At 38.6% G+C, this 72,089-nt stretch overlaps 1 protein-coding gene and 1 long non-coding RNA gene across 3 annotated transcripts; both read right to left on the bottom strand.

Moving 5' to 3' along the window:
- Positions 1-15,575: 15,575 nt before the first annotated feature.
- On the bottom strand, positions 15,576-31,059 carry LOC128606183 (uncharacterized). Of its 2 annotated transcripts, none has more exons than XR_008385638.1 (6): positions 29,923-31,059; positions 20,557-20,722; positions 20,142-20,320; positions 19,932-20,053; positions 16,695-17,332; positions 15,576-16,482 (listed from the first exon to the last, which is right to left on the bottom strand). It is a non-coding gene; the product is annotated as an uncharacterized LOC128606183 (long non-coding RNA). The 2 variants fall into 2 exon arrangements; XR_008385639.1 differs by having other exon boundaries at positions 16,695-16,980.
- Positions 31,060-46,389: 15,330 nt separating this feature from the next.
- LOC128605764 (serine-rich adhesin for platelets) lies at positions 46,390-70,765 on the bottom strand (the record flags this gene model as incomplete). The annotated part of the gene is made up of 44 exons (XM_053621477.1): positions 46,390-46,960; positions 47,050-48,142; positions 48,382-48,477; positions 48,584-48,645; positions 49,055-49,176; positions 49,282-49,436; positions 49,648-49,743; positions 51,319-51,414; positions 52,992-53,087; positions 53,193-53,254; positions 54,323-54,449; positions 54,663-54,758; positions 54,864-54,925; positions 55,745-55,866; positions 55,966-56,120; positions 56,334-56,429; positions 56,535-56,596; positions 57,416-57,537; positions 57,637-57,791; positions 58,005-58,100; positions 58,206-58,267; positions 59,087-59,208; positions 59,308-59,462; positions 59,678-59,773; positions 59,879-59,940; positions 60,760-60,881; positions 60,981-61,135; positions 61,349-61,444; positions 61,550-61,611; positions 62,431-62,552; positions 62,652-62,806; positions 63,022-63,117; positions 63,223-63,284; positions 64,104-64,225; positions 64,325-64,479; positions 64,695-64,790; positions 64,896-64,957; positions 65,778-65,899; positions 65,999-66,153; positions 66,369-66,464; positions 66,570-66,631; positions 67,451-67,572; positions 67,672-67,826; positions 67,920-70,765. Coding segments are annotated over 43 exons (7,413 nt in total), but the record flags the coding sequence as incomplete, so codon positions are not given.
- Positions 70,766-72,089: the final 1,324 nt, after the last annotated feature.

Below are 72,089 nucleotides of genomic sequence, written 5' to 3'. Positions count from 1 at the left end.
ATTCTGATCAGAGGAACAGTATCTGCTAAGCACATGGTGATGTACACTCACAGTGTCATTGATGATGTTCTCCACTTGGGTGTAGGTATCGTTCCTGAGGTCAGGGTTGCTCGGCATGCTGATGTTACTGATGCTGAATGTAATGTTAACTGCGTAGGAGGTGTTTGAAATTTCTGTGGAAAAAATCAAATATCCTTCAATAAGATTGATGGAGTTACAGATTTCATTAGAAAGGGACAATGAATTGTTCAGGTTTAAATGTATTGTGAGATAAGGAAGGAGAATGTACCCTCAGTGGTGTAATTCAACACTTTTACAGGCTCAGTGAGGTTTGAGAGTGTAGAGTTCAGCAGAGCTTCGAGAGCACTGAGGATGGCAGTCTCATTGAGAATAGGAGAGGACGAGTTGAACACCAGCCTGGTTTGAACCACAGCTGATCCATTGCTAGAGAAACACAAAAAGTTCCAATTTAAAATGCATCACAAATTTTAATGGAAATGTAAATCTTGCTTAAATATCCATTAAAGAAATTTCTCGTACATTGTGGATGGAGGTTCTGGAGAAGTCTGCACTGTAGCTGTAGTTGGAGTAATCATTGTAGATGATTCAACAACAGAATAATTTTTAGTGACGGGTACTTTAGGGAAGATAAACAATTTCAGAATCATTAGAAAGAGAAGTTACACACACTTTTATTGAGCAAGATTATCAAATTGTGGTGAAACCTACTATTGCCAGTCTGATTGAGGGAGTTTTGGAGATTGTATTCCATGTAACCAGTAACTTCATTCTCTGGACTCCTATTATGAAGAGAACGCAATATTGTCACGATACAAATGACTTCACAATGAGAATTTCACAGAGAACTTTCAGAACTGCAATCTTCTGCATGAACTTACGTGAAGTTGGAGGTAATGGGTTTTAATGGATCTGAACCAGAATTGTTTAGAAGTGTGTTTACCTGGAGAGAAAATTCAAGATATTTCATTTTAATATTAACTGTCCTGACAAATGTAACTGTACAGCATCAGTCTTCCTACAACGAGCAATTGACTGTTCAGTCATCATTTAATCTTTTGCTCAAAACTGAAAAATCTTTCAACTTGCATTTGTGAACAAATAAAATAATAATAATTCTTATTATAATTAATATTATGTGATATTTCACACACCACAGCTGAGTCTACGATGATTTATGGTAAGGTAAGAAATGGGTTAAAGATCAAAATAAATTCTGATCAGAGGAACAGTATCTGCTAAGCACATGGTGATGTACACTCACAGCGTCATTGATGATGTTCTCCACTTGGGTGTAGGTGTCGTTCCTGAGGTCAGGGTTGCTCGGCATGCTGATGTTACTGATGCTGAATGTAATGTTAACTGCGTAGGAGGTGTTTGAAATTTCTGTGGAAAAAATCAAATATCCTTCAATAAGATTGATGGAGTTACAGATTTCATTAGAAAGGGACAATGAATTGTTCAGGTTTAAATGTATTGTGAGATAAGGAAGGAGAATGTACCCTCAGTGGTGTAATTCAACACTTTTACAGGCTCAGTGAGGTTTGAGAGTGTAGAGTTCAGCAGAGCTTCGAGAGCACTGAGGATGGCAGTCTCATTGAGAATAGGAGAGGACGAGTTGAACACCAGCCTGGTTTGAACCACAGCTGATCCATTGCTAGAGAAACACAAAAAGGTCCAATTTAAAATGCATCACAAATTTTAATGGAAATGTAAATCTTGCTTAAATATCCATTAAAGAAATTTCTCATACATTGTGGATGGAGGTTCTGGAGAAGTCTGCACTGTAGCTGTAGTTGGAGTAATCATTGTAGATGATTCAACAACAGAATAATTTTTAGTGACGGGTAAATTTGGAGGAAGATAAACAATTTCAGAATCATTAGAAAGAGAAATTACACACAATTTTATTGAGCAAGATTATCAAACTGTGGTGAAACCTACCATTCCCAGTCTGATTGAGGGAGACTTGGAGAATGTATTCCATGTAACCAGTAACTTCATTCTCTGAACTCCTATTATGAAGAGAAAGCAATATTGTCACGATTCAAATGATTTCGCAACGAGTATTTCACAGAGAAATTTCAGAACTGCAATCTTCTGCATGAACTTACGTGAAGTTGGAGGTAGTGGGTTTTAATGGATCTGAACCAGAATTGTTTAGAAGTGTGTTTACCTGGAGAGAAAATTCAAGATATTTCATTTTTAAAATTAACTGTCCTGACAAATGAAATTGTACAGCATCAGTCTTCCTACAACGAGCAATTGACTGTTCAGTCATCATTTAATCTTTTGCTCAAAACCGAAAAATCTTTCAACTTGCATTTTTAAACAACAACAAAAAAAAAATAATTCTTTTTATAATTAACATTATGAGATATTTCCCACATCACAGCTGAGTCTACAAGGATTTAAGTTAAGGTAAGACATGAGTTAAAGATCAAAATAAATTCTGATCAGAGGAACAGTATCTGCTAAGCACATGGTGATGTACACTCACAGTGTCATTGATGATGTTCTCCACTTGGGTGTAGGTGTCGTTCCTGAGGTCAGGGTTGCTCGGCATGCTGATGTTACTGATGATGAATGTAATGTTAACTGCGTAGGAGGTGTTTGAAATTTCTGTGGAAAAAATCAAATATCCTTCAATAAGATTGATGGAGTTACAGATTTCATTAGAAAGGGACAATGAATTGTTCAGGTTTAAATGTATTGTGAGATAAGGAAGGAGAATGTACCCTCAGTGGTGTAATTCAACACTTTTACAGGCTCAGTGAGGTTTGAGAGTGTAGAGTTCAGCAGAGCTTCGAGAGCACTGAGGATGGCAGTCTCATTGAGAATAGGAGAGGACGAGTTGAACACCAGCCTGGTTTGAACCACAGCTGATCCATTGCTAGAGAAACACAAAAAGTTCCAATTTAAAATGCATCACAAATTTTAATGGAAATGTAAATCTTGCTTAAATATCCATTAAAGAAATTTCTCGTACATTGTGGATGGAGGTTCTGGAGAAGTCTGCACTGTAGCTGTAGTTGGAGTAATCATTGTAGATGATTCAACAACAGAATAATTTTTAGTGACGGGTAAATTTGGAGGAAGATAAACAATTTCAGAATCATTAGAAAGAGAAATTACACACACTTTTATTGAGCAAGATTATCAAACTGTGGTGAAACCTACCATTCCCAGTCTGATTGAGGGAGACTTGGAGAATGTATTCCATGTAACCAGTAACTTCATTCTCTGAACTCCTATTATGAAGAGAAAGCAATATTGTCACGATTCAAATGATTTCACAACGAGTATTTCACAGAGAAATTTCAGAACTGCAATCTTCTGCATGAACTTACGTGAAGTTGGAGGTAGTGGGTTTTAATGGATCTGAACCAGAATTGTTTAGAAGTGTGTTTACCTGGAGAGAAAATTCAAGATATTTCATTTTTAAAATTAACTGTCCTGACAAATGAAATTGTACAGCATCAGTCTTCCTACAACGAGCAATTGACTGTTCAGTCATCATTTAATCTTTTGCTCAAAACCGAAAAATCTTTCAACTTGCATTTTTAAACAACAACAACAAAAAAATAATTCTTTTTATAATTAACATTATGAGATATTTCCCACATCACAGCTGAGTCTACGAGGATTTAAGTTAAGGTAAGACATGAGTTAAAGATCAAAATAAATTCTGATCAGAGGAACAGTATCTGCTAAGCACATGGTGATGTACACTCACAGCATCATTGATGATGTTCTCCACTTGGGTGTAGGTGTCGTTCCTGAGGTCAGGGTTGCTCGGCATGCTGATGTTACTGATGCTGAATGTAATGTTAACTGCGTAGGAGGTGTTTGAAATTTCTGTGGAAAAAATCAAATATCCTTCAATAAGATTGATGGAGTTACAGATTTCATTAGAAAGGGACAATGAATTGTTCAGGTTTAAATGTATTGTGAGATAAGGAAGGAGAATGTACCCTCAGTGGTGTAATTCAACACTTTTACAGGCTCAGTGAGGTTTGAGAGTGTAGAGTTCAGCAGAGCTTCGAGAGCACTGAGGATGGCAGTCTCATTGAGAATAGGAGAGGACGAGTTGAACACCAGCCTGGTTTGAACCACAGCTGATCCATTGCTAGAGAAACACAAAAAGTTCCAATTTAAAATGCATCACAAATTTTAATGGAAATGTAAATCTTGCTTAAATATCCATTAAAGAAATTTCTCGTACATTGTGGATGGAGGTTCTGGAGAAGTCTGCACTGTAGCTGTAGTTGGAGTAATCATTGTAGATGATTCAACAACAGAATAATTTTTAGTGACGGGTAAATTTGGAGGAAGATAAACAATTTCAGAATCATTAGAAAGAGAAATTACACACACTTTTATTGAGCAAGATTATCAAACTGTGGTGAAACCTACCATTCCCAGTCTGATTGAGGGAGACTTGGAGAATGTATTCCATGTAACCAGTAACTTCATTCTCTGAACTCCTATTATGAAGAGAAAGCAATATTGTCACGATACAAATGATTTCACAACGAGTATTTCACAGAGAAATTTCAGAACTGCAATCTTCTGCATGAACTTACGTGAAGTTGGAGGTAGTGGGTTTTAATGGATCTGAACCAGAATTGTTTAGAAGTGTGTTTACCTGGAGAGAAAATTCAAGATATTTCATTTTTAAAATTAACTGTCCTGACAAATGAAATTGTACAGCATCAGTCTTCCTACAACGAGCAATTGACTGTTCAGTCATCATTTAATCTTTTGCTCAAAACCGAAAAATCTTTCAACTTGCATTTTTAAACAACAACAAAAAAAAAATAATTCTTTTTATAATTAACATTATGAGATATTTCCCACATCACAGCTGAGTCTACGAGGATTTAAGTTAAGGTAAGACATGAGTTAAAGATCAAAATAAATTCTGATCAGAGGAACAGTATCTGCTAAGCACATGGTGATGTACACTCACAGCATCATTGATGATGTTCTCCACTTGGGTGTAGGTGTCGTTCCTGAGGTCAGGGTTGCTCGGCATGCTGATGTTACTGATGCTGAATGTAATGTTAACTGCGTAGGAGGTGTTTGAAATTTCTGTGGAAAAAATCAAATATCCTTCAATAAGATTGATGGAGTTACAGATTTCATTAGAAAGGGACAATGAATTGTTCAGGTTTAAATGTATTGTGAGATAAGGAAGGAGAATGTACCCTCAGTGGTGTAATTCAACACTTTTACAGGCTCAGTGAGGTTTGAGAGTGTAGAGTTCAGCAGAGCTTCGAGAGCACTGAGGATGGCAGTCTCATTGAGAATAGGAGAGGACGAGTTGAACACCAGCCTGGTTTGAACCACAGCTGATCCATTGCTAGAGAAACACAAAAAGTTCCAATTTAAAATGCATCACAAATTTTAATGGAAATGTAAATCTTGCTTAAATATCCATTAAAGAAATTTCTCGTACATTGTGGATGGAGGTTCTGGAGAAGTCTGCACTGTAGCTGTAGTTGGAGTAATCATTGTAGATGATTCAACAACAGAATAATTTTTAGTGACGGGTACTTTAGGGAAGATAAACAATTTCAGAATCATTAGAAAGAGAAGTTACACACACTTTTATTGAGCAAGATTATCAAATTGTGGTGAAACCTACTATTGCCAGTCTGATTGAGGGAGTTTTGGAGATTGTATTCCATGTAACCAGTAACTTCATTCTCTGAACTCCTATTATGAAGAGAACGCAATATTGTCACGATACAAATGACTTCACAATGAGAATTTCACAGAGAACTTTCAGAACTGCAATCTTCTGCATGAACTTACGTGAAGTTGGAGGTAGTGGGTTTTAATGGATCTGAACCAGAATTGTTTAGAAGTGTGTTTACCTGGAGAGAAAATTCAAGATATTTCATTTTAATATTAACTGTCCTGACAAATGTAACTGTACAGCATCAGTCTTCCTACAACGAGCAATTGACTGTTCAGTCATCATTTAATCTTTTGCTCAAAACTGAAAAATCTTTCAACTTGCATTTGTGAACAAGTAAAATAATAATAATTCTTATTATAATTAATATTATGTGATATTTCACACACCACAGCTGAGTCTACGATGATTTATGGTAAGGTAAGAAATGGGTTAAAGATCAAAATAAATTCTGATCAGAGGAACAGTATCTGCTAAGCACATGGTGATATACACTCACAGCGTCATTGATGATGTTCTCCACTTGGGTGTAGGTGTCGTTCCTGAGGTCAGGGTTGCTCGGCATGCTGATGTTACTGATGCTGAATGTAATGTTAACTGCGTAGTAGGTGTTTGAAATTTCTGTGGAAAAAATCAAATATCCTTCAATAAGATTGATGGAGTTACAGATTTCATTAGAAAGGGACAATGAATTGTTCAGGTTTAAATGTATTGTGAGATAAGGAAGGAGAATGTACCCTCAATGGTGTAATTCAACACTTTTACAGGCTCAGTGAGGTTTGAGAGTGTAGAGTTCAGCAGAGCTTCGAGAGCACTGAGGATGGCAGTCTCATTGAGAATAGGAGAGGACGAGTTGAACACCAGCCTGGTTTGAACCACAGCTGATCCATTGCTAGAGAAACACAAAAAGTTCCAATTTAAAATGCATCACAAATTTTAATGGAAATGTAAATCTTGCTTAGATATCCATTAAAGAAATTTCTCGTACATTGTGGATGGAGGTTCTGGAGAAGTCTGCACTGTAGCTGTAGTTGGAGTAATCATTGTAGATGATTCAACAACAGAATAATTTTTAGTGACGGGTAATTTAGGGAAGATAAACAATTTCAGAATCATTAGAAAGAGAAATTACACATACTTTTATTGAGCAAGATTATCAAATTGTGGTGAAACCTACTATTGCCAGTCTGATTGAGGGAGTTTTGGAGATTGTATTCCATGTAACCAGTAATTTCATTCTCTGAACTCCTATTATGAAGAGAACGCAATATTGTCACGATACAAATGACTTCACAATGAGAATTTCACAGAGAACTTTCAGAACTGCAATCTTCTGCATGAACTTACGTGAAGTTGGAGGTAGTGGGTTTTAATGGATCTGAACCAGAATTGTTTAGAAGTGTGTTTACCTGGAGAGAAAATTCAAGATATTTCATTTTTAATATTAACTGTCCTGACAAATGTAACTGCACAGCATCAGGCTTCATACAACGAGCAATTGACAGTTCAGTCATCATTTAATCTTTTGGTCAAAACTGAAAAATCTTTCAATTTGCATTTGTGAGCAAATAAAATAATAATAATTCTTATTTGAATTAATATTATGTGATATTTCACACACCACAGCTGAGTCTACGATGATTTATGGTAAGGTAAGAAATGGGTTAAAGATCAAAATAAATTCTGATCAGAGGAACAGTATCTGTTAAGCACATGGTGATGTACACTCACAGCGTCATTGATGATGTTCTCCACTTGGGTGTAGGTGTCATTCCTGAGGTTAGGGTTGCTCGGCATGCTAATGTTACTGATGCTGAATGTAATGTTAACTGCGTAGGAGGTGTTTGAAATTTCTGTGGAACAAATCAAATGTCCATAATAATGTTTTAGCTCTCATATGGATAGGTCAATGATGTGAAGAGTTGAAGCTGTAATATGTATTAGTAAAGAAAACATACTCTCATAGGTGAAGTTCAGCACTTTTACAGAGTCAGAGAGGTTTGTGAGTCGAGTCCTGAGAAGAGTCTGGGTTGTGTTGAGGACCAAACTTTCACTGGGAACAGGAGAGGAGGAATTGAAGACCATCTTCGTCAGAACCACAGCTGAACCAGATCTAAAAAATTAAAGCATTATACAATTCAGAATCAGAATTCAGTATGAATATATAATTCTTTACTTATTTATGTGTCAGCAAGTAACATACATTAATGACGGTGTTGCTGTAGAAGTTGGAGACTGCGTTGTGAACTCAGTAGTACTTGTTATTGCTTGTGCAGTTCTGGGTGATGTAGTTAGCCTTTCCTCTGTAGATATTGATGGTATTGTATTTTGGGCTCCAATCCCACTAAGCAGCAGCCATGGACATACTGTCACAAATATAGATCATCTCCTTTATTATATTTATTTTATTTTATTCAAACTAGTGATTATCTTTGCACCATATTACAGTCATTACATCATGCAACATATGGTGCAAATGATCCTCTTATATTAGACATCATTTACAATAGATCACAGACATCACAACCCACAATAAAAAAAAAAAAAAAAGCCATTGAAATATTTCACAACCTAATTGTTCACTTATGAGCATTCATTTATCTAACATAAAAGCAAAATAGACTAAATTTGTGCAATGCTACTTACAAATATGTACATAATAATAATAATAATAATAATAATAATAATAATAATAATAATAATAATAATAATCACAGTTATCATCATCTTCATAATAAGATATGGATATGGGATAAACATACATTAAATTTTAAAGTAAAAAATAAGTTTTACTTACATATTGTGAAGGCAGTAGTGTTACTGGTGCCATTATTTTTTAAAAAGGCAAACCTGTCAATAATAAATGAGATCAAATTGCATTTTTTTATTATTTTGAATGTTCAATATTGCATTTCGAAAATTTCAATATGACATCAACTCTACAATATCACAATAGCAGCAGCAATAGCAAAAACAACAACAATAATAATAACAATAATAGTAATAATAATAATAATAGTAATAACAATAATAATAATAATATTAATTCTAATAATAATAATAAATATAGCTGCAAGCAGCAATACTGGGGTGAAGTCAGTTTTCGGAAGCTTTGTGACATGTTTTTGGTTAGAGGCCGATAAACACTGTGTGAGGAGTTATAAAAAGTCTACTTTCAATCATAAAAACCCATTTATTTAAAAAATAACTAAAAATTATTCATTTATTTTTGTCCAATATGTGGTGCTGTTCTGAAACTGCTCTGTAGCATCTGGCATGATGATTATCATGCCATTATCATCGTCACAATCCCTCAAAGTGTTGCGGCGATACATCATTCGAGCTCGATGATGCAGGCCAATTTTCGTGGAAATCTGACAAATTGTCTCGGAGGAGTTCAAAAAGGTAGGTTTGCTAAACATTTAAAAATGGTTGACAGGAAGTTTGCTGGACAATGACATACTTAATATCTTTGTTCTCGGCATGAATCATGGAATCTATCAAGACAAATCTCATGACAGTAGACAAAAAGAGTCGATAGCTATTAGCATTTTTAGAAATTACATAATAATTTTTTACCACAAGGTGGCGATGTTTTTAAACTTTTTTAATCCCTTCAGAACACTGTGCCAAAGACAGAAACCCATATGCCAAGTCGTTCGTAAAATACAGCATTTTAGTACTAAATTCATAATGGCCGACATCCAAAATGGCCGACATAGTAATTTTTCATATCGTTGGACTTGGTATGCCCCACTGAATATAATGAGTCCAATTTTATGTTTTTATGACAAACTCTTAAGAAGTTATAAGTATAAATATGCTTTTTGCATATCTCATGCCCACTAGGGGGCACTGGTTTGAAACTGAGCAGGCTCCCTCAAGTCATGATGTCTATAAAAAATAATACGTTTGGTATGCATACGCTAAAGCATTCAAACGTTAAGATGAACATGAATGCAAATTTGGACAGTTGGTGGCGCTAGAGTGATTGACTTAGAGACTCTAAATTTGCTGGATTAACAGATCCTCCTGTCCTTTAGCTGTGTACCAAATTTCATTACTTTCTCACAAACAGTTCTATGGGCTGCCATAGTCTCATTAACGGAAGAAGAAGAAGAAAAAGAAGAAGTAGAAGAAGAAGAAGAAGAAGTGGAAGAAAAGAAGAAAATATTGCTGCAAGCAGCAATACCAGCGTCAGGCCAATTTTCGGCATCATGAGCAGCAAAAGAAGCTTTGTGACATGTTTTTCATTAGAGTCAGAACAGTGTGAGAAGTTAGAAAAAGTAAACTTTCAATCATAAAAAACTGTATTTTAAAAATAACTAAAAATACATAGTTCTTAGAAATTTTGTCCAGTAGTCAATAGCTATTAGCATGTTTAATATAGCATTATAATTTTTGGAACTTTTTGAGTCCCTTCAGAGTATGGTGCCAAAGACACTTACTGAGTTTCATAGCGATATGCCAAGTCGTTCGTAAAATACAGCATTTTATGGCTAAATTTAAAATGGCCAACATCCAAAATGGCTGACACAGGAATTTTTTATATTGTTGGACTCAGAATGCCCAACTGAATCTACTGAGACCAATTTGATGATTTTATGACAAAGTGTTCAGAAGTTATAAGCAAAAATGTGTTTTTTTTTTTTTTTCATATCTCGTGACCACTAGGTAGTGCTTTTATGAAACTCTGCATCTTACCTCAGGGCCTAATGCTGATGACACGTACCAAGGTTCACCATAATCCCTCAAAGCTTTACAGAGATATACCCTCACGTCTATTTTGGCATGCTCGCCATCGAATTTGTAGATGCGCCATTTGAAAACAGTAAGATTTATTAAAATTCTGTAAATAATTTTTTGTCAGAATTGTCTCTAGATGATGTAGGCCAATTTTTGTGCAAATGGGACAAACGACCTAGGACGAGTTCGAAACAGTAATTTTTTCAGAAAATTCAAAATGACATCATAGAGTGCAATCGAATCGAATCAGAGGAAAAAAGAATTTTGAGGTAGAGACACCTTAAGAGATGTATTTAATTCAGACTATCCTCGATCAGTGTGCCAAATTTCACAACTTTTTACCATACGATGCTATGGGCTGCCATAGACTTCCAGAGCAGAAGAATAAGAAGTAGGGAAGAACACTAACTATTACAACTACGCACCTTCTGTGATTGGTCCCTAATAATAAAAAAAACTAACAAAAACAATAGGGGTCTTCATTATAATAATAATAATAATAATAATAATAATAATAATAATGATAATAATAATAATAATAATGGAATCGTGCATTTTTACAAACAAAATTAGAATATATGAATTTGCAATTTACAGTCATGGCCAAAATTTTGCGATCAGTTTACATATATAATATATAGTATAGTGATCACAAACTTTTGGCCATGACTGTCACTGTTGCTTTATTCCACTAAATGTGAGAAAAATCTCACAAATTGATGATCAAAAGCTAAACTGAGAGTAAAAAAAACAAGGAGAGATATATTACCTTATTTTATTCTTCAAAGTCATAACCATCTGATCTCAAACAATAATCTGTTCCCTGTAACTCTCTCAGCAATATCCTTAATGACAGCCGGCTCTGTCTCTCTGGAAGATGATTTACTCACAAGGGAAACTGGTTTTACAAGGTGTGGTAGGTGTAACTAGGTGTGTCTCATGAAGCATAGTCACATGTTCATGACAAAAGCTGTTTTTATGCAACTTGACAGTAATGGGGGTTTGTTCATACAGAGATGAACAGAAACAGAATTATTTTCACCATTTCAGGATGGATGGATCATCCCAATATTCGCCTGCAGACACCACCATTAGGCCTGGCTCATGGGATGGGTTTTAGTAACCCTAATCCAGGCAGATTATTCTTAGTCTTTATTTATTTATTTTTTTGTACATTTAATGGGGATCACATTTGTCTGATATCTTCTTCATACCTGTTCAACAAGGTAGCTAAGGTAGTTAAGAACACTAAGCTCCTGGTGACCTAACCCTGAAGTTCAGGCAAGTACATAACCCCTTTACCTCAAAAAGGTCTCTGGTTGTAAAAAAAAAAATACATTTGGATTGTTGGTCCATCAAATGTTGCATATTAACAAGACTGTATTTTATACCCAGTGTAACTACTGCGATGCATTCAATAATTTGTGACTAGTCAAACATGAAGATAACTACACATTGGTATATTTTATTATATATTTTGTTTAGAAATCATTTTTTCCTTCAGAAGTTAAAGATATTTACATGTTTCCCAGAAGAAAAAATATTAACAATTTACACTGATCACCCTGTTCAAAAGTTTACATCCCCCTGGCTCTTAATGTAGTGTGTTGCCTTCTGGAGAATCAATGAATGTTTGCACCTTTTGTAATAGTTGTGTATGAATCCTTCAGTTGTCCTCAGTGTGAAAAGACGGATCTCAACATCATTAGCCACTGCTGGAAAGGGGTGAAATATGCTGGAAAAAGCTGGAAAAGCAAAGAATTTTTCAGAGGATTTTTCTGAAGAACATTGGTTAGTTTAACTGCTCAGGACAAACAAGGGACTCATGAACAACTATCACAAAACATACAGTCGTTGTTCATCCAGGTAACAACACACAGTATTAAGAATCAATGGTATGTAAACTTTTGAACTCTTTCATTTGTGTAAATTCAGTTATTATTTTGTCTGGTGGACTATATGTAAACATCTCTTATGTATAATAGCTTCACATAAGCTAGCAATACTTCATAAAAACCAAAATGCAATTCTTATGATCTCTTTTTTTTCATTATTAATAAGGGACTAATAAGAAAGACCAGGTGTTTGTAGACCAGGTGTGTGTATAACTTATGACATTAAAAAAAAAGGAAATTGTATGTAAAATGTTGGGGAAAACCCACCAACTTCTAAAAATATTTGCATCATGTTGATGTTGTTGTACTGAGTCACTGTTTAAACAAGATGTTTTCAATACAAACTGAAAATGATTCACCCAGTGCAGGAATGCTGTTAATGTATTTCTTGACCTAATGTATGTCAACATTGTTAGATTCGTAGCTAAAGGTGTGTCTGAACGTCTCCATAGATCAGATACGTACAACTTTGTCAGATGTCCAAATTATATGTGTCAGTTTGGATCATAAACAAACATGTGTGTGTGTGTGTGTGTGTGTGTGTGTGTGTGTGTGTGTGTGTGTGTAAGGAAGTTTATCACATTATGTTGTTGGATGCTAGTAAATGAATATATTTTGATGAAAAATAAATTAATTGTTTCATTAGGAGGGCGCACAGTGACTTAGTGGTTAGCATGTTCGCCTCTCACCTCCAGGGCTGGGGGTTTGATTCCCACCGTGGCCCTGTGTGTGCGGAGCTCGCGTGTTCTCCCCGTGCTGCGGGGGTTTCCTCCGGGTACTCCGGCTTCCTCCCCCCCAGTCCAAAGACATGCATGGTAGGCTAATTGGCATGTCCAAAGTGTCCAAAGTGTCTGTAATGTATGAATGGGTGTGTAAATGTGTATGTGAGTGTGCCCTGCGATGGATTGGCACCCTGTTCAGGGTCTACCCTGCCTTGTGCCCGATGCTCCCTGGGATAGGCTCCAGGTTTCTCCGTGACCCTGAAGAGGATAAGCTGTATAGAAGATGGATGGATGTTTCATTAGGTACTTTATTATATTTCTTTTTAAAAGCACTACTCAGAGGTAAACTTCAGCTGAATCTTTTCTTAACATCAACAGTTTTATTCATCAATATCACAATTATTTTTGAGGAAGGACTGACTCAAATACACTTCCAGGAATTATTTGCTGCTATGTGAAATAATGTTGTCATATCACAGCAAATCAGTGATTCCATTTCCCAGAATGCACCATCAACTACAAACATGGCTGTAGAGGACTACACAATCACACCACACATAAAAGAGACTGTTTGAACACAATGTCTTTGAGAAGTATACGCTCAGTTGATATTGTCACTTTAACCAAGTGGTTTTAAGTGTTGATATTCTGGTTTTGTACTTTTGTTTACTGGTTTTGTTTACTCTGTTGACTTTGATTCTCTACCTTGCCTAGTTTATACCTGATTGCCTGATCATATGACCCTTGCCAGTTTAATGTTGTGGAGTTTGGAATTACCCTTTGGACTTGTTTTTGGATTAAACTTCATAACCTGCACTTGCTTCTGTCCGTGCCTCCTTTACATGACAAATGTGTAATGTACATCTGCATAAATATGACTAAAACATCATCAGATTTTCACACAAGTCCTAAAAGTAGATAAAGAGAACCCAATTCAACAAACGAGATAAATATATAATACTTGGTCATTTATTTATTGAGGAAAATGATCAATATTACATATCTGTGCTGTCAGTATGTGGTGTGAGCCCCTTGTGCAGCAATAACTACAGATAAACATTTGGGGTAATTGATGATCAGTCCTGCACATTGGCTTGGAGGAATTTTAGTCCATTCCTCAGTACAGAACAGCTTCAACTCTGGGATGTTGGTGGGTTTCCTCATATGAACTGCTTGCTTCAGGTCCTTCCACAACATTTCTACTGAATTAAGGTCAGGACTTTGACTTGGCCATTCCAAAACATTAACTTTATTCTTCTTAAACCCTTCTTTGGTAGAGCGACTCGTGTCTTTAGGATCGTTGTCTTGCTGCATGACCCACTTTCTCTTCAGATTCAGTTCATGGACAGATGTCCTGATCTACAGCGAAGTCTACATTATACTTTGTAAGGAATCATAATATATTAAGTGAGCTCGATGAAGGAATTTATGTCTCGGTTCTCCTGTGCGAGTTAAAAGAAGACAAAGGAAGGTCTGTTGGATTTCACAGTCTCCATTTTATGACCTGAGGGTTAATCCAGGTCAGGATGAGCAGACCTCCCTTTTGTTTTTGCTTATCTGAGTGGAGCCAGCATTAAAGAAGTCTGGGCTGTTGATCTGAAGAGAGGACGGCATATATTCTAGTACATGATCAGAGAAATGTTGCTTGTTGCTTGTGTCAGTGTGTAAATTAAACTGTTCCTTTCTTTTTCATTAATAATTTTGTGCTATCATTCTAATTTGTTGCAGTTTCACTTTCGCTTCTACCTTATTTAAATTTTTTGAAGAACGCTTTTGTTTTTTGACTAAAGACAGCAAGCGGGGCCTGTCCATGTCGGATCCGTCTAAAAAATAATATCAGCTAATCTTTGACTGAGGTGCGTTAAACACTCAATATGACAGACCTTCAGCTTGTTCAGTGTGTTGAGTGCAGGATGTTTAGTCATTCTTCCTCCATTGTTAGTAATAGCTTTATTTGTGCTAAGTGTATATTAGTTATCTCTTTGACGGAGAAAAAACGGAGAAGACGGAGAAAAAAACGACGGAGAAGATTGCAGCATTAGAGGTGTGCATCCAGACTCTAGAGAGGGTTAGTGAGAGTGAGAGTGAGAGCAGTGTAGTTTCTGTAGGGGAAAGTCAAGATGCCTCAGGAGGAGATAGCAATCACCCAACCCCGGCATTAGAGCCCTTACAGCAGGGCAAATGGGTGACGACTCGGCGGCATAATTGCAAAGCTAAATCTAAGCTTGCCCATGGGAGCACCACTCCTCTTCACATCACATGTCCAACTGGTTTGCTCTCCTCAGTGAAGCACCCATTGAGAAACCTGAAAGAGCTGTGGTTATAGGAGACTCTATCTTAAGACACGTGAATTTAGCTAGGCCTTTAAGGGCTCCAGCAGATTTAGTTAGGTGTATCCCAGGAGCCATGGCACCGGACATAGCAGGTAATCTTAGGGTTTTAGGCAAGCACAATTTTTCGATGATAGTTATTCATGATCAGATAGTATTTTTGCATGCTTTTGTCTGCTGTCACATAATCCTTGTAATGGAGGTTAGGACGGATTCAAGTGTAATTAAAGACTTTTATCTGAGAGAGACATGCAAACAAATCCAAATCATGATACAAGAGCATGGTCAAATCAGGCAAGGGGTCAAGCGATCTACAAACAGGCATAAACTGGGCAAGGCTAGAATCCAGAACGGCAAACGAGAAACAAAGTCAATAAACAGGAATCAAAAATGAGAAACAAGGAGTAACCGCTTGGTAAGGACAATACACGCAATACTACGCGATGTGCAAAGATACACGAGGGGTTTAAATGACAAACATAATCAGGGGTGAAACACAGGACATTCATAGACATTTCAATTCAATTTTATTTGTATAGCGCTTTTTACAACGGTCTGTCTCAGCAGCTTTTCAGAAAAATATAAACACAGGATACAGATTTTAATTGTGTGGATTAATCTCAATTGAGCAAGCAATATTTGACAAACTTTATTATAAATAGCTTTAATAAATAAGTTAAATTAATAAATAAGTTAAATTACAACATAACAGAACATTAGTTTGGACAGGATATATACATTATCCTGTTTAATAATTCACTTTAATAGACCATATGTAGCTTCATTTTTATGTATATAGTTGAAATAAAATTAACTATGTACAAAGATTAAATAAAATAGACTTAAATTGATGAAATAATTAAATAGGTAAACAAATAAAAAATAAACTACATAATGAAACAGATAAAAAAAAACTATTTAATAAAATAGAGTCTAATGGAGTTAGAGATTATTTTACACTCTAACTGTTTTTAAAAGAGTCCATTTCATGTTGTGTATTGGACATTGTAGGACCGTCTTCTGTTGTAGCGTCTCCTTAAACCAGCCCAGCAACCACACAGCAGACACTGAATGAGACAGAGAGAAACAAGAGAGACAAGGGGGAATAGAGGAGAGATTCTGATTAACTATTCAGTTGTTGCTGTAATTAAATAAATAAATAAAAATAACTCATTCAGTGCATGTAACTGATCATGGGATATACTCTGAATACAGAGTATACTTCATGCCAAATATTACCATAAATTTAGGGTTTAGAAGAGATTTTGGTGACACTTACACAGAGTAGAATCCAGCATGGTATTAGAATAATGACTATACTGCAGAGGATAATGATTCCCAGGATCCATGCAGAATTTCCTCCAGTGGTGGTGGTGTTGCTGTGTGCTTGCAATGTGGGCCTCAGGACTACATGGACAGGGGGTTCGGTTTGAGCAGCAGGAGTGGTGAAGGTCGACAAACCACTAATGTTGAGTATTGCAGAAAGAAATCCACTTGGTGTCCACTTGGTTTCACCTTCCACAAAGATGTATTCGGAATTAGCCTCAATTGTTGTACCATTAAACCTGGAGGAAAAGAAAACGGTTTTAAAAGAGTCTGTATTCAGTTCTGATGTATGTTATGTATGGTGTCCTTTGTCCCATGGCTTTGACAAAGAACTATTTACACTGAACTGTCTCCCACTGTCTCCCATCTTCCAGAATAAACTGTACAAATCCTACTCTACATTGTTGTGGGGATTCAGCCTCTATAGACGTAGCTGCTCTGATGGTCTTTGTAGTCCCTTCTGTCCAAATCACAGCTGTTTATTGTGGTTTTAAAGGCATGTGGTTTTTAAAAGGGATTGGCATCCTGTTCAGGGTGTATCCCTCCTTGTGCCCGATGCTCCCTGGGATAGGCTCCAGGATCCCCATGACCCTGAAAAGGATAAGTGGTATAGAAGATGGATGGATGGATCGATGGTTTTTAAAAGGTTCCCCAGTTTTACTATTGGTTTCATTCCTGGCTTTGTTTTAGTATTAGATGCAACATTGCTTCCTAGATTTATAGATTTAAATCCAATTCGTGCTGATTTGTGGAGGATCAGACTCTGATTCTTTAACAAAATGTGTGGTGTTCAATTGCATAGTTGAAAATCAAATCAAAGGGACACTAATCATCAAATCACATCAAAGCAAGTTGAAAATATAGTCACTACAGTCATTATGTACAGTATCTCACAAAAGTGAGTACACCCCTCACATTTTTGTAAAAATTTGATTAAATATTTTAATGTGACAATACTGAAGAAATGACACTTTGCTACAATGTAAAGTAGTGAGTGTACAGCTTGTGTAACAGTGTAAATTTGCTGTCCCCTCAAAATAACTCAACACACAGCCATTAATGTCTAAACCACTGGCAACAAAAGTGAGTACACCCCTAAGTGAAAATGTCCAAATTGGGCCCAATTAGCTATTTTCCCTCCCCGGTGTCATGTGACTTGTTAGTGTTACAAGGTCTCAGGTGTGAATAGGGAGTAGGTGTGTTAAATTTGGTGTCAACGCTCTCACCCTCCTTCATACTGGTCACTGGAAGTTCAACATGGGACCTCATGAACAAAGAACTCTCTGAGGATCTGAAAAAAAGAATTGTTGCTCTACATAAAGATGGCCTAGGCTATAAGAAGATTGCCAAGACCCTGACACTGAGCTGCAGCACGGTGGCCAAGACCATACAGCGGTTTAACAGGACAGGTTCCACTCACAACAGGCCTCGCCATGGTCGACCAAAGAAGTTGAGTGCATGTCCTCAGCGTCATATCCAGAGGTTGTGTTTGGGAAATAGACGTATAAGTGCTGCCAGCATTGCTGCAGAGGTTGAAGGGGTGGGGGGTCAGCCTGTCAGTGCTCAGACCATACGTCGTACACTGCATCAAATTGGTCTGCATGGCTGTCGTCCCAGAAGGAAGCCTCTACTAAAGGTGATGCACAAGAAAGCCTGCAAACAGTTTGCTGCAGACAAGCAGACTAAGGACATGGATTACTAGAACCATGTCCTGTGGTCTGATGAACCCAAGATAAACTTATTTGGGTCAGATGGTGTCAACGTGTGGCGGCAACCAGGTGAGGAGTACAAAGACAAGTGTGTCTTGCCTACTGTCAAGCATGGTGGTGGGAGGGTCATGGTCTGGGGCTGCATGAGTGCTGCCGGCACTGGGGAGCTACAGTTCATTGAGGGAACCATGAATGCCAACATGTACTGTGACATACTGAAGCAGAGCATGATCCCCTCACTTCAGAGACTGGGTTGCAGGGCAGTATTCCAGCATGATAACGACCACAAACACACCTCCAAGACGACCACTGCCTTGCTAAAGAAGCTGAGGGTGAACGTGATGGACTGGCCAAGCATGTCTCCAGACCTAAACCCTATTGAGCATCTGTGGGGCATCCTCAAACAGAAGGTGGAGGAGAAAAAGATCTCTAACATCCACCAGCTCCGTGATGTCGTCACGTCACGAAGAGGACTCCAGTGACAACCTGTGAAGCTCTGGTGAACTCCATGCAGAAGAGGGTTAAGGCAGTGCTGGAAAATAATGGTGGCCACACAAAATATTGACACTTTGGGCCCAATTTGGACATTTTCACTTAGGGGTGTACTCACTTTTGTTGCCAGTGGTTTAGACAGTAATGGCTGTGTGCTGAGTTATTTTGAGGGGGACAGCAAATTTACACTGTTACACAAGCTGTACACTCACTACTTTACATTGTAGCAAAGTGTCATTTCTTCAGTGTTGTCACATTAAAAGATATAATCAAATATTTACAAAAATGTGAGGGGTGTACTCACTTTTGTGAGATACTGTATGTTATTAGTGATGTTTGGGTTCGCCAATCAGAAACATGTTCTGGTGCCACCCCTGCATGGTGTGATGACAAATTGTAATGCAGGAGAATGTTGCTGAGGTGAAGGTTGTTTAAGTGCTGTCCAGCAAATAGGGTCAGGTTCCTTAGAGCACTTTTTATTTTAAATCTGGCTAACATTGTTAGTGTATGCATCTTGCCAAGACCAAGGTAAACATGCTAAAGCAACCATGCATTCATTTCTACCCGAGAGATGCAGTTGAGTCTAAAGTTAACGAACACGTTCTGATCAGTAAACCACAGCCTTAACCAGTGAGTCTTCACTGCACCTGGGTAGGTGGTATTGTAAGTGGTGTACCTGTTGTAGTCAGGTACAAGTTTAAATGTCTGTGAAGGGGGATGTGATACATTGAGGTGATTTCAATATGCAGAAAGGTGCAATGATATTTAGTGGATGTCAGTAAAAATAAGGTGTATTCAGAGAAACTCGTGAAAAGAAGACACGTGTAGTTTGCTTGTGGAAAGACAAATGCAGGAGCACCTTTCACATTCAGAATAGTGTTCAGCTAATAAAAGGTTGTAAAAATAAGGTTTAAATGAACATGGTCAAGATAAATCTTATTTTACTGTGTAAAGTAATTTTGGGAAAGAGAACAATGGCTTACACTTACCAGGCTGTTGATGGTGTCTTGGATTAAATCATATGTTCCGTTCCTAAGCTGAAGGTCCTTGGAGGTGGTCACATTGCTAATTTGAAATGCAAAGATTATAATGTAGGAGTTGTTGCCAATTTCTGAAAGGAATATAACAAAATTATAAATGAGACCTTCAGAGAAAATAATTATATTTAAAACATTTTTCATTACAATTTCAAGTCTCACTTTCATAGATGACATTCTGTATGCTCACAGGATCACTCAGTGTTTGTGTATCAATAGCTTGTGCTCTTCTGATCTTTGAGTCCAGCAGAGCATTAGCAGCATTGAGAACATCAGCCTCACTAGGTACTCTGGTCAAGTACTTAAAAACTAGACGAATACATATCAGGACATTCCCCAATCTGAAGTAGGAGGAAAAAATACAAAATAATAATAAAAGAAATCAAGAATAAGAGGGAGATAAAGAAGAATAGTTAGCCACTCATTAACTAAATAAAGTAAATAAGGGATAATGAACATTGAGTAAAAATCAAAATAACAAAATCTATCATGAATTATAACTACATGACATTCATCACACGGTGTGAGAACACAGATTAAAAATACAGACTTGTGAAATTGATATCAGGACACTTACACAGGTGTAAGCTCATTCAGGAAGGCTGCTGGTGTTTTGGTGTCTCCATCTTGGAAGTAGTACTCCATATCACCATTAACCTGGTTTCCTGAACTCCTGTTACCAGTAGAAGAAATCACCAGAAATCACCTGGTTCTGCACCAGGTTCATTTAGAAGCGTGTTTAGCTGGAGAAGGAAAGATAAATAATGGGATTTAAGCTATGCTTATATAAGAACATTTGCTTGTATTTTCTCATTTGTAAGTCTCTTTGGATAAAAGCATCTGCTAAATGAATAAATGTAAAATGTAAGAACATTCGATTTGACAATTTTTGGAACATTTTTTCTGCCTTAGAATTAAAAAAAAGTTGTAAAGGTTTTCAAAAGATGAATATAGGCATCAATTTATATTTGAATTTGATTTTCAATTTAGGTGTAAATGTTAAATTGATGTTGGGTTTTGTAAGTGCATCATGTGTAACGGTATGTTGTACTAGAACAAATTCTGAACACAAGGATTCATTGGTAACAACTACTACCTGGACCTCTCCCACCGACCACAGGAGGTCAGTCTAATCCTCAATTATGAACTGCTTTGCACACCTGACAGTCATTTGCACTCATGTATATTACTACAGTATTTATGTAGCATGTTGGATTCAATTCAATTCACTTTTATTTATATAGCACTTTTAACAGTGAAGCTGCTTTTTGTCCCAAAGCAGCTTCACAGAAATATATAAATTCAGGATATAGATTTTAAATATATGAATTTATGCCTAGATGTCTGCCATTGCAACATCTTGCCACTATTTATGTTCTGCAGTACTGACCCATTTTAATACCTCCACTGCAGGTCCATGGATTACTGATTTATGATTCTGCCCTGCATCTGCCTTCTAGGATTTTGGATCTTTACCTGATTCTTCTTTATGAGAGTATCGTGTCTCAGAGAGCCCTGTGTTCACTGTGAATTTCTGGAGTAAGTCATAACTCTGCAATTGAATCCAACCATCTCTATAGATATTTGTTAGAATGTTGATATGGTCATATACTGTCATATCACAGCAAACCAGTGACTTCATTTCCAAGGATGAACCACAAACTACAAACATGGCCGAAGAGGATTACACTTCCCACACACAACACACACACACACACCTTCTCCGGAATTCTAATCACACACACCTGTTGCCAATCTCACACTCATGCACTCAACACTATTTAAGAGACTTTATGAACACTCTGACTTTGCGAAGTATTATGATCAGTTGCCATACTTTCTGTTGTGTACCAAGCCTTTCATAGCTTTATGGTTTATGGTTTTGATAACTTTCTTGTCCTCATTATTTGAGTCTTGTCTTAGTCTAGTTTATCCTGTTTGCTGACCGACTGACCATTTGCCTGTTTTGACCACCCTATTGTTTCATAATTTGGATTTGTCTGCCTATATGTCCTATAATAGAACTCTTATCTGCATTTAAATCCGTCCTCAACCTCTTTACATGACAGAATACTTCGCCTCACTATGGACGCAGCAGAAGAGCGAGGAGAGCATCGTGCCAGTGTACATAGGAATGTCTGGCCACCATTTATGTCAGTCCAGTTTCCCCAGTGGATGGACATAGAACTCCCAAACCCGAATTATGGGTTGGGCGGCAACCCAAGGCAGTTCATATTCCACTGCCAAATGTACTTTTTGAGCCTGCTAAACCCCAAACCGGACAAGAGACGGTGGCTCGGTTTCATTGTGTCCCGGCCCGTGATTGGGCGGAGCATCTGGCCAGTACAGGGTCAAGTGCCCTCAACAATGTAACTCAGTTTGCGGAACTATTTATGAAGGATTTTGGGCGTCCAAAGCAAAGCTACAACCTGGATCAACTTTTGAGGGGAGTCAGTGTGATGAGCAAGTATGATTTGCCATTCCACACCTTTTATGAGTGGATCAACAGGGCAGGCTCCACAGATCAGCTCCCGCACCAGGCCGCCAGGGCAGCAGTAGAGGTGATACAGGAATGCAAGACCGAGGGCTGCCATAAAGAAGCCATCCTACATTGTCCTACATGCAGTAATCTTGAGATACCCGGATCATATTTCTGCTCTCAGGAATGTTTCAAGGGCAGCTGGCGTGCCCACAAACGGCTCCACAAGACAGCAAGAGCAGAGCTCCCGCCTGAGACCCACAAGGTGATCTCACCTGTCGAGCTCCAGCCAGAGGTCAACGTGGCGGCCTCCTCCCCAGAGCCCCAGCACAAGCCCTATGAGGTTGTCTCATCTCCAGAGCTCCAACATAAAGTCAGGTTCCAGTCTGAGGTTGAAGAGACGGCCTCTCAAACCAAGTTCCTGTCAGAGGTCGAAGAGATGGCCTTTCAAGCCAAGTTCCTGTCAGAGGTCGAAGAGACTGCCTCACAAGCCACGTTCCTGTCCCAGGTCAATGAGGCAGCCTCCCCTCCCGCGCCACGTTCCTGTCCCAGGTTGGCAAGGCAGCCTCCCACGCCACATTCCTGACCCAGGTTGATGAGGCGGCCTTCCACGCCACGTTCCAGTCCAGGGTCGCTCACATGGACAACCAAGTTCTGCTCATGCCTGAGTGTGCTGACACGGACAACCAAGTTCTGCTCACGCCCGTGTCTGCTGACAGACACATGTCTGCTCCTCAGCTGCTCGAGAAACATGCTACTTGTCGGACAATGCGTGCATTGGAACCTGATGGGCTGTGAAGATATTTGGCCCAGAGGGCCAGGACCATCGCGGGAGGGAGTGTATTTTGGCGCTTCTCCTGAATCGCCCGGGGGGGGGGGGGGATTTCTGTCATATCACAGCAAACCAATGACTCCATTTCCCAGGATGCACCAAACTTTACAAATATGGCTGAAGAGGACTACAGTTCCCTCCCACACACACCCACAGGATCACCTTCTTCGGAATTCTAATCACACACACCTGTTGCCAATCTCACTCTCACTCACTCAACACTATATAAGAGACTTTATGAACACTATGACCTTGCGAAGTATTACGCTCAGTTGCCATAGTTTCTGTCATGTATGAAGCCTTTATTCATAGCTTTATGTTTCATGGTTTTGATCTGGTTCTCGTCCTCATTATTTGAGTCTTGTCTTAGTCTAGTTTATCCTGTTTGCCTGTTTTGACCCCACTGTTGTTTCATGATATGGATTTGTCTGCCTATATGTCCAATAATTAAACTCTTATCTGCATTTGCATCCGTCCTCAACGTGACATGTACACTCACAGCATTATTGATGATGGTCTCCACTTGGTCGTAAGTGTCCTTCCTGAGGTCAGGGTTCTCTGGCATGCTGATGTTACTGGCATGCTAAATGTGAAGATGACTGCATAGGAGGTGTCTCAAATTTCAAATGTCCATAAGAATGTTTTAACTCTCATAAGAATAGGATAATGATGTGAAAGATTTTAGCTGTAATATTTATTATTAAAGAAAACGTACTCTTATAGGTGAAGTTCGGCACTTTTACAGAGTCAGTGAGGTTTGTGAGTCGAGCACTGAGAAGAGTCTGGGTTGTGTTGAGGACCAAACTCTCACTGGGAACAGGAAAGGAGGAATTGAAGACCATCCTGGTCTGAACCACAGCTGAACCAGCTGAACTATATCTAAAATATATAAAGTGTTATACATTTATTTTGAATCAGAATTCAGTATGAATATATAATTCTTTACTCATTTATGTGTGAGAAAGTAACATATATTACTGAAGTTGTTGCTGTTGAACTTGGAGAGCGTCTTGTGAACTGAGTAACAGTTGTCATTATTGGTTGTGACATTCTGGGTGAAAAAAAAAAAAGAAAAAAAAGTTGTACTTTTTGTAGGAGTAGTTGTTTCTTCATTTGTTGGTTTTGTGATCACTGTTGATGCCTGTGGTAATATTACAGTGCTAACTTCTGTTGCAGTTGCGGGTACAGTTGAATATGTGGTTGATGTTTGCTCTGAAATGGTTGACATGTCAACTGAAGTATTTAGAGCTGTACTAGTCATAGATGCAGTTAATTCTGCTGTTATTTGGGTGTTTGTTGTAGTCTGTGTAGTTGTGATTATTTCCTGTGTTGTGGACATAGTGGGAGTGGTCAGTTCCATTGCTTGTATTGTAGTTAAAGGTACAGTTGTAGCTGTGGTTGCTTGCTTAGTAATTGTTTGTTCTTCAGATGTACAGGTTGAAGTTGGAGTAGATGCAGTTGTATTAGTGTTTGTTGCAGACTGTGTAGTTGATACTGGGGAGATGGTGAGTTCTGTAATTGTAGTCAGTACAGTTGTAGCTATGGTAGATTTCTCAGTTGTAGTGGTTGTTTACAACAGAACTTCAGTTGTAGGTGTTGTATTTAATGGTATACTTGTAGCTGGGGTTGTTTCCACTGTTGTTGTTTGTTCCTGAGTTGGAGTCGTTAGGGCTACATTTGTTGTAGATGCAGTTGTTTCTTCTGTTGTTGGCAGTGTGCTTGTTGTACCCTCTGTTGTGGATATAGTGCTAGTGGTCAATTCTGTTGTTGGTGCTGTAGGTAGTGTTGTAATTGTGGCTTCCTGAATTGTACTGGTTGGAGTTGAAGTAGCTGGAGATGCAGTTGTTTCTACTGTCATTGTTCCTGTGCTTGTTGTAGCCTGTCTAGTTGATAGTTCTGTTGTTGGTGCTGTAGTCACTACCGTTGTAGCTGTGGTTGTTTCCTCTGTAGTTGTTGCTTCCTCAGTTGTAGTGTTTGGAGCTGAAGTAGCTGTAGATGCAGTTGTTTCTACTGTCGTTGGTCCTGTGCTTGTTGTAGCCTGTGTAGTTGATACTGTGGAAGTGGTAAATTCTGTTGTTGCTGCTGTAGTTAAAGTTGTAGTTGTATCTGTGGTTGTTTCCTCTGAAGTTGTTGCTTCCTCAGTTATAGTGCTTGGAGCTGAAGTAGCTGTAGATGCAGTATTTTCTACTGTCGTTGGTCCTGTGCTTGTTGTAGTCTGTGTAGTTGATACTGTGGTAGTGGATAGTTCTGTTGTTTGTGCTGTTGTCAGTACAGTTGTAGCTGTGGTTGTTTCCTCTGTACTACTTGGTTCCTGGGTTGTAGTGCTTGGGACTACAGTTGTTGTTGATACAGTTGTTTCATCTGTTGTTGTAGCCTGTGTTGTGGACACAGAACTACTGGTCAGTTCTGTTGCTTGTGTCGTTGTTGGGTCTTCACTTGTAGTGGTTGGGGTTAGAGTAGTTAGTCAGTTCTGTTGTTGCTCCTGTAGTTAATGTTATAGTTGTAGCTGTGGTTGTGTCCTCTTGATGGTTCCTCAGTTGTAGTGATTGGAGCTGCAGTAGTTGTAGATGCAGTTTATTCTGCTGTTGTTAGCTGTTTGTTTGTTAAAGTCTGTGTTGTGGACTCAGAAGTACTGGTCAGTTCTGTTACTTTTATTGTTGTTGTTGGTATAGCTGTAGCTGTCGTAGTTCCCTCTGTTGCTGTTGGTTCCTCAGTTGTGTTTGTCCCTTCTGTTGTTTTTTGTTGTAAATGGTATTGTACTTTGGGCTGCAATCCCAGTAAGCAGCAGCCATAGACATATTGCCAAATATGTCATTTATATATACATTCGAAAGGATAAGCCAATGCCTACGAAAAATATAGCATTTTATGACAAAATTCAAAATGGCTGATGCCCAAAATGGCTGACATTGGAACATTGGATATCATTCGACTCAGTATGTCATACTGAGTCAAACTTTTTTCATATTTCGTGACCAGGTCATGCTTGTGATAACAGGTGCCAAGTTTTGCCTCAATAGGCTAAAGCATTGCGGAGATATAGCCTCATGTCCAGTTCGGCGTGCTCTTCATCAAATTCATTCACGCATTATTCAAGAACGGGTTGGCTAATCAACTTGAATTCCATAACTTTTTCTCAGCATGGTCTGAATATGATCTGATTAGATTTTTGTGAAAATTAGTGCAACAGCCTTGGAGGAGTTAAAAAAAAAAGGTATGTTTTTAGGGAAAAAAAATGATGGCACTATTGGTCAATTTACACTAGTCTCCCAGGAGAAGCATTACAACACACACTACACTACACCAGTATAGAGTGCAGTAAATAGGGTTTTTGTTTTTTTTTACAATTAAATTCTGAAATAAGGTCTGTGATTAACACAAGCTCAAGATATTTTCACGTTTTATTCTATGACAATAATAAGTGTATGTGCCAATTATACCAATCTCGATCCCCAACTGCCCCAAGAGGAATATTATATTGGATGTCTCTTATTGATAACATTCAGTGGAGGAATTTGGTATATATAAGTATTGCACACTAGGAAGTTCATTTTCGAATCCTGCACAAAATCTATCTATGCAAAGCACTATCAAGATATTGTGATGTAACTGAAACATGTACCTCTTGTAATGGTGAGAGTGAAAAGTGGTGGCTCAGTGGTTAAAGGCTCTGGGTTACTGATCAGAAGGTCAGGAGCCCCAGCACTGCCAAGCTACCACTGTTGGGCCCTTGGGCAAGACCCTTAATCCTCAAGTGATCAGTTGTATAAATTAGATAAATGTAAGTGGCTCTGGATAAGGGTGTCTGCCAAATGCCTTAAAATGTTTTTTTTTTTTTTTAAATGTAAATGAAAAACTCAGACATTTGTTCTTTTTTGGAGCGAATAGAGTAATTACTCTTTGTATAAAGTTAATGAAAGTTATGATTTAAGCATAAAGGACATTATTTGTCATTTTGAAAATAAAAACAAGTTTCTAGAAGCTATGGTGAATTTATTTATTCATTTATTATTTATTTATTTATTTATTGTTACCAGTTTTACCTGTTTAAATTTTATCTCTCATGTGCTGCATTTTAATTAATTTCCATAACTCACCATTTAAATTTTATTTCCAATATTATTTTAATATTCACATAAAAACATTATCTTACTGTCATTTTTACATATTTGTGGAATATATATATATATAATGTATGTATGTATGTATGTATATATTCCTCTCCACCTACTCAAAAAGGACTGACCATTCCAAGCTGCTATTGAGTGCATACCCACAAACAACAGTCAGAGATTTGCTTCCTGTGAATCAAAATCTCACAAAGGCAAATCTCTTGTCCACTGTGAAAGAAAAAAATCCTAGAGTGAAGATCTGCAACTGGTGAGCATCCCTACAACCATGCTGCAGAAGGAGCAAGAGCAACCTGAACAAGACTGGAGCCCTTTACTGTGTGTGAATGTAAGGCCAACTATATGTAGTACATACCTTTTTGTCTTTATCAATCTCTTTCTCTGCCACTGAAGTGACATTCCACATTCCCAAAGCCAGTAACATTTCCAAGGGTCTAGTCCATTTAGAAGATTGGCCATCCTTCATCAGATGCATCTCAAAAAATTTGAACATCGTGGAAACAGAATTTTTTTCCGTAAGTGGAACTTTCAAATATTCTAGATTCACTACAAATAAAGTGAAAAATTTCAAGCTTTTTTTTTTGTTTTAATCTTGATGAATACAGCTTACAGCTCAAGGACATCAAAAATCCAGCATCTCAAAATATTAGAATAAAGAATTTATAATACAGAAATAGCAACCTGAGAAGAGCTCTAATCAGCTAATTAACTCAAAACACCTGCAAAGGTTTCCTGAGCCTTTAAAAAGAACTGGACCATTGCTCAGTGGTCCAAAGTCCTCTTTTCAGATGAAAGTAAATGTTACATTTCATTTGGAAATCAAGGTCCCAGAGTCTGAAGGAAGAGTGGAGAGGAACAGAATCCAAGTTGCTTGAAGTCCAGTGTGAAGTTTCCACAGTCAGTGATGATTTGAGGTGCCATGTCATCTGCTGGTGTTGGTCCACTGTGTTTTCTCAAGTCGAGAGTCAATGCAGCATCTACCAGGAGATATTAGAGCACTTCATGCTTCCATCTGCTGACGAGCTTTATGGAGATGCTGATTTCCTTTTCCAGCAGGACTCTTCACCTGCCCACAGTGGCAAAACTATTAGTAACTGGTTTGCTGACCATGGTATTACTGTGTTAGATTGGCCAGCCGTCTCGCCTGACCCGGACCCCATAGAGAATCTATGAGAGACACCAGATCCAACAATAGAGACGAGCTGAAGACCACTTTCAAAGCAACCTGGATCTCCAGAACACCTCAGCAGTGCCACAGGCTGATTGACTCCATGCCACATCATTTAATCATCAAGATTAAAACAAAAAAAGGCTCTAAATATTTCTCTTTATGTGTAATAAATTTAGAATAAATGAAAGTTCCACTTTTTGAATCAAATTACAGAAAAAAATTTAATTGTCCATGATATTTAATATTTTGAGATGCACTTGTATAGGCGATGAACTCACAAGATGGCTCCAAGTCACCATTTCAGGATAGATATGAAATGTAATAGTAGTAGTAGATAGTAATTGCCTACAGACACCCCCATCAGGCCTGGCTCATGGGGTGGGTCTTAGTAACCCTAATCCAGGCAGATTATATTTAGTCTTTTTTTTTTTTTTTTTTTTTTTAACATTTAATGGGGATCACATTTGTCTGACATCTTCTTCCTTCTTCTACCTGTTCAACAAGGTAGCCCTGTTAAGAACACTAAGCTCCTGGTGACCTAACCCTGAAGTTCAGGCAAGTACATAACCAAATTTTGTTTAGAGATGTTTTTTTTCTTTCAAAAGTTAAGATATTTACATGTTTCCCAAAAGACAACATATTAATAATTTACACTGATCATCCTGTTCAAAAGTTTACAACCCCCTGGCTCTTAATGTAGTGTGTCGCCTCCTGGAGAATCAATGAATGTTTGCACATTTTGTAATAGTTGTGTACGAGTCCCTCAGTTGTCCTCAGTGTGAAAAGACGGATCTCAACATCATTAGCCACTGCTGGAAAGGGGTCAAATATGCTGGAAAAGCAAAGAATGCGCAGGACCTGGAGGATTTTTGTGAAGAACATTGGACAGTTTAACTGTTCAGGACAAACAAGGGACTCATGAACAACTATCATAAAACATACAGTCGTTGATCATCCAGGTAACAACACACAGTATTAAGAATAAAGGGTATGCAAACTTTTGAACTCTTTCATTTGTGTAAATTCAGTTATTGTTTTGTTTGGTGGACTATATGTAAACATCTCTTATATGAAATAACGCCACATAAGCTAGCAGTACTACATAAAAAAACAAAATGCAATTCTTATGATCACTCTTTTTTTCCATTATTAATAAGGGACTAATAAGAAAGAACAGGTGTGTGTAGACCAGGTGACGTAAAAGAAAATAAGAAAATTGTGTGTGTGTGTGTGTGTGTGTGTAAGGAAGTTTATCACATATTATATATACACACACACCCACACACACAGTGGTGCTTGATAGTTTGTGTAGAATTTAGGCTAACACTTACACCCAGGGCATGGCTCATCATTCTTCTTTGTCCTCACTTGTGGAACTGGAATATGTTTCATCCTGCTGCAGTTGTTCTGAGATCTCATCTGGCTTAGGTGGCCAACCTTGTATGGCCCTTCCCTTCTGAGCTTGAGCACCACTAGGTACACCTGTTCTCCAGGAGCCACTGGAGCATTTGACTATGGAACATTTGTCTCCACTCTCGGTCCCCTGCTCTGTTCCTGTGAATAGATAGCTTTATACATAGCAGTTAGTTATTTCATACATGCTCTCAGTTCCATCTGCAATTACTCCAGCGGCAGTCCTTCATAAGGACCTCTCAGATATGGCACAGACATAGGTCGACCCATAAGCATTTCATGCGGTGTTTGATATGTAATTCTGATAGTCTGTATGCGATAGTTCATTAGTACAAGAGGTAGAGCATCTACCCAAACGAGTTTAGTGTCGGCACAAATGTTGTTAAGCTTAGCCTTAAAGGTAATACTTACCTTTTCCACCATTCCCTGTGAATGAGAGTGATAAACACATCCGAATCTCTACTTTATTCAGTTACTGTAACACTGTTTTCACTGTTTTTTGAACAAAAGCTGAGCTGTTGTCAGAGCTAATCTGAGATGGTATGCCAAATCTGGGAATTACCTCTTTGGTCAAAAATTTAATCACTGTCCCCACAGCTTGGTCTGCTGATGGGGTTGCCTCTACCCATCTGCTAAATCTGTCTATTACTACCAGCATATACCTTTTTCGTTTTACGCTTTTTACCATATCTATGTAGTCACCAGGTGTTTGAAAGGCCCTTCTAGTACCGGTATGAGCCCTATTGGTGCCGATGTTCCCTTTCTGGCATTATTTTGAGCACAAATTTCACATTCAGACCAAAAATTATCCACCATTGCCTGTAAGTACGGAGACCAGTATCCTTGCTGTTTTATCTTCCTCATGATTTCTCCCTTCGCGCAATGTTCAAACCCATGCGCATCTGAAATAAGGACGGTGAGAAGTGCGGCAGGTGTAATCATGTGTCCTTCATTTGAGCGCCATACACCGTGTGTGTCTCTAGTAACACCTCTCTGTTGCCATACTGAATGTTCATATGCATTTGCCTGATGTTGTATGTGGACAATATCTTCTACAGTAGGCTGAGGTTGAATAAGCACCATTTGTGCCATTACTGCTACTTGGCAGCCTGAGGCCTTTTTTGCCCTTTTTTGTGTGCCTGGCTTAATGATTGCTAAGCGCATTAGATGCATCATAGCAGTGATCAACTGAACTATCAGTTCAGCATGTTGGATGAGTGTTCCATCACTTCTTTTAAAATCTCTGTGTTTCCAAACAGCTCCAAACAGATAACATACACGATAAGCATAATCTGAGTCGGTGTATATATTAGCAGTCAACTGATATGCTGTAGTAAGAGCTTTTAACTCAGCCAGTTGAGCAGAGCATGTTTTTTTGCACTGATGTGTGATCACAGGCACAAAATCCTCCTTCTGTTTTTTCACTACTGCGTACCCTGCATGCATACCTGTATGATCTCAAAAGCAAGAGCCATCAACAAAATAAGAAACATCTGCTTCAGGTAAAGGTGAAGACTCTAAGTCAGGTCCAAGACGAGTAAAGGCTAATGACTCTGCTACACAGTCATGAGGTTTCACTTCATTATCTAAAGGAATCAAATCAGCTGGATTTGCTGTAGTGCAATGCTTAATAGTGATGTCAGGGTAAGTCAACAGAGTGGAGTAAGCTAAGCACTGTGCCTGAGTCAAAACAAATCTCCCCTGGTCTAAAAGCTCTGCCACCTTGTGGTGGGTATAAATGGTCACTGGTAACCCATGGTCAGAGTGGATGCTTTTTCATAAGCATAGTATAAGGCAGCAAGTCCCTGTTGATAACATGGGGATAACCTTGTGCTATACTGTCTAGCCTGGTGCAGTAATATGCAATGGGCTCTTTTCCCCTACCACTACATGTTTCCTGCATCAGAATTGCAGATGCATATCCATTAGCCCTATCGGCTACATACAAATTAAATGATTTGGTGTAGTCTGGGAAAGCTAGTGCAGGTGCAACCAGAAGTTCCCCTTTTAATGATTCAAAGGCTATTAGAGCATCAGTGTTCCATTGTAATGGAGCACGCAAATTTTATGCTCAGCTTGTTTTATGAGTGCCCTTAAGGGACCTGTTTTTTTTTTCCGCATAATCGGCTATCCAGTCTGAGCTAAACCCAGTCATTTCCAAAAAGGTCATCATCTGTCCTACAGTCTGTGGCAATGGTGCTTTACTTATGCCCTCAAGCTTTGTTGGGGATTTAGCCTTAGTCTTGTATGCAATCAATCGTCCTAAGTACTCTACCTGTGATTGACAATACTGCAATTTTGCTTTGCAGGTTTTGTGTCCTCCCTGAGCCAACTTAGTCAAAACCTTGATAGAATCTCTGTGACATTGTTTGAGTGATTAACAAATTAGTAAATCATCGACGTACATAAGGAGACAACTGTCCAGATGAAGGTCATCGAGATCAGTTTTTAGAACCTGATTAAAGACATGTGGAGAATGTTTAAATCCTTGGGGCATTCTGACATATGTGTAATGCTTACCAGCATATGTGAAGGCAAACAAGTGCCTGCTTTCCTCTGCCAGTGGAACACTAAAGAAAGCAGTGCAAAGATCAATCACCGTGAAATACTTGGCATCAGGAGGAACATCGGTCAGTAGCGTGTGTGGATTAGGAACCTCAGCTGGCCAATCTTGTACTACATCATCCACTGCTCGCAAATCATGTACTAGACGCCATTTTGACTTGTCTGATTTTGCAATAGATAAAATTGGGGTTTTACAATAGCCTGATGTTTCAATTAACACTCCCGCCTGAATTAACCCTTCCATGGTTGTCTTAATACATTGTTCGGCACCAGGACACAGTGGGTATTGAGTTTTTCATGCCAAGCATGCACCTGGTTTTAATCCTATCCTAACTGGGCTGGCAGATTTTACCAAGCCCACATCATTGTCATGCTGAGTCCACAATTCAATTGGCACCTGTTCTTCCATGTCTTTCAGCAACTCAGCTGTCTTAGATTTTACCACCTGTGTTTCTGGCATCTGCATTTCGGTGTTGTATTCGATCACTATTTCCTGCAGAGTTCCTACTATGAGAGTAGCACAAAGAATTTTAAGCAATGTTTTGTCAGCAGATTGAAAAATCAAAAGATTCTCCCTACTCTCCCACTTAGCTGTTTCTGCCTCCTTCATCATTGGCCCTAAGTCTTTTGACTCCCACCCATTATTTATATATAAGTGTCCCATGTGGTACTGAAATTGGAGCTTGAAATCAATTGTTAATGAATTCACAATTGTCAATTTGCATAGCCGCGCTCTGCACCCCTATGATTACGTATTGTGACATCATAGGAACTTTTTGTTCCCTTGTTCTGCTTAACCACCGTTGTTCAATTTCTGGATCACAGTCTGAATAATAAACCATAGTGCAATAAAATGCAGTTTCTGGGTTTTTTTAGCCCCAGGGATCTGAGCCTCAATGTATTTCCCCCATTTACTAAGGCTTTTCTCTACATCGTCATCTAATTTTCCCAAACAATACACATTAGCTTTTGGTTCTGAAAGAAACATTTTTGTGTTGATTCCCTTACTATCTATCTATCCATCCGGGGAGCACCAAATTTGGAGCTTTAATTTACAAAGCGCATCTTTTCCTAATAAATTGACAGGAGTATGATCTGATACCAAAATTGGTATTTTTACCTTTGTATTTTTGGTTTTCTAGACAAAGTGGTGCTGTCATGGAATTAGCTGCATGTGTCCAGAGAATCCTACAGTCTTAGCAAATCTGCCAGACATGGGGAGGTGAGAGGCATAATTTGGACTTACACATGTGTAAGTAGCTCCAGTGTCTACCATCATAGGTGTAATTTTGCCCTCAACATTAACCTGCAGCATAGGTTCTTGATCAGCATTGGTTGTTATAAGTGGAAGCTGACCCTCCCTAATAGGATTCCCTGGGCACCCCTAATAACCCTGATTTGGCCCTCCCCACGGATTGATCGGGCCTTGTAGAGGTTCCCGAGAGGTCTGAATCTGGCTCATCTCCAGATTCATAGGAGCCATCACTGGTGATTGTCCTGCCTCTCTGTCCAGTATTGTCCAGTATTGCCTCTCTGAACTATGAGGTTATTATAGGATCTCTTTCAGGATCCGACTGTCTCTTGCTTCCATCTTTGTAGCTGATGGCTAACATAAGCAATTGGATTTTCTGCTTCCCCCAGCTGTTCCCCTTTCAAAGACTTGGGATCCATTTGTGCGGGATACTCCGTTCTTAACTTCTGCCACAAATTGGGCCGGTGATGATCGACGGAAACCCCATCTGCTTGTGTGGTCCCCTAGCCCCTCCCATGTGTGCTGCTGTCAGAATCTGTCAGAATCTTACCTCCACCTAGAACTTTAGCCAGAAGTGTCTTTATATCTCCTACAGCAAGCAGTCTGCTGATTGTTTCTTCTTCAAACACCGTGATCCACTTCCCAGCCCCCTTGTGGATATCAGGAAGGTGAGAGATCAGCCCATCGAGATCCTGTGTAGCCCATGGCACATATTGGGCCTGTGCGCCCTTAATCCAAATTGGAAACACTCTCGCCACTCTATTTGGGTCTGTCTGACTTCGAGCTCTAAGTCTCCCTCCCTCTCTCTGTGACCAGGGCAGAAGGGGAGTTAAATCGCTTGGTCTGAGCAGTGTCCCTGATGGAGTATTTTCTTCCTCAACATTCCCAAAATACAAGTCTCCGCCTACAATTCCCTGTGTTCTACTTCTTGTGATCTACACTGTTCTAGTGAGGGTTTTCCTACCATACTGTGGTGTCTCTGTGAATCTTCCGTTCCCCCCTCGGCCCTATCTAGACTGATTTCCTCTCTCACCTTTTCAGAATCTGTTTCATCATCCCCGGTATAATCTGACTCCTCTACTCTTCCACAGGTTTTTAGCTAAATTAATCACAGCTTTTTTCGGATAGTCTTCCCCTGCTCTGCAATACCTGTTGATTCTCCAATGGCAGTGTTTATCTGAGAAAAAGCATCTATATATTTCTTCTTGTTTTCCCTACCCTGTCTTTCACTCCTTCAGTCTGAGCTCCTTCTCCTTTTCCCAGACATGCTTCTCTCTTTCTCAACCATCTCTACATCCCCAGCTACCTGCACTGTCCCTTTTATCATTGGGTACTGACCTTCAGGATGCAAAAAAGGATTATGGGACACAACTGAGTTAGGAGGCGCAGACGGGTTAGAGGATGCAAATTGATTTGATGGCTCGAATAACGCATAAGGAGGTGGCCTAACCACCACCTCTGCTTTTTCATCTGATTTGTTACCCTCTTTTCTCATCAACTGTCTCGCCTGTTTCATGCTTTTCCACGAGTCTTCTTTTTTGAACAGCCTCAGAACCTCTTGCTCTTTTTCCTGCTTTGGTTTTCTCAGCTTACTTTTGTCTTTGCCCTTATAATTTTTTTTTTTTTTTTTTATCAATGTTTCCATCTCTTCCCACAATGCCACGTCAAATGTCCCTTCTTTTGGCCACTTTGTTTTCAAGAGCTTAGTTCTTTTGTGCCATTTTTCTGAGATTTTGGCAATGTACTCCTTACACAGTGGGTACTTGGACCCCAACAATTTTACAAGAGTAGATATCATTTGTTCTACAGAGGTAGATGCCATTTGTCACACTTCCGAAATACCAAAAGTACTTAAGCCTAGATAATCAGTCACCCTTTTTAATGCCACAGGAACTCCAACTTATAATTTATCTGCCCCAACTCTTAACGCTTCCTTGAGCCAGTCTGAGTGACAGATGATGCTCATATCTGTTTGGTATCATTTTTACTACAATTCCCCACAGTTTACCACAAATCATGTGTTTATCTAATGACTCGATTCCACCCTCTGCTGTTTGTTTTACCAATAAATTTGTCTCAATAGTGGGGATGCCTCTATTACGGGATCACTTATCTGTCCAGTTCCCCCTCTTCCTCTTTCAAAACCTCTTTCTTCCCCTAATCTGAGGTATGGCTTAACCTGGGGAGCTATGTATGCCTAGGCAAAATACCACAGAGAATCAGGTTGGAAAAACTTGTCTATCAGTTTTTCCAAATTATCAACTCTCCAGCTATTTTCCATCAGCCTCCGCCAATTAACATAGGGAAATTCTTCTTGTTCTTCTGTTTTAATATGATTTAATATATTAGTTATTTGCAACAAAAATGTGTTTTTTCTTTGCTCTGTTAAAGGCTGCCTCGACCCTCTGAGATAATAAAATCGCCTCTTCTAGAAATGATTGCTGACTCCCTCTGTTACTTGGAGCAATGTAACTAACTCTGCTTCCACAAAACACTTTAATTCTTAATTTAATGTGCTTCTGTAGTTGAATGAGTATGTACGCTCATGAACATGCTTTCTTTTATACTCTAAAAAAATACTGTAAATGCTCAGCTCTCCAAAATGATCCTTAGCCTGATGTCCACAAAAATTAAAAATTAAGCAGATATTAATCTTTCCACCTTTCTGTATAGCTTTTCTTAATATTTGGGTGGTGGATGGAGAAAATTCTGGTACGTGGGGACTATCCGTGGCATACACTAATTGGATTTGATTAAAGCCAAGTGATATTAGTGAATTACAATTCCAATAATGTGGAACTGAAAAGTATAATATATAAGGCTGGTATCTAGGCATTAAAGCATGGGCGTAACCACGCATTCTTTGGGGGGGGGGGGGGGGGGGGGGTCGTGTCCCTCCCAATGTTGAGGAAATGCCAATCTGTCCCCCGAATATACAGTACAAAATATTGTCTATATGTCCCCATTTAATGAATCCTGCCAACGGATCTGTCTTTTCTTAATCTATTCTATTTATTTATGTCTATTCCTTTTTAATATATTTCTGTTTGTTAAGGAAAATAGGTGTGTGCCCCCCCTCCAATTGTACACTTGGTTGCACCCATACTCAACGCAAGTTGGTTGATATTTTAGCAGCTCAGTCTGTAAGAAATGGAGACAGCAGCCAAGTGTAGAAAAGTTCAGCAGAGCATACGAGCTTTTTTCCAGACACTAAGTAACTAGATACCTAAATAGTAGGTAACCTTAGCTTAGTATAGAAGGCATCATACCATGGCTTGGTTTGTTCTTAAGAACGTCAATTAACTTTTGATACTTGCACACCCACGAAGTAGGCTAGGCTAACGTCAGTTCCAGTTTTTGACCATTAATATTACATTCACTTGCATATCCTCCCGCCGAGTTCGTTGGACCTCCCCCCCCCCCAATGTCCATACCATGGTTACGCCCTTGCATTAAAGTAATCCCTTCTCTATTGCTGCTGCCCAACTTCAGCCCTAAAACCTAATAAGGGATAACAGGCAATTAATTTAGGGGATAAAAATGTTGACTTCTCACTTTCGTTATTTTCTTTCCTGATATTAATTTCCTTTGTGTCACCCACATCCAGCCATACTCACTATCTGTATGTCTAACTGGCCTAATATCTACAACCAGCCACTATGGCAAATAGTCAAAAACCACTCTCACGGAATTATCAGCAAATGTGTTGTTATATGGCTCTATCACACTGATCTCCGCCATTATTGCAAGATTAAATATAGGTCTGAATCGATTCCCTTTTCTATACAGTGCAAAATGGTCATAGGCTACTGAAGATTCATAACTTGATTCAAATAGCAAAGATACAAGATATATTGAATATATTATTCTTAATTCAACCTACAAAAATACTAAAGTAAATTTAATATATAGCACTTGACCTAAATGCCAAAGACAATGTATAGCACTCGGTCTAAATACAAAGAGCAAACTGAATATATAGCACTCAGCCTAAATAACAAATTCACAAAATATGAGTTCACAAAATATGTGACACCCCAGCTCAATTAGCAGACACACAGCAGATCATGAATTGTTCAACCAAGGTTGTGTCTCCCCAGCTGAATCACACAATCTACATGTGGGTAGGTGACCAAAAAGCATACACTTCCAATTTCTGGGAATATTTTTATATATTACAGGCCTAGAAGTTCTTTACACAACGGGCAATCAGGCAGATGTCCAAAATATTTACAATGCCAAGTTCTTGGCTGTGCCACAATTTTTAAAACACTCACAGCAGTTGTTGATACCTAAGCAGTTATTATAATACAAACAGTCCCACCGGACTCACACCCCGACAGTCTGTACAAATGAGGTAATCACTCAAACCAGATTCAAACATGTAATAACAGGGTGATATCTTCCTAACGTAAGGCTCCCGGAAGCTGCCCCTCACCTAAGTGGAATCTTGCTTGGCATGGACAATCCCATGAACTCCCCCACCACTCACTTACCGGGGAGAGTCTAACAAATGTGCACTGCTGTCGTTTTTGAACCTCACGACACCACGATCCTTACCACAGGAGAACGTCACTCAAAAATGAAGAAATCAGACATGCTGACTCAACAGATTTGGGGCGTTTTCCTGCTCAGATCAGTGTGGAGTTTATGATACCATGGGTCGGTGGTGTTTGATACAGATCACGCCCACAGAGAGCCATGGATGGACTAGAACCAGGTGGCCAGCCTGCCAAAAACTCATTCAAGAAAAGGCGACAGTGACTGTACAGCTCCCAAACTAGAGTCTGGATCGCACTGAGGACCAAACTCTCACTGGGAACAGGAGAGGAGGAATTGAAGACCATCCTGGTCTGAACCACAGCTGAACCAGATCTGAAAAGACAAAGAGTCATTGTTATTTGCAGATACAAAGCTTTATGCTGATTATTATTCACAATCCGGATGATAATTAAATTTTCCATTACATACACATGGTTGAAATGATCTGTTATTAAATATACATTAATAACCAGATATTAAACACAGAGTGTGAGAACACATTGATTAAATAGAAACTTGTGAAATTGATAGTGGGGCACTTACACAGGTGTTAGCTCATTCAGGAAGGCTGCTGGTGTTTTGGTGGCTCCATCTTGGAAGTAGTAATCCATATCACCATTAACCTGGTTTCCTGAACTCCTGTTACCATTAGAAGAAATCACAAACATCACAATACAATTCACTTTACAATAAGAATTACCAAAAGGTATTTTCAGAGGAAAAATGAATACTGCTGTGAACTTACGTGAAGAAAGAGCTCTGGGGTTCGAATGGTTCTGCACCAGGATCATTTAGAAGTGTGTTTAGCTGGAGAAAGAAAGATAATTAATCATGTTTTCTGTGGGATATAAGAACATTCCATTGTACTGTTTGCGTAACCATTTTGTCTATTACAAATAAAAACCGTTTCATTGGTTTTCATTTGAAGAATCTAGACATCATGTTTTATATGTAGGATGGATGTTCCTGACCCTTTAAGTCCCCCATTAGTGTCCTATATTTGATTACTGATTTATGATCTTGATCTGCTTCTTTGTCTGCATCTGCTTGCTAGTGTTATGACCTTTGATGATTACCCCACTGTGAGTCTGCCCTGCCTCATACAACCCAGGGGTTACTGTGTTGACTTTTACACTTTTTGATTTTTGCAACTGTTTTTATTAAAAGCTGCAATGGGATCCAATGCTATCTCTGGATATTTGTTAGAATGTTCATATGTGCCTGGTCATGTACACTCACAGCGTTACTGATGATGTTCTCCACTTGGGTGTAGGTGTCGTTCCTGAGGTCAGGGTTCTTAGACATGCTGATGTTACTTATGCTGAATGTGAAGTTGACTGCATAGGAGGTGTCTGAAATTTCTGTGGAACAAATCAAATGTCCATAATAATGTTTTAGCTCGAATATGGATAGGACAAGGATGTGAAAAGTTGTAATATGTATTAGTAAAGAAAACATACTCTCATAGGTGAAGTTCAGCACTTTTACAGAGTCAGAGAGGTTTGTGAGTCGAGCACTAAGAAGAGTCTGGGTTGTGTTAAGGACCAAACTCTCACTGGGAACAGGAGAGGAGGAATTGAAGACCATCCTGGTCTGAACCACAGCTGAACCAGACCTGAAAAGACAAAGCATCATTATTATTTGCAGATACAAAGCTTTATGCTGATTATTAGTAGTTTGTTCTTCAGGTGTACAGGTTGAAGTTGGAGTAGATGCAGTTGTATCAGTGTTTGTTGCAGACTGTGTAGTTGAAACTGGGGAGGTGGTGAGTTCTGTTGTTGTAGTCAGTACAGTTGTAGCTATGGTAGATTTCTCAGTTGTAGTGGTTGGAGCTGGAGTAGTCATAGACGCAGCAGTTGTTTCTACTGTTGATGGTCCTGTGCTTGTTGTAGCCTGTGTAGTTGATTCTGTGGTAGTGGTCAGATCTGTTGTTGGTGCTGTAGTCAGTTCAGTTGTAGCTGTGGTTGGGGCTACAGTTGTTGACGCAGTTGTTTCTTCTGTTGTTGCAGCCCGTGTTGTGGACACAATCGTACTGGTCAGTTCTGCTGTCGGTGTTGTAGTTAATGGTATACTTGTAGCTGTGGTTGTTTCCACTGTAGATATTTGTTCCTGAGTTGTAGTGGTTGTGGCTACAGCAGTTGTTTCTTCTGTTGTTTCCTGTGTGCTTGTTGTAGCCTCTGTTGTAGATATAGTGTTAGTGGTCAGTTCTATTGTTGGTGCAGTAGGTAGTGTTGTAGTTTTAGGTTCCTGAATTGTACTGGTTGGAGCTGAAGTAGTTGTAGATGCAGTTATTTCTACTGTTGTTGGTCCTGTACTTGTTTTAGCCTGTGTAGTTGATTCGGTGGTAGTAGTTAGTTCTGTTGTTGGTGCTTTAGTCAGTACAGTTGTAGCTATGAAAATTTCCTCTGTAGATATTGGTTCCTCAGTTGTAATGGTTGGGGCTACAGTTGTCTCTTCTGTTGTTGGCAGTGTGCTTGTTGTACCCTCTGTTGCGGATATAGTGCTAGTGGTCAAATCTGTTGTTGGTGTTGTAGGTAGTGTTGTAGTTGTAGCCTCCTGAATTGTACTGGTTGGAGCTGAAGTAGCTCTAGATGCAGTTGTTTCTACTGTTGTTGGTTCTGTGCTTGTTCTAGCCTGTGTAGTTGGTAGTTCTGTTGTTTGTGCTGTTGTCAGTACAGTTGTAGCTGTGGTTGTTTCCTCTGTAGTACTTGGATCCTGGGTTGTAGTGCTTGGAGCTACAGTTGTTGATACAGTTGTTTCATCTGTTGTTGTAGCCTGTGTTGTGGACACAGAACTACTGGTCAGTTCTGTTGCTTGTGTTGGGTCTTCACTTGTAGTGGTTGGGGTTAGAGTAGTTAGTCAGTTATGTTGTTGCTGCTGTAATTAATTTAATAATTGTAGCTGTGGTTGTGTCCTCTGTACGTGTTGGTTCCTCAGTTGTAGTGATTGGAGCTGCAGTAGTTGTAGATGCAGTTGATTCTGCTGTTGTTAGCGGTTTGTTAGCTGGGGTCAGAGCGCAGGGTCAGCCATGATACAGCACCCATGGAGCAGAGAGGGTTAAGGGCCTTGCTGAAGGGCCCAGCTTGGCAGCGCTGGGGCTTGAACCACTGACCTCCTGACAGTAACCCAGAGCCTTAACCGCTAAGCCACCACTGTCCCCCCTCCCCCAAATCAAATGATCCTCTTATATTAGACATAATTTATAATCTATTACAACTAACAATTATACGTTTTAGCCATTTAACTATCTGACAAAATAAATGTATACATATAAGCATTCATTTATCTAATATAAAAGCAAAATAGACTAAATTTGGCAAAGGTACTTACAAATACACACATATTAATAAAAATAATAATAATAACAACAACAACAAAATATTATTATTATTATTATTATTATTATTATTATTATTAATAATAATAATAATAATAATAATAATAATAATATGAAGATAAGTATTTTTCATTTATATGCTGATGATACCCAGATTTACCTTCCTTTAAAACAAAATGATAAATGCACTTTACAACCACTGGTGGCCTGTTTAAATGAACTCAAGCTATGGCTTTCTAGCAACTTTCTAAACCTAAATGATAACAAAACTGAATTAATCTTATTTGGACTGAAGGAAAATTGTGTTGTTGACCTTGGTTTGCTTTACTACGGTGTCTATAGCTTTTTTTATTGTGTTTACAGCTGGTGCAAAATGCAGCTGCCAGACTTCTCACAGGGACTCGCAAATACGAGCCCGTTACACCTATTTGTTTACAAAGCCCTCAATAACGTGGCCCCTCAGTATCTGACTGATTTGTTCCACCCATACACTCTCTCTAGAACACCGCAATCTTGTGGCTTACTCACTGTGCCCAGATCTAGACAACAAAAAACAAGGCGACCGTTCCTTCCTGATTGTTGGTCCGAAGCTTTGGATCCCATATCTATCTACAACTTTTAAATCTGCTCTTAAGACATACTTATTTTCCCTGGCTTTCAATATTCTGTGATCATTGTGATTTATTTTCTTTTTACTATAGTACTTGCCTTCACCCTGCTGTATGTTTATGTGGTTATTTTTATATTGTACAGCACTTGAAACTTGGTTGTTTTTAAATGTGCTCTATAAAAATATGATTGATTGATGATCTCTTTTGAATTTCGTGACAATCAGATTAATGGTCTAGGCGGAGTTCAAAAAAGTAGTTAATTAGAATCGGCATAAGCCAAGGAATCAGGGGGGAAATTAATTTTGTTTCTAGCACTTACGGGTCAAAAGGTATTAGTATAAACGTGAGTCCAATTTTTGACAGTTGGTGGCACTAGAAGGTTTGAGTTAGAGACTCCAAATTTGTTGTAGTAACACATCACACTGTCCTCTATCTGTGTGCCAAATGTCATACCTTTACCGCATGTGGTTCGATGGGCTGCCATGAGAAGAAGGAATAATAATAATAATAATAATAATAATAATAATAATAATAATAATAATAATAGGAACCTTTGGTGCTTGGCCCCTAATAATAAGATATGGATATGGGATAAACATACATTTCATTTTACAGTGAAAAATTAGCTTTACTTACATATTGTGAAGGCTGTAGTGTTACTGGTGTCATTCTTTTTAAAAAAAAGGCAAACCGGTCAATCAATTAAATCAAATTGGATTTTTAATTATTATGAATGTTCAATATAGCAATTTGAAAATGTCAATAATTCAACAACTCTACAATATCACAATAGCATCCCCAATAATAATAATAATAATAATAATAATAATAATAATAATAAAATTATGCATTTTTACAAACAAAATCAGAATATATGAATTTGCAGTTTAACTGTTGCTTTATTGCACTAAATGTGAGGGGGAAAGGTGCAAATTGATGATTAGAAGCCAAACTGAGAGTACAAAAAACCATAATGAGATATTACCTTATTTTAGTCATAACCATCTGATCTAAAACAATAATCTGTTCCCTGTAACTCCCTCAGCAATATCCTTAATGACAACTCTGTCTCTCTGGAAGATGATTTACCCAAAAGCTAAGCTTATAAGGTGCAACAAGGTGTGACTCAGGAATCATATTCACATGTTCATGACAAAAGCTATTTTTATGCAACTTGACAATAGTGGGTGTTTCTTCATATAGAGATGATCAGAAATAGAATTATGTAACATGTAGCAGCATCTCTATTCTGAGGCTCTCCCAGATTGTTTAACTCCTCACCTTATCTCAAAGATTAAGTCTGCAGAGAAAATGTCAGTTGTGCTGCCTGTACTTGGGACCTAATTCATTTGTTCAATACTCACAGCTAGTGACCACAGGTAAGGTGAAAATTCTTTGGGGAGACTCAAATTGTCTTTGTCTTTCGAAACTTCTCCCAAGCTAGACTTTTTGCTTCTTGAAATGTTTTCATGAATATTCCATTCTGGCTCTCCTATACCTCTTAACTGAATAATGTATTATTTCAAGCTTTTGAAATTATTTCAAGCTTTTTTTGTTTTAATCTTGATGATTACGGCTTACAGCTCAAGGACATCAAAAATCCAGCATCTCAAAATATTAGAATAAAGAATTTATAATACAGAAATAGCGACCTGAGAAGAGCTCTAATCAGCTAATTAACTCACACCTGCAAAGGTTTCCTGAGCCTTTAAAAAGAACTGGACCATTGCTCAGTGGTCCAAAGTCCTCTTTTCAGATGAAAGTAAATTTTGCATTTCATTTGGAAATCAAGGTCCCAGAGTCTGGAGGAAGAGTGGAGAGGAACAGAATCCAAGTTGCTTGAAGTCCAGTGTGAAGTTTCCACAGTCAGTGATGATTTGAGGTGTCATGTCATCAGCTGGTTTTGGTCCACTGTGTTTTCTCAAGTTGAGAGTCAATGCAGCGTCTACCAGGAGATTTTAGAGCACTTCATGCTTCCATCTGCTGACGAGCTTTATGGAGATGCTGATTTCCTTTTCCAGCACTTGGACTTGGCACCTGCCCACAGTGGCAAAACTATTAGTAACTGGTTTGCTGACCATGGTATTACTGTGTTAGACTGAACAGCCGACTTGCCTGACCTGAACCCCATAGAGAATCTATGAGAGACACCAGACCCAACAATACAGACGAGCTGAAGACCGCTATCAAAGCAACCTGGTCTTTCAGAACACCTCAGCAGTGCCACAGGCTGACTGACTCCATGCCACGCCGCACTGATGCAGTAATTCCTGCAACAGGATTAAAGCTCCGACCGAGTATAAGCACATAAATTATCATACTTTTCAGAAGGTCAACATTTCTGTATTATAAATTCTTTATTCTAATATTTTGAGATATTGGATTTTTTATTTCCATGAGCTGTAAGCCGTAATCAAGATTAAAATAAAAAAAAAGGCTTGAAATATTTCTCTTTATGTGTAATAAATTTAGAATATATGAAAGTTCCACTTTTTGAATCAAATTATGAAAAAAAAATGTGTCCATGATATTTATTTTTTTGAGATGCACCTGTATAGGCGATGAGCTCACAAGATTGCTCCAAGTCACCATTTCAGGATAGATGTATGACCCGGTCACCCCAATACTCGCCTGCAGACACCACCATCAGGCGTAGCTCATGGGGTGGGTCTTAGTAACCCTAATCCAGGCAGATTATACTTATTCTTTTTTTTTATTTCATAGGGATCACATTTGTCTGACATCTTCATACCTGTTCAACAAGGTAGCCCTGTTAAGCTCTAAGCTCCTGGTGACCTAACCCTGAAGTTCAGGCAAGTACATAACCCCTTTACCTCAAAAAGGTCCCAATCCATGAGGGAGATCTAATTGTAAAAAAAAAAAAAAAAAAAAAAAAAAAAGACATTTGGATTGTTGGTCCATCAAATATTGCATGTTAACAGACGGCATTTTATATCCAGTGTAACTACTGCGATGCATTCAATAATTCATGACCAGTCAAACATGAAGATAACTACACATTGGTATATTTTGTTCAGAGATCTTTTTTTTTTCCTTCAGAAGTTAAGATATTTACATGTTTCCCAGAAAAAAAATGTTAATAATTTACACTGATCATCCTGTTCAAAAGTTTACATCCCCCTGTAACAAGTCACATGACACCGGGGAGGGGGAAATGGCTAATTGAGCCCAATTTGGACATTTTCACTTAAGGGTGTACTCACTTTTGTTGCCAGCGGTTTAGACATTAATGGCTGTGTGTTGAGTTATTTTATGGGGACAGCATATTTACCCAGTTACACAAGCTGTACACTCACTACTTTACATTGTAGCAAAGTGTTATTTCTTCAGTGTTGTCACATGAAAAGAAAATATTGACAAAAATGTGAGGGGTCTACTCACTTTTGAGAGATACTGTGTATGTGTGTGTGTGTATATATATATATATAATATAACAATTATATTTGATGATGATGATGACCTGCCAACATAATTTTATTTGATGATGACCTTTGACCTAGACCTGTCAAAACCAATTAGTGATTTTTGGTAGCATACCAAAAACCTGAAAACCATCTCTCTCTCTCCAGTTTTACTCTTGGTTTCATTCCTGGCTTTGTTTCAGTATTAGACCCAACATTGCTTCCTAGCTTTGTAGATTTTAATCCAATTCGTGCTGATTAGTGGAGGATCAGACTCTGATTCTTTAACAAAATGTGTGGTGTTCAATTGCATAGTTGAAAACCAAATCAAAGGGACACTAATCATCAAATCACAACATCAAAGCAAGTTGAAAGTATAGTCGTAATTAAAATAATTAGGCATGTTGTTAGTGATGTGTGGGTTCACCAATCCGGTATCACCAATAAGTAATTTTATCTCAGTAAGAAATATGCTCTGGTGCCACCCCTGCATGGTGTGGTGACAAAATGCATTGCAGGAGAATGTTGCTGTGGTGAAGGTTGTGTAAGTGCTGTCCAGCAAATAGGGTCAGGTTCCTTAGAGCATTTTTTTAGTAGACCTGGTCTGTTAAAGAGGTGCTGCTCTCCTGTCTAGAAATCTGTCTAACAATGTTAGCGCATGTATCTTTCCAAGATGAAGGTAAACATGCTAAAGCAACCATGCATTCCTTTCTACCCAAGAGACGCAGTTGAGTATAAAGTTAAGGAACATGTTCTGATCAATAAACCACAGCCTTAACCACTGAGCCATCACTGCCCCTGGGTAGGTGGTATTGTAAGTGGTGTACCTGTTGTAGTCAGGTACAAGTTTATATGTCTGTGAAGGGGATGTGATATATGGAGATTTCAATATGCAAAGTAAAGTGTTTCAGAGAAACTCGTGAAAAGAGGGCACTTTCGTGTAGTTTGCTTGTGGAAAGACAAACGCAGGAGCATCTTTCACATTCAGAATAGTGTTCAGCTAATAAAAGGGGGTAAAAATAAGGTTTAAATGAACATAGTCAAAATAAATCTTATTTTACTGTGTAAAATAGTTTTGGGAAAGAGAACAATGGCTTACACTTACCAGGCTGTTGAGGGTGTTTTGTATAAAATCATATGTTCCGTTCCTAAGCTGAAGGTCCTTGGAGATGGTCACATTGCTGATTTGAAATGCAAAGCTTATAATGTAGGAGTTCTTGCCAATTTCTGAAAGGAATATAACAAAATTATAAATGAGACCTTCAGAGAAAATACATTATATTTAAAATATTTTTAATTACAATTTAAAGACTCACTTTCATAAGTGTGTTACGAAACGGTAGCAGAGGCAGAAGCAGGTGCAGATCAACGTCTTTATTTTCATGCAGCAGACAAAACACAGGAAATGCGGTCTATACTGAACAAGATTAACTAGGTTAAACATGGAACCAAAGTCTAGGCATGGAACGAGAGCAGGACGTGGAAATAAGACTTAGCTTAGCATATGTAACGCATTCACTATCACTTTCAAGTATACGGGTAATACTGTGTGAAGTGCATAGCAACACGAGGAGTTTAAATAACCATCATAATCACCCTTAAGTACAGACAGCTGGAACCAATAATGAGACACCCTTGAACATAAACCAATACCGGAACAGGAAGACACGTGTCCGTATACTAGAGTTCAGTCCCGTGCACGCGCGCTCTCTGAAGCCGCGCCGCAGTGCCATCTGCCGGCGAGGGCGTAACAAAGTGACATTCTGTATGCTCACAGGATCACTCAGTTTTTGTGTTAGAAGAGCTTGTGTATCATGAAATGGAGGTGTAGACAGTGCAGGATTGGTAGTTTAATCAAAAAAACAACAAGTCCAAAGGGTAAGACAGAAGTCAACAACCATAGACAGGCAGAGGTCAGGCGATCATGCGAACAGTCCAAACAAGACTAGGGGGAGTGACAAGGTCATTAACGAGAACAAAGTCAAAACCAGATTAAACAAACACAACAATAAGGCTTTGAATAGACAGAGACACTAGGAAACTGAGCGTAGACTTCACAAATACAAAGTGTCCAAATAGTCTCTCATATACTATGGCGTGAGTGTGCGTGAGATTGGCAACAGGTGTGTGTGATTAGAACTCTGGGGAAGGTGAAGCGCGTGTGTGTGTGTGTGTGTGTGTGTGTGCGCGTGTGCGTGCGTGCGTGGGAAGTGTAGTCATCTTCGACCATGTTTCTAGTTGGCGGTGCATTCCTGGAAATGGAGTTGCTGGTTTGCTGTGATAAGACATTGTGCTCTTCTGATCTTTGAGTCCAGCAGAGCATTAGCAGCATTGAGAACATCAGCCTCACTAGGTACTCTGGTCAAGTTCTTAAAAACTAGACGAATATGTATCAGTACATTCCCAAATCTGAAGTAGGAGGAAAAAATACAAAATAATTAATAAAAGAAATCAAGAATAAGAGGGAGATAAAGAAGAACAGTTAGCCACTCATTAAATAAATAAAGTAAATAAGGGATAATGAACATTGAGTAAAAAACAAAATAACAAAATCTATCATGAATTTTAACTACATGACATTCATCACACGGTTTGAGAACACACAGATTAAAAATGCAGACTTATGAATTTAATATCAGGACACTTACACAGGTGTTAGCTCATTCAGGAAGGCTGCTGGTGTTTTGGTGTCTCCATCTTGGAAGTAGTAATCCATATCACCATTAACCTGGTTTCCTGAACTCCTGTTACCAGTAGAAGAAATCACAAACATCACAATACAATTCACTTTACAATAAGAATTAACAAAAGGTATTTTCAGAGGAAAAATGAACACTGCTGTGAACTTACGTGAAGAAAGAGCTCTGGGGTTCGAATGGTTCTGCACCAGCGTCATTTAGAAGTGTGTTTAGCTGGAGAAGGAAAGATAAATAATCAGATTTTCTGTGAGATATAAGATCATTCATACACTGTTTGTGTAAATATTTTGTCTTATACAAATAAAAACAGTTTCATAGATTTTCAATTGAAGAATATAGACATCATGTTTTATATGTAGGATGGATATTCCTGACCCTTTAAGTCCCCCATTATAGTCCTATGTTTGATTACTGATTCATGATTCTGCCCTGCTGTTATGTCTGCATCTGCCTTCTAGGGTTTTGGCTCTTTACCTGATTTCCTGCTATGAGAGTGTTGTGTCTCAGATAGCCCTGTGTTCACTGTGAACTTTTGGACTAATTCATAACTCTGAAATTGAACCCAACCCTCTCTATAGATATTTGTTAGAATGTTGATATTTTCATGGTCATGTACACGCACAGCGTTATTGATGATGTTCTCCACTTGGGTGTAGGTGTCGTTCCTGAGGACAGGGTTCTTAGACATGCTGATGTTACTGATGCTAAATGTGAAGATGACTGCATAGGAGGTGTCTGAAATTTCTGTGGAACAAATCAAATGTCCATAATAGTGTTTTAGCTCTCATATGGATAGGACAATGATGTGAAGAGTTGTAGCTGTAATATGTAATAGTAAAGAAAACATACTCTCACAGGTGAAGTTCAGCCTGTTTACAGAGTCAGTGAGGTTCGTGAGTTGAGCACTGAGAAGAGTCTGGATTGCTCTGAGGACCAAACTCTCACTGGGAACAGGACAGGAGGAATTGAAGAGCATCCTGGTCTGAACCACAGCTGAACCAGACCTGAAAAGACAAAGCATTCTTATTATTTGCAGATACAAAGCTTTATGCTGATTATTTTTCACAATCGGATGAAAATTTAATTCTCCATTACATACACATGGTTGAAATGATCTGTTATTAAATATATATATCAATAATCAGATATTAAACACAGAGTCTGAGAACACGCTGATTAAATAGAAACTTGTGAAATTGATATCAGGACACTTACACAGGTGTTAGCTCATTCAGGAAGGCTGCTGGTGTTTTGGTGTCTCCATCTTGGAAGTAGTACTCCATGTCACCATTAACCTGGTTTCTTGAACTCCTGTTACCAGTAGAAGAAATCACAAACATCACAATGCAATTCACTTTACAATAATAATTACCAAACAGTATTTTGAGAGAGGAAAGAAAACTGCTGTGAACTTACGTGAAGAAAGAGCTCTGGGGTTCGACTGGTTCTGCACCAGGTTCATTTAGAAGCGTGTTTAGCTGGAGACAGACAGATAAATAATGAGATTTAATCTACGCTAATATAAGAACATTCCATTTTACAATTTTTGGAGCCATTTTTCTGCATTACAATTGAAAAAAAAATTGTTGTAAATGTTTTCAAAAGATGAATATAGACATCACTTTATATTTGAATTTGATTTTCAGAAACAATTTAGGTGTCAATGTTAAATTGATGTAGGGTTTTGTAAGTGCACCATGTGTAACGGTATGTTGTACTAGAACAAATTCTGAAGACAAGGACTCATTGGTAACAACCACTACCTGGACCTCTCCCACCGACCACAGGAGGTCAGCCTAATCCTCAATTCTGAACTACTTTGCACACCTGACAGTAATTTGCACTCATGTATATTACTACAGTATTTATGTAGCATGTTGGATTCAATTTAATTCACTTTTATTTATATAGCACTTTTAACAATGGACTTTGTCCCAAAGCAGCTTCACAGAAATATATATATTCAGGATATAGATTTTAAATGTATGAATTTATACCTAGATGTCTGCCACTGCAACTTCTTGCCACTACTTATGTTCTGCAGTACTGACCCGTTTTAATACCTCCACTGCAGGTCCATGGATTACTGATTTATGATTCTGCCCTGCTGTTATGTCTGCACCTGCCTTCTAGGGTTTGGGATCTTTAGCTGATTCCCTGCTATGAGTCTGTCGTGTCTCAGATAGCCCTGTGTTCACTGTGAATTTCTGGACTAATTCATAACTCTGAAATTGAATCCCACCCTATCTATAGACATTTGTTAGAATGTTCATATGTGCCTGCTCATGTACACTCACAGCGTTATTGATGATGTTCTCCACTTGGGTGTAGGTGTCGTTCCTGAGGTCAGGGTTCTTAGACATGCTGATGTTACTGATGCTCAATGTGAAGTTGACTGCATAGGAGGTGTCTGAAATTCCTGTGGAACAAATCAAATGTCCATAATAATGTTTTAGCTCAAATATGGATAGGACAAGGATGTGAAAAGTTGTAATATGTATTAGTAAAGAAAACATACTCTCATAGGTGAAGTTCAGCACTTTTACAGAGTCAGAGAGGTTTGTGAGTCGAGCACTGAGAAGAGTCTGGAACGCACTGAGGACCAATCTCTCACTGGGAACAGGAGAGGAGGTATTGAAGACCATCCTGGTCTGAACCACAGCTGAACCAGACCTGAAAAGACAAAGCATCATTATTATTTGCAGATACAAAGCTTTATGCTGATTATTTTTCACAATCGGATGAAAATTTAATTCTCCATTACATACACATGGTTGAAATGATCTGTTATTAAATATATACATATCAATAATCAGATATTAAACACAGAGTCTGAGAACACACTGATTAAATAGAAACTTGTGAAATTGATATCAGGACACTTACACAGGTGTTAGCTCATTCAGAAAGGCTGCTGGTGTTTTGGTGTCTCCATCTTGGAAGTAGTACTCCATGTCACCATTAACCTGGTTTCCTGAACTCCTGTTACCAGTAGAAGAAATCACAAACATCACAATACAATTCACTTTACAATAATAATTACCAAACAGTATTTTGAGAGAGGAAAGAATACTGCTGTGAACTTACGTGAAGAAAGAGCTCTGCGGTTCGATTGGTTCTGCACCAGGTTCATTTAGAAGCGTGTTTAGCTGGAGACAGACAGATAAATAATGAGATTTAATCTACGCTAATATAAGAACAGTCCATTTTGCAATTTTTGGAGCCATTTTTCTGCATTACAATTGAAAAAAAAATTGTTGTAAATGTTTTCAAAAGATGAATATAGACATCACTTTATATTTGAATTTGATTTTCAGAAACAATTTAGGTGTCAATGTTAAATTGATGTAGGGTTTTGTAAGTGCACCATGTGTAACGGTATGTTGTACTAGAACAAATTCTGAAGACAAGGACTCATTGGTAACAACCACTACCTGGACCTCTCCCACCGACCACAGGAGGTCAGCCTAATCCTCAATTCTGAACTACTTTGCACACCTGACAGTAATTTGCACTCATGTATATTACTACAGTATTTATGTAGCATGTTGGATTCAATTTAATTCACTTTTATTTATATAGCACTTTTAACAATGGACTTTGTCCCAAAGCAGCTTCACAGAAATATATATATTCAGGATATAGATTTTAAATGTATGAATTTATACCTAGATGTCTGCCACTGCAACTTCTTGCCACTACTTATGTTCTGCAGTACTGACCCGTTTTAATACCTCCACTGCAGGTCCATGGATTACTGATTTATGATTCTGCCCTGCTGTTATGTCTGCACCTGCCTTCTAGGGTTTGGGATCTTTAGCTGATTCCCTGCTATGAGTCTGTCGTGTCTCAGATAGCCCTGTGTTCACTGTGAATTTCTGGACTAATTCATAACTCTGAAATTGAATCCCACCCTATCTATAGACATTTGTTAGAATGTTCATATGTGCCTGCTCATGTACACTCACAGCGTTATTGATGATGTTCTCCACTTGGGTGTAGGTGTCGTTCCTGAGGTCAGGGTTCTTAGACATGCTGATGTTACTGATGCTCAATGTGAAGTTGACTGCATAGGAGGTGTCTGAAATTCCTGTGGAGCAAATCAAATGTCCATAATAATGTTTTAGGTCAAATATGGATAGGACAAGGATGTGAAAAGTTGTAATATGTATTAGTAAAGAAAACATACTCTCATAGGTGAAGTTCAGCACTTTTACAGAGTCAGAGAGGTTTGTGAGTCGAGCACTGAGAAGAGTCTGGAACGCACTGAGGACCAATCTCTCACTGGGAACAGGAGAGGAGGTATTGAAGACCATCCTGGTCTGAACCACAGCTGAACCAGACCTGAAAAGACAAAGCATCATTATTATTTGCAGATACAAAGCTTTATGCTGATTATTTTTCACAATCGGATGAAAATTTGATTCTCCATTACATCCACATGGTTGAAATGATCTGTTTTTAAATATATATATATATCAATAATAATATATTAAACACAAAGTCTGAGAACACACTGATTAAACAGAAACTTGTGAAATTGATATCAGGACACTTACACAGGTGTTAGCTCATTCAGGAAGGCTGCTGGTGTTTTGGTGTCTCCATCTTGGAAGTAGTACTCCATGTCACCATTAACCTGGTTTCTTGAACTCCTGTTACCAGTAGAAGAAATCACAAACATCACAATGCAATTCACTTTACAATAATAATTACCAAACAGTATTTTGAGAGAGGAAAGAATACTGCTGTGATCTTACGTGAAGAAAGAGCTCTGGGGTTCGATTGGTTCTGCACCAGGTTCATTTAGAAGCGTGTTTAGCTGGAGACAGACAGATAAATAATGAGATTTAATCTACGCTAATATAAGAACAGTCCATTTTGCAATTTTTGGAGCCATTTTTCTGCCTTACAATTGAAAAAAAAATTGTTGTAAATGTTTTCAAAAGATGAATATAGACATCACTTTATATTTGAATTTGATTTTCAGAAACAATTTAGGCGTCAATGTTAAATTGATGTAGGGTTTTGTAAGTGCACCATGTGTAACGGTATGTTGTACTAGAACAAATTCTGAAGACAAGGACTCATTGGTAACAACCACTACCTGGACCTCTCCCACCGACCACAGGAGGTCAGCCTAATCCTCAATTCTGAACTACTTTGCACACCTGACAGTAATTTGCACTCATGTATATTACTACAGTATTTATGTAGCATGTTGGATTCAATTTAATTCACTTTTATTTATATAGCACTTTTAACAATGGACTTTGTCCCAAAGCAGCTTCACAGAAATATATATATTCAGGATATAGATTTTAAATGTATGAATTTATACCTAGATGTCTGCCACTGCAACTTCTTGCCACTACTTATGTTCTGCAGTACTGACCCGTTTTAATACCTCCACTGCAGGTCCATGGATTACTGATTTATGATTCTGCCCTGCTGTTATGTCTGCACCTGCCTTCTAGGGTTTGGGATCTTTAGCTGATTCCCTGCTATGAGTCTGTCGTGTCTCAGATAGCCCTGTGTTCACTGTGAATTTCTGGACTAATTCATAACTCTGAAATTGAATCCCACCCTATCTATAGACATTTGTTAGAATGTTCATATGTGCCTGCTCATGTACACTCACAGCGTTATTGATGATGTTCTCCACTTGGGTGTAGGTGTCGTTCCTGAGGTCAGGGTTCTTAGACATGCTGATGTTACTGATGCTCAATGTGAAGTTGACTGCATAGGAGGTGTCTGAAATTCCTGTGGAGCAAATCAAATGTCCATAATAATGTTTTAGGTCAAATATGGATAGGACAAGGATGTGAAAAGTTGTAATATGTATTAGTAAAGAAAACATACTCTCATAGGTGAAGTTCAGCACTTTTACAGAGTCAGAGAGGTTTGTGAGTCGAGCACTGAGAAGAGTCTGGAACGCACTGAGGACCAATCTCTCACTGGGAACAGGAGAGGAGGTATTGAAGACCATCCTGGTCTGAACCACAGCTGAACCAGACCTGAAAAGACAAAGCATCATTATTATTTGCAGATACAAAGCTTTATGCTGATTATTTTTCACAATCGGATGAAAATTTAATTCTCCATTACATACACATGGTTGAAATGATCTGTTATTAAATATATACATATCAATAATCAGATATTAAACACAGAGTCTGAGAACACACTGATTAAATAGAAACTTGTGAAATTGATATCAGGACACTTACACAGGTGTTAGCTCATTCAGAAAGGCTGCTGGTGTTTTGGTGTCTCCATCTTGGAAGTAGTACTCCATGTCACCATTAACCTGGTTTCCTGAACTCCTGTTACCAGTAGAAGAAATCACAAACATCACAATACAATTCACTTTACAATAATAATTACCAAACAGTATTTTGAGAGAGGAAAGAATACTGCTGTGAACTTACGTGAAGAAAGAGCTCTGCGGTTCGATTGGTTCTGCACCAGGTTCATTTAGAAGCGTGTTTAGCTGGAGACAGACAGATAAATAATGAGATTTAATCTACGCTAATATAAGAACAGTCCATTTTGCAATTTTTGGAGCCATTTTTCTGCATTACAATTGAAAAAAAAATTGTTGTAAATGTTTTCAAAAGATGAATATAGACATCACTTTATATTTGAATTTGATTTTCAGAAACAATTTAGGTGTCAATGTTAAATTGATGTAGGGTTTTGTAAGTGCACCATGTGTAACGGTATGTTGTACTAGAACAAATTCTGAAGACAAGGACTCATTGGTAACAACCACTACCTGGACCTCTCCCACCGACCACAGGAGGTCAGCCTAATCCTCAATTCTGAACTACTTTGCACACCTGACAGTAATTTGCACTCATGTATATTACTACAGTATTTATGTAGCATGTTGGATTCAATTTAATTCACTTTTATTTATATAGCACTTTTAACAATGGACTTTGTCCCAAAGCAGCTTCACAGAAATATATATATTCAGGATATAGATTTTAAATGTATGAATTTATACCTAGATGTCTGCCACTGCAACTTCTTGCCACTACTTATGTTCTGCAGTACTGACCCGTTTTAATACCTCCACTGCAGGTCCATGGATTACTGATTTATGATTCTGCCCTGCTGTTATGTCTGCACCTGCCTTCTAGGGTTTGGGATCTTTAGCTGATTCCCTGCTATGAGTCTGTCGTGTCTCAGATAGCCCTGTGTTCACTGTGAATTTCTGGACTAATTCATAACTCTGAAATTGAATCCCACCCTATCTATAGACATTTGTTAGAATGTTCATATGTGCCTGCTCATGTACACTCACAGCGTTATTGATGATGTTCTCCACTTGGGTGTAGGTGTCGTTCCTGAGGTCAGGGTTCTTAGACATGCTGATGTTACTGATGCTCAATGTGAAGTTGACTGCATAGGAGGTGTCTGAAATTCCTGTGGAGCAAATCAAATGTCCATAATAATGTTTTAGGTCAAATATGGATAGGACAAGGATGTGAAAAGTTGTAATATGTATTAGTAAAGAAAACATACTCTCATAGGTGAAGTTCAGCACTTTTACAGAGTCAGAGAGGTTTGTGAGTCGAGCACTGAGAAGAGTCTGGAACGCACTGAGGACCAATCTCTCACTGGGAACAGGAGAGGAGGTATTGAAGACCATCCTGGTCTGAACCACAGCTGAACCAGACCTGAAAAGACAAAGCATCATTATTATTTGCAGATACAAAGCTTTATGCTGATTATTTTTCACAATCGGATGAAAATTTGATTCTCCATTACATCCACATGGTTGAAATGATCTGTTTTTAAATATATATATATCAATAATAATATATTAAACACAAAGTCTGAGAACACACTGATTAAACAGAAACTTGTGAAATTGATATCAGGACACTTACACAGGTGTTAGCTCATTCAGGAAGGCTGCTGGTGTTTTGGTGTCTCCATCTTGGAAGTAGTACTCCATGTCACCATTAACCTGGTTTCTTGAACTCCTGTTACCAGTAGAAGAAATCACAAACATCACAATGCAATTCACTTTACAATAATAATTACCAAACAGTATTTTGAGAGAGGAAAGAATACTGCTGTGATCTTACGTGAAGAAAGAGCTCTGGGGTTCGATTGGTTCTGCACCAGGTTCATTTAGAAGCGTGTTTAGCTGGAGACAGACAGATAAATAATGAGATTTAATCTACGCTAATATAAGAACAGTCCATTTTGCAATTTTTGGAGCCATTTTTCTGCCTTACAATTGAAAAAAAAATTGTTGTAAATGTTTTCAAAAGATGAATATAGACATCACTTTATATTTGAATTTGATTTTCAGAAACAATTTAGGCGTCAATGTTAAATTGATGTAGGGTTTTGTAAGTGCACCATGTGTAACGGTATGTTGTACTAGAACAAATTCTGAAGACAAGGACTCATTGGTAACAACCACTACCTGGACCTCTCCCACCGACCACAGGAGGTCAGCCTAATCCTCAATTCTGAACTACTTTGCACACCTGACAGTAATTTGCACTCATGTATATTACTACAGTATTTATGTAGCATGTTGGATTCAATTTAATTCACTTTTATTTATATAGCACTTTTAACAATGGACTTTGTCCCAAAGCAGCTTCACAGAAATATATATATTCAGGATATAGATTTTAAATGTATGAATTTATACCTAGATGTCTGCCACTGCAACTTCTTGCCACTACTTATGTTCTGCAGTACTGACCCGTTTTAATACCTCCACTGCAGGTCCATGGATTACTGATTTATGATTCTGCCCTGCTGTTATGTCTGCACCTGCCTTCTAGGGTTTGGGATCTTTAGCTGATTCCCTGCTATGAGTCTGTCGTGTCTCAGATAGCCCTGTGTTCACTGTGAATTTCTGGACTAATTCATAACTCTGAAATTGAATCCCACCCTATCTATAGACATTTGTTAGAATGTTCATATGTGCCTGCTCATGTACACTCACAGCGTTATTGATGATGTTCTCCACTTGGGTGTAGGTGTCGTTCCTGAGGTCAGGGTTCTTAGACATGCTGATGTTACTGATGCTCAATGTGAAGTTGACTGCATAGGAGGTGTCTGAAATTCCTGTGGAGCAAATCAAATGTCCATAATAATGTTTTAGGTCAAATATGGATAGGACAAGGATGTGAAAAGTTGTAATATGTATTAGTAAAGAAAACATACTCTCATAGGTGAAGTTCAGCACTTTTACAGAGTCAGAGAGGTTTGTGAGTCGAGCACTGAGAAGAGTCTGGAACGCACTGAGGACCAATCTCTCACTGGGAACAGGAGAGGAGGTATTGAAGACCATCCTGGTCTGAACCACAGCTGAACCAGACCTGAAAAGACAAAGCATCATTATTATTTGCAGATACAAAGCTTTATGCTGATTATTTTTCACAATCGGATGAAAATTTAATTCTCCATTACATACACATGGTTGAAATGATCTGTTATTAAATATATACATATCAATAATCAGATATTAAACACAGAGTCTGAGAACACACTGATTAAATAGAAACTTGTGAAATTGATATCAGGACACTTACACAGGTGTTAGCTCATTCAGAAAGGCTGCTGGTGTTTTGGTGTCTCCATCTTGGAAGTAGTACTCCATGTCACCATTAACCTGGTTTCCTGAACTCCTGTTACCAGTAGAAGAAATCACAAACATCACAATACAATTCACTTTACAATAATAATTACCAAACAGTATTTTGAGAGAGGAAAGAATACTGCTGTGAACTTACGTGAAGAAAGAGCTCTGCGGTTCGATTGGTTCTGCACCAGGTTCATTTAGAAGCGTGTTTAGCTGGAGACAGACAGATAAATAATGAGATTTAATCTACGCTAATATAAGAACAGTCCATTTTGCAATTTTTGGAGCCATTTTTCTGCATTACAATTGAAAAAAAAATTGTTGTAAATGTTTTCAAAAGATGAATATAGACATCACTTTATATTTGAATTTGATTTTCAGAAACAATTTAGGTGTCAATGTTAAATTGATGTAGGGTTTTGTAAGTGCACCATGTGTAACGGTATGTTGTACTAGAACAAATTCTGAAGACAAGGACTCATTGGTAACAACCACTACCTGGACCTCTCCCACCGACCACAGGAGGTCAGCCTAATCCTCAATTCTGAACTACTTTGCACACCTGACAGTAATTTGCACTCATGTATATTACTACAGTATTTATGTAGCATGTTGGATTCAATTTAATTCACTTTTATTTATATAGCACTTTTAACAATGGACTTTGTCCCAAAGCAGCTTCACAGAAATATATATATTCAGGATATAGATTTTAAATGTATGAATTTATACCTAGATGTCTGCCACTGCAACTTCTTGCCACTACTTATGTTCTGCAGTACTGACCCGTTTTAATACCTCCACTGCAGGTCCATGGATTACTGATTTATGATTCTGCCCTGCTGTTATGTCTGCACCTGCCTTCTAGGGTTTGGGATCTTTAGCTGATTCCCTGCTATGAGTCTGTCGTGTCTCAGATAGCCCTGTGTTCACTGTGAATTTCTGGACTAATTCATAACTCTGAAATTGAATCCCACCCTATCTATAGACATTTGTTAGAATGTTCATATGTGCCTGCTCATGTACACTCACAGCGTTATTGATGATGTTCTCCACTTGGGTGTAGGTGTCGTTCCTGAGGTCAGGGTTCTTAGACATGCTGATGTTACTGATGCTCAATGTGAAGTTGACTGCATAGGAGGTGTCTGAAATTCCTGTGGAGCAAATCAAATGTCCATAATAATGTTTTAGGTCAAATATGGATAGGACAAGGATGTGAAAAGTTGTAATATGTATTAGTAAAGAAAACATACTCTCATAGGTGAAGTTCAGCACTTTTACAGAGTCAGAGAGGTTTGTGAGTCGAGCACTGAGAAGAGTCTGGAACGCACTGAGGACCAATCTCTCACTGGGAACAGGAGAGGAGGTATTGAAGACCATCCTGGTCTGAACCACAGCTGAACCAGACCTGAAAAGACAAAGCATCATTATTATTTGCAGATACAAAGCTTTATGCTGATTATTTTTCACAATCGGATGAAAATTTGATTCTCCATTACATCCACATGGTTGAAATGATCTGTTTTTAAATATATATATATATCAATAATAATATATTAAACACAAAGTCTGAGAACACACTGATTAAACAGAAACTTGTGAAATTGATATCAGGACACTTACACAGGTGTTAGCTCATTCAGGAAGGCTGCTGGTGTTTTGGTGTCTCCATCTTGGAAGTAGTACTCCATGTCACCATTAACCTGGTTTCTTGAACTCCTGTTACCAGTAGAAGAAATCACAAACATCACAATGCAATTCACTTTACAATAATAATTACCAAACAGTATTTTGAGAGAGGAAAGAATACTGCTGTGATCTTACGTGAAGAAAGAGCTCTGGGGTTCGATTGGTTCTGCACCAGGTTCATTTAGAAGCGTGTTTAGCTGGAGACAGACAGATAAATAATGAGATTTAATCTACGCTAATATAAGAACAGTCCATTTTGCAATTTTTGGAGCCATTTTTCTGCCTTACAATTGAAAAAAAAATTGTTGTAAATGTTTTCAAAAGATGAATATAGACATCACTTTATATTTGAATTTGATTTTCAGAAACAATTTAGGCGTCAATGTTAAATTGATGTAGGGTTTTGTAAGTGCACCATGTGTAACGGTATGTTGTACTAGAACAAATTCTGAAGACAAGGACTCATTGGTAACAACCACTACCTGGACCTCTCCCACCGACCACAGGAGGTCAGCCTAATCCTCAATTCTGAACTACTTTGCACACCTGACAGTAATTTGCACTCATGTATATTACTACAGTATTTATGTAGCATGTTGGATTCAATTTAATTCACTTTTATTTATATAGCACTTTTAACAATGGACTTTGTCCCAAAGCAGCTTCACAGAAATATATATATTCAGGATATAGATTTTAAATGTATGAATTTATACCTAGATGTCTGCCACTGCAACTTCTTGCCACTACTTATGTTCTGCAGTACTGACCCGTTTTAATACCTCCACTGCAGGTCCATGGATTACTGATTTATGATTCTGCCCTGCTGTTATGTCTGCACCTGCCTTCTAGGGTTTGGGATCTTTAGCTGATTCCCTGCTATGAGTCTGTCGTGTCTCAGATAGCCCTGTGTTCACTGTGAATTTCTGGACTAATTCATAACTCTGAAATTGAATCCCACCCTATCTATAGACATTTGTTAGAATGTTCATATGTGCCTGCTCATGTACACTCACAGCGTTATTGATGATGTTCTCCACTTGGGTGTAGGTGTCGTTCCTGAGGTCAGGGTTCTTAGACATGCTGATGTTACTGATGCTCAATGTGAAGTTGACTGCATAGGAGGTGTCTGAAATTCCTGTGGAGCAAATCAAATGTCCATAATAATGTTTTAGGTCAAATATGGATAGGACAAGGATGTGAAAAGTTGTAATATGTATTAGTAAAGAAAACATACTCTCATAGGTGAAGTTCAGCACTTTTACAGAGTCAGAGAGGTTTGTGAGTCGAGCACTGAGAAGAGTCTGGAACGCACTGAGGACCAATCTCTCACTGGGAACAGGAGAGGAGGTATTGAAGACCATCCTGGTCTGAACCACAGCTGAACCAGACCTGAAAAGACAAAGCATCATTATTATTTGCAGATACAAAGCTTTATGCTGATTATTTTTCACAATCGGATGAAAATTTAATTCTCCATTACATACACATGGTTGAAATGATCTGTTATTAAATATATACATATCAATAATCAGATATTAAACACAGAGTCTGAGAACACACTGATTAAATAGAAACTTGTGAAATTGATATCAGGACACTTACACAGGTGTTAGCTCATTCAGAAAGGCTGCTGGTGTTTTGGTGTCTCCATCTTGGAAGTAGTACTCCATGTCACCATTAACCTGGTTTCCTGAACTCCTGTTACCAGTAGAAGAAATCACAAACATCACAATACAATTCACTTTACAATAATAATTACCAAACAGTATTTTGAGAGAGGAAAGAATACTGCTGTGAACTTACGTGAAGAAAGAGCTCTGCGGTTCGATTGGTTCTGCACCAGGTTCATTTAGAAGCGTGTTTAGCTGGAGACAGACAGATAAATAATGAGATTTAATCTACGCTAATATAAGAACAGTCCATTTTGCAATTTTTGGAGCCATTTTTCTGCATTACAATTGAAAAAAAAATTGTTGTAAATGTTTTCAAAAGATGAATATAGACATCACTTTATATTTGAATTTGATTTTCAGAAACAATTTAGGTGTCAATGTTAAATTGATGTAGGGTTTTGTAAGTGCACCATGTGTAACGGTATGTTGTACTAGAACAAATTCTGAAGACAAGGACTCATTGGTAACAACCACTACCTGGACCTCTCCCACCGACCACAGGAGGTCAGCCTAATCCTCAATTCTGAACTACTTTGCACACCTGACAGTAATTTGCACTCATGTATATTACTACAGTATTTATGTAGCATGTTGGATTCAATTTAATTCACTTTTATTTATATAGCACTTTTAACAATGGACTTTGTCCCAAAGCAGCTTCACAGAAATATATATATTCAGGATATAGATTTTAAATGTATGAATTTATACCTAGATGTCTGCCACTGCAACTTCTTGCCACTACTTATGTTCTGCAGTACTGACCCGTTTTAATACCTCCACTGCAGGTCCATGGATTACTGATTTATGATTCTGCCCTGCTGTTATGTCTGCACCTGCCTTCTAGGGTTTGGGATCTTTAGCTGATTCCCTGCTATGAGTCTGTCGTGTCTCAGATAGCCCTGTGTTCACTGTGAATTTCTGGACTAATTCATAACTCTGAAATTGAATCCCACCCTATCTATAGACATTTGTTAGAATGTTCATATGTGCCTGCTCATGTACACTCACAGCGTTATTGATGATGTTCTCCACTTGGGTGTAGGTGTCGTTCCTGAGGTCAGGGTTCTTAGACATGCTGATGTTACTGATGCTCAATGTGAAGTTGACTGCATAGGAGGTGTCTGAAATTCCTGTGGAGCAAATCAAATGTCCATAATAATGTTTTAGGTCAAATATGGATAGGACAAGGATGTGAAAAGTTGTAATATGTATTAGTAAAGAAAACATACTCTCATAGGTGAAGTTCAGCACTTTTACAGAGTCAGAGAGGTTTGTGAGTCGAGCACTGAGAAGAGTCTGGAACGCACTGAGGACCAATCTCTCACTGGGAACAGGAGAGGAGGTATTGAAGACCATCCTGGTCTGAACCACAGCTGAACCAGACCTGAAAAGACAAAGCATCATTATTATTTGCAGATACAAAGCTTTATGCTGATTATTTTTCACAATCGGATGAAAATTTGATTCTCCATTACATCCACATGGTTGAAATGATCTGTTTTTAAATATATATATATATCAATAATAATATATTAAACACAAAGTCTGAGAACACACTGATTAAACAGAAACTTGTGAAATTGATATCAGGACACTTACACAGGTGTTAGCTCATTCAGGAAGGCTGCTGGTGTTTTGGTGTCTCCATCTTGGAAGTAGTACTCCATGTCACCATTAACCTGGTTTCTTGAACTCCTGTTACCAGTAGAAGAAATCACAAACATCACAATGCAATTCACTTTACAATAATAATTACCAAACAGTATTTTGAGAGAGGAAAGAATACTGCTGTGATCTTACGTGAAGAAAGAGCTCTGGGGTTCGATTGGTTCTGCACCAGGTTCATTTAGAAGCGTGTTTAGCTGGAGACAGACAGATAAATAATGAGATTTAATCTACGCTAATATAAGAACAGTCCATTTTGCAATTTTTGGAGCCATTTTTCTGCCTTACAATTGAAAAAAAAATTGTTGTAAATGTTTTCAAAAGATGAATATAGACATCACTTTATATTTGAATTTGATTTTCAGAAACAATTTAGGCGTCAATGTTAAATTGATGTAGGGTTTTGTAAGTGCACCATGTGTAACGGTATGTTGTACTAGAACAAATTCTGAAGACAAGGACTCATTGGTAACAACCACTACCTGGACCTCTCCCACCGACCACAGGAGGTCAGCCTAATCCTCAATTCTGAACTACTTTGCACACCTGACAGTAATTTGCACTCATGTATATTACTACAGTATTTATGTAGCATGTTGGATTCAATTTAATTCACTTTTATTTATATAGCACTTTTAACAATGGACTTTGTCCCAAAGCAGCTTCACAGAAATATATATATTCAGGATATAGATTTTAAATGTATGAATTTATACCTAGATGTCTGCCACTGCAACTTCTTGCCACTACTTATGTTCTGCAGTACTGACCCGTTTTAATACCTCCACTGCAGGTCCATGGATTACTGATTTATGATTCTGCCCTGCTGTTATGTCTGCACCTGCCTTCTAGGGTTTGGGATCTTTAGCTGATTCCCTGCTATGAGTCTGTCGTGTCTCAGATAGCCCTGTGTTCACTGTGAATTTCTGGACTAATTCATAACTCTGAAATTGAATCCCACCCTATCTATAGACATTTGTTAGAATGTTCATATGTGCCTGCTCATGTACACTCACAGCGTTATTGATGATGTTCTCCACTTGGGTGTAGGTGTCGTTCCTGAGGTCAGGGTTCTTAGACATGCTGATGTTACTGATGCTCAATGTGAAGTTGACTGCATAGGAGGTGTCTGAAATTCCTGTGGAGCAAATCAAATGTCCATAATAATGTTTTAGGTCAAATATGGATAGGACAAGGATGTGAAAAGTTGTAATATGTATTAGTAAAGAAAACATACTCTCATAGGTGAAGTTCAGCACTTTTACAGAGTCAGAGAGGTTTGTGAGTCGAGCACTGAGAAGAGTCTGGAACGCACTGAGGATCAATCTCTCACTGGGAACAGGAGAGGAGGTATTGAAGACCATCCTGGTCTGAACCATAGCTGAACCAGACCTGAAAAGACAAAGCATCATTATTATTTGCAGATACAAAGCTTTATGCTGATTATTTTTCACAATCGGATGAAAATTTGATTCTCCATTACATCCACATGGTTGAAATGATCTGTTTTTAAATATATATATATATCAATAATAATATATTAAACACAAAGTCTGAGAACACACTGATTAAACAGAAACTTGTGAAATTGATATCAGGACACTTACACAGGTGTTAGCTCATTCAGGAAGGCTGCTGGTGTTTTGGTGTCTCCATCTTGGAAGTAGTACTCCATGTCACCATTAACCTGGTTTCTTGAACTCCTGTTACCAGTAGAAGAAATCACAAACATCACAATGCAATTCACTTTACAATAATAATTACCAAACAGTATTTTGAGAGAGGAAAGAATACTGCTGTGATCTTACGTGAAGAAAGAGCTCTGGGGTTCGATTGGTTCTGCACCAGGTTCATTTAGAAGCGTGTTTAGCTGGAGACAGACAGATAAATAATGAGATTTAATCTACGCTAATATAAGAACATTCCATTTTACATTTTTTGGAGCCATTTTTCTGCCTTACAATTGAAAAAAAAAATTGTTGTAAATGTTTTCAAAAGATGAATATAGACATCACTTTATATTTGAATTTGATTTTCAGAAACAATTTAGGTGTCAATGTTAAATTGATGTAGGGTTTTGTAAGTGCACCATGTGTAACGGTATGTTGTACTGGAACAAATTCTGAAGACAAGGACTCATTGGTAACAACCACTACCTGGACCTCTCCCACCGACCACAGGAGGTCAGCCTAATCCTCAATTCTGAACTACTTTGCACACCTGACAGTAATTTGCACTCATGTATATTACTACAGTATTTATGTAGCACGTTGGATTCAATTTAATTCACTTTTATTTATATAGCACTTTTAACAATGGACTTTGTCCCAAAGCAGCTTCACAGAAATATATATATTCAGGATATAGATTTTAAATGTATGAATTTATACCTAGATGTCTGCCACTGCAACTTCTTGCCACTACTTATGTTCTGCAGTACTGACCCGTTTTAATACCTCCACTGCAGGTCCATGGATTACTGATTTATGATTCTTCCCTGCTGTTATGTCTGCACCTGCCTTCTAGGGTTTGGGATCTTTAGCTGATTCCCTGCTATGAGTCTGTCGTGTCTCAGATAGCCCTGTGTTCACTGTGAATTTCTGGACTAATTCATAACTCTGAAATTGAATCCCACCCTATCTATAGACATTTGTTAGAATGTTCATATGTGCCTGGTCATGTACACTCACAGCGTTATTGATGATGTTCTCCACTTGGGTGTAGGTGTCGTTCCTGAGGTCAGGGTTCTTAGACATGCTGATGTTACTGATGCTCAATGTGAAGTTGACTGCATAGGAGGTGTCTGAAATTCCTGTGGAACAAATCAAATGTCCATAATAATGTTTTAGGTCAAATATGGATAGGACAAGGATGTGAAAAGTTGTAATATGTATTAGTAAAGAAAACATACTCTCATAGGTGAAGTTCAGCACTTTTACAGAGTCGGAGAGATTTGTGAGTCGCGCACTGAGAAGAGTCTGGATCGCACTGAGGACCAATCTCTCACTGGGAACAGGAGAGGAGGTATTGAAGACCATCCTGGACTGAACCACAGCTGAACCAGACCTGAAAAGACAAAGCATCATTATTATTTGCAGATACAAAGCTTTATGCTGATAATTTTTCACAATCGGATGAAAATTTGATTCTCCATTACATACACATGGTTGAAATGATCTGTTATTAAATATATATATATATCAATAATCAGATATTAAACACAGAGTCTGAGAACACGCTGATTAAATAGAAACTTGTGAAATTGATATCAGGACACTTACACAGGTGTTAGCTCATTCAGGAAGGCTGCTGGTGTTTTGGTGTCTCCATCTTGGAAGTAGTACTCCATGTCACCATTAACCTGGTTTCCTGAACTCCTGATACCAGTAGAAGAAATCACAAACATCACAATACAATTCACTTTACAATAATAATTACCAAACAGTATTTTGAGAGAGGAAAGAATACTGCTGTGATCTTACGTGAAGAAAGAGCTCTGGGGTTCGATTGGTTCTGCACCAGGTTCATTTAGAAGCGTGTTTAGCTGGAGACAGACAGATAAATAATGAGATTTAATCTACGCTAATATAAGAACAGTCCATTTTGCAATTTTTGGAGCCATTTTTCTGCCTTACAATTGAAAAAAAAATTGTTGTAAATGTTTTCAAAAGATGAATATAGACATCACTTTATATTTGAATTTGATTTTCAGAAACAATTTAGGTGTCAATGTTAAATTGATGTAGGGTTTTGTAAGTGCACCATGTGTAACGGTATGTTGTACTAGAACAAATTCTGAAGACAAGGACTCATTGGTAACAACCACTACCTGGACCTCTCCCACCGACCACAGGAGGTCAGCCTAATCCTCAATTCTGAACTACTTTGCACACCTGACAGTAATTTGCACTCATGTATATTACAACAGTATTTATGTAGCATGTTGGATTCAATTTAATTCACTTTTATTTATATAGCACTTTTAACAATGGACTCTGTCCCAAAGCAGCTTCACAGAAATATATATATTCAGGATATAGATTTTAAATGTATGAATTTATACCTAGATGTCTGCCACTGCAACTTCTTGCCACTACTTATGTTCTGCAGTACTGACCCGTTTTACTATCTCCACTGCAGGTCCATGGATTACTGATTTATGATTCTGCCCTGCTGTTATGTCTGCACCTGCCTTCTAGGGTTTGGGATCTTTAGCTGATTCCCTGCTATGAGTCTGTCGTGTCTCAGATAGACCTGTGTTCACTGTGAATTTTTGGACTAATTCATAACTCTGAAATTGAATCACACCCTATCTATAGACATTTGTTAGAATGTTCGTATATGCCTGGTCATGTACACTCACAGCGTTATTGATGATGTTCTCCACTTGGGTGTAGGTGTCGTTCCTGAGGTCAGGGTTCTTAGACATGCTGATGTTACTGATGCTCAATGTGAAGTTGACTGCATAGGAGGTGTCTGAAATTTCTGTGGAACAAATCAAATGTCCATAATAATGTTTTAGCTCAAATATGGATAGGACAATGATGTGAAGAGTTGTAATATGTATTAGTAAAGAAAACATACTCTCATAGGTGAAGTTCAGCACTTTTACAGAGTCAGAGAGGTTTGTGAGTCGAGCACTGAGAAGAGTCTGGATTGCATAGAGGACCAAACTCTCACTGGGAACAGGAGAGGAGGAACTGAAGACCATCCTGGTCTGGACCACAGCTGAATCAGGTCTAAAAAATTTAAGCATTATACGTTCATTTAGTATCAGATTTCAGTATGAATATATAATTCTTTACTCATTTACGTGTCAGAAAGTAACATACATTAATGAAGGTGTTGCTGTAGAAGTTGGAGATTGTGTCGTAGACCCAGTAGTAGTTCTTATTGGTTCTGCAGTTCTGGGTGATGTAGTTGGACGTTCCTCTGTAGATATTGAAGTTTCAACTGTAGTAATTAAAGTTGTACTACTTGCAGGAGTAATTGTGTCTGCACTTTTTGGTCCCATGCTCATTGTAGACTGTGTAGTTGATTCTGTTCTAGTGGTTAGTTCTGTTGTTTGTGCTGTTGTCAGTGCAGTTGTATCTGTAGTTGTTTCCTCTGTAGTACTTGGTTCTTGAGTAGTACTGGTTGGGGCTACAGTGGCTGTAGATGCAGTTGTTTCTTCTGTTGTTGGCTGTGTGGTTGTTATAGCCTCTGTTGTGTATAGAGTGCTACTGGTCAGTTCTGTTGTTGGTACTGTTGTCAGTACAGTTGTAGCTGTGGTTGTTTCCTCTGTTGTTGTTGCTTCCTCAGTTGTAGTTGTTGGAGCTGGAGTAGTTGTAGATGCAGTTGTTTCAACTGTTGTTGGTTCTGTGCTTGTTGTAGCCTGTGTAGTTGATTCTGTTCTAGTGGTTAGTTCTGTTGTTTGTGCTGTTGTCAGTGCAGTTGTATCTGTAGTTGTTTCCTCTGTAGTACTTGCTTCCTCAGTTGTAGTTGATGGAGCTGGAGTAGTTGTAGATGCAGTTGTTTCAACTGTTGTTGGCTGTGTGGTTGTTGTAGCCTGTGTAGTTGATTCTGTACTAGTGGTTAGTTCTGTTGTTTGTGCTGTTGTCAGTGCAGTTGTATCTGTAGTTGTTTCCTCTGTAGTACTTGCTTCCTGAGTTGTACTGGTTGGGGCTACAGTGGCTGTAGATGCAGTTGTTTCTTCTGTTGTTGGCTGTGTGGATGTTATAGCCTCTGTTGTGTATAGAGTGCTACTGGTCAGTTCTGTTGGTACTGTTGTCAGTACAGTTGTAGCTGTGGTTGTTTCCTCTGTTGTTGTTGCTTCCTCAGTTGTAGTTGTTGGAGCTGGACTAGTTGTAGATGCAGTTGTTTCAACTGTTGTTGGTTCTGTGCTTGTTGTAGCCTGTGTAGTTGATTCTGTTCTAGTGGTTAGTTCTGTTGTTTGTTCTGTTGTCAGTGCAGTTGTATCTGTAGTTGTTTCCTCTGTAGTACTTGGTTCCTGAGTAGTACTGGTTGGGGCTACAGTTGTTGTAGATGCAGTTGTTTGTTCTGTTGTTGGCTGTGTGGTTGTTGTAGCCTGTGTAGTTGATTCTGTACTAGTGGTTAGTTCTGTTGTTTGTGCTGTTGTCAGTGCAGTTGTATCTGTAGTTGTTTCCTCTGTAGTACTTGCTTCCTGAGTTGTACTGGTTGGGGCTACAGTGGTTGTAGATACAGTTGTTTCTTCTGTTGTTGGCTGTGTGGTTGTTATAGCCTCTGTTGTGTATAGAGTGCTACCGGTCAGTTCTGTTGTTGGTACTGTTGTCAGTACAGTTGTAGCTGTGGTTGTTTCCTCTGTTGTTGTTGCTTCCTCAGTTGTAGTTGTTGGAGCTGGAGTAGTTGTAGATGCAGTTGTTTCAACTGTTGTTGGTTCTGTGCTTGTTGTAGCCTGTGTAGTTGATTCTGTTCTAGTGGTTAGTTCTGTTGTTTGTGCTGTTGTCAGTGCAGTTGTATCTGTAGTTGTTTCCTCTGTAGTACTTGGTTCCTGAGTAGTACTGGTTGGGGCTACAGTTGTTGTAGATGCAGTTGTTTCTTCTGTTGTTGGCTGTGTGGTTGTTGTAGCCTGTGTAGTTGATTCTGTACTAGTGGTTAGTTCTGTTGTTTGTGCTGTTGTCTGTGCAGTTGTATCTGTAGTTGTTTCCTCTGTAGTACTTGCTTCCTGAGTTGTACTGGTTGGGGCTACAGTGGTTGTAGATACAGTTGTTTCTTCTGTTGTTGGCTGTGTGGTTGTTATAGCCTCTGTTGTGTATAGAGTGCTACTGGTCAGTTCTGTTGTTGGTACTGTTGTCAGTACAGTTGTAGCTGTGGTTGTTTCCTCTGTAGTACTTGGTTCCTGAGTAGCACTGGTTGGGGCTACAGTAGTTGTAGATGCAGTTGTTTGTTCTGTTGTTGGCTGTGTGGTTGTTGTAGCCTGTGTAGTTGATTCTGTACTAGTGGTTAGTTCTGTTGTTTGTGCTGTTGTCAGTGCAGTTGTATGTGTAGTTGTTTCCTCTGTAGTACTTGGTTCCTGAGTTGTACTGGTTGGGGCTAAAGTGGCTGTAGATGCAGTTGTTTCTTCTGTTGTTGGCTGTGTGGTTGTTATAGCCTCTGTTGTGTATAGAGTGCTACTGGTCAGTTCTGTTGTTGGTACTGTTGTCAGTACAGTTGTAGCAGTGGTTGTTTCCTCTGTTGTTGTTGCTTCCTCAGTTGTAGTTGTTGGAGCTGGACTAGTTGTAGATGCAGTTGTTTCAACTGTTGTTGGTTCTGTGCTTGTTGTAGCCTGTGTAGTTGATTCTGTTCTAGTGGTTAGTTCTGTTGTTTGTGCTGTTGTCAGTGCAGTTGTACCTGTAGTTGTTTCCTCTGTAGTACTTGGTTCCTGAGTAGTACTGGTTGGGGCTACAGTTGTTGTAGATGAAGTTGTTTCTTCTGTTGTTGGCTGTGTGGTTGTTGTAGCCTGTGTAGTTGATTCTGTCCTAGTGGTTAGTTCTGTTGTTTGTGCTGTTGTCAGTGCAGTTGTATCTGTAGTTGTTTCCTCTGTAGTACTTGCTTCCTGAGTTGTACTGGTTGGGGCTACAGTGGTTGTAGATACAGTTGTTTCTTCTGTTGTTGGCTGTGTGGTTGTTATAGCCTCTGTTGTGTATAGAGTGCTACCGGTCAGTTCTGTTGTTGGTACTGTTGTCAGTACAGTTGTAGCTGTGGTTGTTTCCACTGTTGTTGTTGCATCCTCAGTTGTAGTTGTTGGAGCTGGAGTAGTTGTAGTTGTATCCTGTGTAGTTGATTCTGTACTAGTGGTTAGTTCTGTTGTTTGTGCTGTTGTCTGTGCAGTTGTATCTGTAGTTGTTTCCTCTGTAGTACTTGCTTCCTGAGTTGTACTGGTTGGGGCTACAGTGGTTGTAGATACAGTTGTTTCTTCTGTTGTTGGCTGTGTGGTTGTTATAGCCTCTGTTGTGTATAGAGTGCTACCGGTCAGTTCTGTTGTTGGTACTGTTGTCAGTACAGTTGTAGCTGTGGTTGTTTCCTCTGTTGTTGTTGCTTCCTCAGTTGTAGTTGTTGGAGCTGGAGTAGTTGTAGATGCAGTTGTTTCAACTGTTGTTGGTTCTGTGCTTGTTGTAGCCTGTGTAGTTGATTCTGTTCTAGTGGTTAGTTCTGTTGTTTGTGCTGTTGTCAGTGCAGTTGTATCTGTAGTTGTTTCCTCTGTAGTACTTTGTTCCTGAGTAGTACTGGTTGGGGCTACAGTTGTTGTAGATGCAGTTGTTTCTTCTGTTGTTGGCTGTGTGGTTGCTGTAGCCTGTGTAGTTGATTCTGTACTAGTGGTTAGTTCTGTTGTTTGTGCTGTTGTCTGTGCAGTTGTATCTGTAGTTGTTTCCTCTGTAGTACTTGCTTCCTGAGTTGTACTGGTTGGGGCTACAGTGGTTGTAGATACAGTTGTTTCTTCTGTTGTTGGCTGTGTGGTTGTTATAGCCTCTGTTGTGTATAGAGTGCTACCGGTCAGTTCTGTTGTTGGTACTGTTGTCAGTACAGTTGTAGCTGTGGTTGTTTCCTCTGTTGTTGTTGCTTCCTCAGTTGTAGTTGTTGGAGCTGGAGTAGTTGTAGATGCAGTTGTTTCAACTGTTGTTGGTTCTGTGCTTGTTGTAGCCTGTGTAGTTGATTCTGTTCTAGTGGTTAGTTCTGTTGTTTGTGCTGTTGTCAGTGCAGTTGTATCTGTAGTTGTTTCCTCTGTGGTACTTGGTTCCTGAGTAGTACTGGTTGGGGCTACAGTAGTTGTAGATGCAGTTGTTTCAACTGTTGTTGGTTCTGTGCTTGTTGTAGCCTGTGTAGTTGATTCTGTTCTAGTGGTTAGTTCTGTTGTTTGTGCTGTTGTCAGTGCAGTTGTATCTGTAGTTGTTTCCTCTGTAGTACTTGGTTCCTGAGTACTATTGGTTGGGGCTACAGTAGTTGTAGATGCAGTTGTTTCTTCTGTTGTTGGCTGTGTGGTTGTTGTAGCCTCTGTAGTTGAT

Source organism: Ictalurus furcatus, chromosome 3 (assembly GCF_023375685.1).
Source record: "Ictalurus furcatus strain D&B chromosome 3, Billie_1.0, whole genome shotgun sequence".
In the NCBI taxonomy this organism is placed as follows: Eukaryota; Metazoa; Chordata; class Actinopteri; order Siluriformes; family Ictaluridae; genus Ictalurus; species Ictalurus furcatus.
Note: the sequence above shows the minus strand (reverse complement) of the source record. Positions and strands in the feature narration are given on the sequence as shown.